The sequence below is a fragment of the Panthera pardus genome, unplaced genomic scaffold (assembly GCF_024362965.1).
Source record: "Panthera pardus isolate Hobbes unplaced genomic scaffold, ASM2436296v1 HiC_scaffold_325, whole genome shotgun sequence".
NCBI classification, from domain to species: Eukaryota; Metazoa; Chordata; class Mammalia; order Carnivora; family Felidae; genus Panthera; species Panthera pardus.
Window position 1 is genome coordinate 172,021 of NW_026526905.1, and position 72,089 is coordinate 244,109.

Here is a 72,089-nt window from a genome sequence, read left to right on the forward strand (position 1 = left end):
AACGTTTTTAATTTATTTTTGGGACAGAGAGAGACAGAGCATGAACGGGGGAGGGGCAGAGAGAGAGGGAGACACAGAATCGGAAGCAGGCTCCAAGCTCCGAGCCATCAGCCCAGAGCCTGACGCGGGGCTCGAACTCACGGACCGCGAGATCGTGACCTGGCTGAAGTCGGACGCTTAACCGACTGCGCCACCCAGGCGCCCCAGGTTTACTAACGCTTTCAAAGAAACAGCTATTGTTTTCATTGATCCATTCTACTGATTTTGTTTGTTTGTTTGTTTGTTTGTTTCTATATGATTCATTTCTGCTCTCATTTTTATGAATGGTGCTAGTCTTCATTTATTGTTCTTTTTCCAGCTCCTTTAGGTATAAGGTTACGTTGTTTATTTGATATTTTTCTTGCTTCTTGAGGTAGATCTGTATTGCTTCCATCTTATACTTCCATCTTATAACCACTTTTGCTGCATCCCAAGGGTTTTGGACTGTCATGTTTTCATTCACTTGTTTCTGTGTATTTTTAAATTTCTTCATTAATTTCTGGTTGACCCACTCATTCTTTAGTATGATGTTCTTTAACCTCCACGTGTTTGTTGTCTTTCCAAATTTTTTCTTGTCATTTTCTCCAAGTTTCATAGTGTTGTGGTTGGAAAATATGCATGGTGTGACTTCGATATTCTTGAACTTGTTGAGGCTTTTTTCGGGGGCCTACTATGTGATCTATTCTGGAGACTTTTCCATGTGCACTTGAACAGAATGTGAATTCTGTTGTTTGAGAATAGAATGTTCTGAATATATCTGTTAAATCCATCTGTTCCAATGTGCCATTCAAAGCCATTGTTTCCTTGTTGATTTTCTGTTTAGATGACCTGTCCATTGCTGTAAGTGGCTTTAAGTTCCCCTACTATTACTGTATTATTATTGATTAGTTCTTTTATGTTTCTTATTAACTGCCTTGTGTATTTTACTCCAGGCATTTTTCAAACTGCTGCTTCTATGCTGTCTCTCTGGGGGCTGTTTGTTATGCTGTCTTTTTAAGAGCGGGGATTCGGTACATTGTCAACCTTAGGCTCTCCAGAGCAGAGCCTGCTGATTTTAAATGCCAGATGTTAAGCTCCACTGATGGTAAGAACTCAGGAAATTAAGCCCCAGTGATTTTCAAAGCCAAATGTCATGAGGATTCATCTTCTCAGTGTGGATCCCCCATGTCTGGGATATCTAGTGTGAGGTTTGCTCCTCTCCCTTCTCCAGGCCTCCAGCGTCCCTCCCTCTGGCAGTCTTGGTGGGTCATTTTGTCTCCCAGCCATGTCTCTTCCCTTCCTACCTGTTTCAATGTGGCTTGTTCTCTACATTTAGCTGTTGAGAGTCTGAGCTGCCACTCCTCAGGTCGTTTTCTGGGCTATTTACACTGGTTTGGGTGTTATCTAGGTGTATCCATGGCATGAGGTGAACTTAGGATCCTCCTACTTGCCATCTTCCCTGGGAGTCCCCATTGGTATTTTGATAGGGATTGCACTGAATGTATAGATGGCTTTAAGTAGTAAGAACACTTTAACAATATTTACTGTTCTAATCAATGAACATGAGATGTAGAATAAAAGCCTCAAATAAACCACCTAACTTTGCATTTCAAGGAACTAGAAAAAAAAAAAACAAAATAAACTAAGCTGAAAGCGGAAGGAAGAACATAGTTATAGGGCAGAATAAATGGGGGAAAAAAAGCCAAAAACTAATTGAAAATATCTTACAGTGGATTTTTTTAAAGAGATAAACATTGATAAAACTTTAGCTAGACTAAGAGAAAAAGAAAGGGGAGTGAAAGAAATTCAGAGCCCAAAGAAGACACATTGTCGTGGATGCCACTGAAGTGAAAAAATTCATAAGAGAATACTATGAACATTTATACTCCAACAAAGGGTATAACTTAACATAAATGGGTAAGTTACTCAAAACCTACATTCTACCAAGACTGACTCATGAAGAAATAGCAATAGAAATTATGAATATACCGATAAATGAGTTAGGAGGTGGAATTAAATATCATAAACCTCCCAAAAAGAAAACTCTATGACCAGATGACTTCACTGGTGAATTCTACCAAATATTTAAAAGATAGTTAATACCAACCCTTCTCAAAGTCTGCCCAAAAATTTGAAGAGAAGAGTAGCTTTCCAAGCTCATTCTACATGGCCAGCATTGTCCTGATACCAAAACCAGATAAAGTCACTATAAGAAAACTGTAGACTAATATCTCTGATGAATACAAACATAAAAAATTTCAACAAAATATTATCAGACCGAATTCAAAAACACATTAAAATGATTATACATCAGGACCCAGTGGCATTTATTCCTAGGATGCCAGAATGGTTAAATATATGCAAATGAATACATGTAATATATTGCATTAACAGAATGAAAGATAAAAATCATGAGATCATTGCAATAAATACAGAAGAAGCATTTAACAAAATTCAACACCCTCTCATGATAAAAGCTTCCAATGCACTGAGCATAAAATGAAAAAAAAAAAAAAAAAAGGCAACCCCTCAATGTAATCAAGGCCCAGTACAACAAACCCACAGCTGACATTACCCTCAATGGAGAAAGTTTGAAAGCTTTTTCTCTCAGAAACAAGACAAGGATGCCCACTCTTAGGCAAGACAAAGGGGGAAAAAAGCATCAAAATCAGAAAAGAAGAAGTAACATTGTCACTTTGGGAGATGCTATGATTTTGTATATAGAAAACCTTAAAGATTCATTTAAAAAACTGTTGGAACTAATCAAAAATTTCGATACAGTTGTAGGACATAAAATAAACATAAATGAATCAATTTCATCTTTATACACTAATTATGAAACATTTGATGAGAAAATGAAGGAAACTGGCCCATTCTTAATACGCTCAGAAATAATAAAATACTTTGGAATAGATTTAACCAAGGAGTTAAAAGATGGTGTAGTGGAAACCATAAAGTATGGACCAAAGAAATTAAAAGGACAAATGTGTTGACCCTGAATAAGATCTTCTCTTATTCTTAGTTATTTTTTTAATGAAATGACGATAACTGAGCATACAGATTTTTTTTTTAATGAAAAGGGGCCATTCTGATTACAGTTGATTCTTGGGCAACACAGGTTTGAACTATACAGGTCCACTTATATTCAGACTTAGTTTTTAATAAATACAGTGCAGTGCTTGAAATGTATTTTTCTTCCTCATGATCTTTTTAGTAACATTTTCTTTTCTCTAGCTTACTTTTTTGTAAAAGTACATATATAATACATACAAATAAAATGTACATACAAACAAAGACATACAAACAAAATATGTGTTAGTCAACTGTTCATCAGTAAGGACTCTCATCAAAAATAGCCTATTAGTAGTTGGGGTGCCTGTGTGGCTCAGTCAGTTAAGCGTCCAACTCGATGTTAGCTCAGGTCATGATCTCAGGGTTTGTGAGTTCAAGCCCCACAACCGGCTCTGTGGTAACAGTGCGAAGCCTGCTTGGGTTTCCGTCTCCCTCCCCTCTCTCTCTGCCCCTCCTCCGCTTGTTCTCTATCTCTCTCCCAAAACAAATTGAAAAAAAAAAAAGAAAGAAAAGTAGCCTACCCACTTTTGGGGAGTCAAAAGTTATTCACGGATTTTTGTCTGTGTGGGGCAGCAAGGGGCAGTGTCAGCACCCTTAAACCCTGTGTTGTTCAATGGTCAACTGTATTTAGTCTTTTTTTTAATGTTTATTTATTTTGAGAGAGAGATAGAGAGTGAGCAGGGGAGGGGCAGAAAGAGAGGGAGAGAGAGAATTCCAACAGTGCAGAGCCCAGCGTGGGGCTATGAGATCATGACCTGGGCCAAAACCAAGAGTTGAACGCTTAACTGACTGAGCCACCCAGGCACCCCTATATTTGGTTTTTAAGTGTGATACAAGTCTACTTATTTTGGTTTTAAGTGTGAGGCATAGATGTCACCCAGCCTTCTATCAGCAGGATCATGTATGCAGACACAGGGATCCGTGGATGTGGGAATCCAGGGGACCTCTTTCACTCTAACAGTGAGTCTTCTCTCCTGGTTTTCCTCCTGTTTCCTGGCCACCCAGGAAACTGTTCTTTCTGGGTCCTTTTCCTGTGTTTCTCCTTTGCATGTTACCCCACTTCTCTCTGTTTGTCTGCCCCACCTGTGTTATATCCCTTGTAGCAAGCACTGCACATTGCTGGTTCTTTTAATTTCCAGCATCACAGATATTTCCTGAACCATGTTAGGAATCAATCCGTGTGTACTGAATTAGTTAATATTTTGTAACGATCCTGACAGTAAAAGCACCTGGTCTATATAGGAGTCAATATTACACAACTTATACTTGTAGGAACCGTACATATGGCCCTTTGTTTGGAGGCAGGGACTGTGTGGGACCGTCTCTGCCTTTGTGCCCTGACAACTTTGCATGTCCTTACTTGGGCCACGTAGGCAAAGCTAGACTGCAGGAACCTGAGTTTTGGCAGAACACCATGTGAATCCTCTTGGAGCAAGGGGAGCTAAGCAGTCTAATGAGAAACCGCCACCAGGTAGTTTCACACCTGACTACCTATCTAGCCGGAGGCTGACACAAGTCATTATTCACCCATCCCTGGCTTCAGTCGAGTTTAGGCTTCTGAAAGTACATCTGTGGGCTACAAAGATACTCACTGCATTAGGGTACTGCTGTGAGCTTCTCACCAGCAGAGAGACCCAAGACCTACGGTGTCTGTCACTGAACAACTCTCATTCAGTGTCTATTCCTGGGGGGCTAGGGATGCAGGGTACTGACACTAAGGCAATCTTGCTTTCGCTGTGTCTGTAAGTAATGAACTGTCTGAAACCATTGGTCTCACTGTCATCTTACTAACCCAAGTCTGTGGGACTGTAAAAAGCCAATATAACAGCTGTTGTAGTTAACCATGTGGTCCTGGTAGCATCTGCTGGGCTACTTAAGGATGACCTGACCACATGACAGATAGACTCTGGTTTTGAGTTGTGTGGGTTGCCTGATCAAATATTGACTTATTTTATTTTTGGCATCACACATAAGAAGGAATGCATTTTTTAGCACATGCCATTACTTAGATCAGCCTTGTCTGACCTCAGTTATTTACAAACACACTTTAGATTGGATGCCATGTCTGACATCGTTGTCGTTGCTATTTCATCACTATATTTATTTAAATTAAATAACCTTGTGAAAAGCAGTATGGATGTTCCTTAAAAAATTAAAAATAGAAAAACCATATGATCCAATACTTCTAGTACTGGGTATTTACCCAACTATCATAAAAACACTCATTTTTGCATAGTTTATTGCATAATTTAGAATAGCCAAGATATGTAAGCAACCTAAGTGTCCATAGATGTGGTACACAGTCACATGCGCGCACGCACACACACACACACACACACACTGGGATATGATGCGGCCATAAAAAAGAAACAGATCTTGTCATTTGTGACAATATGGATGGAGCTAGAGATGTAGAGAGTATTAGGCTAAGTGAAATAAGTCCAATACCATTTGAGTTCACTTATATGTGTGGAATCTAAAAAAACCTACAAATCAATAAACAAAAACCATAATTATACCTATAAATACAGAGAACAAAGTGATGGTTGCCAGAGAGAAGGGGTATAATGGGAGGGGCAAAATGGGTGAAATGATGTGGGAAAAGAGGCTTTCAGTTATGGAATGAATAAGCCACGAGAACAAACAGCACAGCATAAAGAATGCAGTCAACGATGTGGTAATAGCGTTGTATGGTGACAGATGGTAGCTACCCTTGTGGTGAGCATAGCATAAGATATAGAGAAGTTGAATCATTATGTTGTACACCTGAAGGTAATGTAACATTGTGTTAGCTATACTCAAATAAAAAAAGTAATTAAAACAAGCAAATCAAATAAGTTTCTAGCTCAAATCATTTAAAAAGTTAGCTTTGTATCCCTACTTGAAATTCAAAATATGTGTCTCTTACTAGAGATATAATTGTAATGGTAAATAACATAAAAACTATTTGAAAGTTTAAATGAAAGGAATATAATAAGCCACATCCATTTACAATATAATGCCTATTTCATATATGTTATCTCATTGATTCCTCATAGCAATCATTTAGTGTAAGTATTGTGATTTCTACTTTAGATACGAGGAAATGGTCCCAATGGATGTAAATAATTTTCCCACCATCACACAGTGTGTGTTAGAGGCAGGACTGAACTCCATTGCTATTTTCATGCCTTAGCCTATAGGGAGACAGTAGGCAGTCCCCCTGGTTCCTTTTTCTTTCCTTTTACCTGTGCCCTAGTATATTCATCCAGCTCCACAACATAGAGAACTCCCACATATTTTGTGGCAAAGCAGAACACCCCAACTTAAGTCTCACTTTTAATTTGAACCTTAGACTATCAGTCTTTTTCACCAGGAAATATTTTAAAACTCTGTGAGTACACAATTGTTGCTTGTAATCTACTGCCATTCCGTAAGGATGGTGAATTCTGAGTATATCCCTTAGTTGCAGAAATATTTTTTGGATGTGAGGATGCAAATAGGAGCTCACAGATGTAACTCTTGCATTGTGTACAGTAATAGGGGTGTAAGGTACAGCCAGGCTTCTGTATCGTTAGGGTGATAGAGATGTATGTAGAGGGAAACAGGGATTTGTGGCTTCTCTGATCATGCCATTGTTTACTTTTGGAATTTTACTACAGTTACTAATTTTACTTTTTTAACTTTTTAAATTCCAAATAGTTAACATGCAGTTTAATATTAGTTGTAGGTGTACAATATAGTGATTCAACCCTTCCATACATCAACCAGTGCTCATCACAACAGCACGCCTTTATCCCCATCACCTATTTAACTCACCCCTCAACCTGCCTCCCCTCTGGTAGCCATCAGTTTGCTCTTTGTAGTTAAGTGTCTGTTTCCTGGCTTGACTACCTCTATTTTCTCCCTATGATCATGTGTTTTGTTTCTTAAATTCCACATAGGAGTGAAATCATATGATTTTTGTCTTTCTCTGGCTTATTTTGCTTAGCATAATACTCTCTAGCTCCATCCACATCGTTGCAAATGGCAGGGTTTGATTAGTTTTTATGGCTGAGTAATATTCCATTATATATATATATATATATATATATATATATATATATATATATATAAAATCTCCTATATATTAAAACAAATTTTTTAAATGTTTGTATTTGAGAGAAAGACAGAGAAAGTGAGAAAGTGGGGGAGGGGCAGAGAGAGCCAGAGACAGAATCTGAAGCAAGATCCAAGCTCTGAGCTGTCAACACGGAGCCCGATGTGGGGATCGAACCCACGAGCTGTGAGATCCTGACCTGAGCCGAAGTTGGACACTTAACCTACTGAGACACCCAGTACCCCTATACTACATCTTTATCCATTCATCATCAGTTGATGGACACTTGGGCTGTTGCCATTGCTTGGGTATTGCAAATAATGCTGCTATAAACATCGGGGTGCATGTATCCCTTTGAATTGGTATTTTTGTATTCTTTCGGTAAATACCTAGTAGTACAACTGCTGGACAATAGGGTAGTTCTACTTTTCACTTTTTGAGGGGCCTCTGTAGTGTTCTCCAGAGTAGCTGCACCAGTTTGCATTCCTACCAAGAGTGCAAGAGGGTTTCCCTTTCTCCACATCCTTGCCAACACCCGTTGCTGCTTCTGCTGCAGTAGACATGATACTCTTGTTTAAACCCCACCCCCCCCAAAGCGACTTCACCAAAAGATTGCTACGACTGATACATGAATTTAATAAAGTCACAGGATGCAAAAATCAACATACAGAAATCTGTTGCATTTCTATGCAGCAATAGGGAAGCAGCAGAATGGGAAATTAAGGAATCAATCCCATTTACAATTGCACTAAAAACAATCAGATACCTAGGAATAAACCTACCCAGAGAGGTGAAATACTTGTAGTACTCTGAAGACTAAAACACTGATGAAAGACATTGAAGATGACACAAAGAAATGGAAAGACATTCCATGCTCGTGGGTTGGAAGAACAAATATTGATAAACTGTCAAAACTACGCAAAGCGATCTACACATTTAATGCAATCCCTATCAACATACTGCCAGCATTTGTCACAGACCTAAAACTGGTAGGGAGCCACAAAAGACCCAGAATAGCCAGAGCAACCTTGAAAAGGCAAAGCAAACCCGGAGGCATCACTATTTGGGACATAAAATTGTATTACAAAGCTGTAGTGATCAAAACAGTATGGTGCTGCTACCAAAATAGACACATAGATCGATGGAATGGAATAAAATACCCACAAAGGAACCCACAAATATATGGTCAATTCATTTTTGATAAAGCAGGAAAGAATATCCATGAGGAAAAAGACAGGCTCCTTAACAAATGGTTAGGAAAGCTGGACAACAGCACGCAGAAGAATGAAACTGGACCAGTTTCTTACACCACACACAAAAATGAAATACAAACAGAGAGGGAGGCAAACCAGAGGGACTCTTAAATACAGAGAACAAACAGGGTTGCTGGAGGGGTGGGCGGGTGGGTGGGAGGATGGGTTAAATGGGTGATGGGCATTAAGGAGGGCACTTCTCAGGATGAGCGCTGGCTGTCACACGGGGGAGATGAATCACTGGGTTCTACTCCTGAAGCCAAGACTATACTGTATGTTATCTAGCTTGTATTTAAATAAATTAAAAAATAAAAATTAATTCAAAATGGATCAAAGGCCTAAATGTGCGACCCAAAACCATCAAAATCCTAGAGGAGAACACAGGCAGTAACCTCTTTGACATCCGCTGTAGCAACTTCTTTCTAGATATGTCTCCCGAGGCAAGGGAAACAAAAGCAAAAATAAACCACTGGGACTTCATCAAAATAAACACCTTCTGCACAGGGAAGGAAACCATTAACAAAACTAAAAGGCAACCTACAGAATGGGAGAAGATATTTGCAAATGACATTTCTGATAATGGGTTAGTATCCAAAATATAGAAAGAATTTATAAGACTCAACACCCAAAAAAACATATAACCCAATTTAAAACATGGGCAGAAGACATGAATAGACACTTTTGTAAAGAAGACCTCCAAATTGCCAACAGACACACGAAAAGACGCTCAACATCACTCGTCAAATACAAGTCTATACAAATACAAAATACAGAGCATTGGAGGGTTCCGGAAGATGGCGGCGTAGGAGGACGCTGGGCTCACCGCGCGTCCTGCTGATCACTTAGATTCCACCTACACCTGCCTAAATAACCCAGAAAACCGCCAGAGGATTAGCAGAACGGAGTCTCCGGAGCCAAGCGCACACGAGAGGCCCACGGAAGAGGGTAGGAAGGGCGGCGAGGCGGTGCGCGCTCCACGGACTGGCGGGAGGGAGCCGGGGCGGAGGGGCGGCTCGCCGGCCAAGCGGAGCCCCCGAGTCTGGCTGGCAAAAGCGGAGGGGCCTGACGGACTGTGTTCCGACAGCAAGCGCGACTTAGCGTCTGGGAGGTCCTAAGTTAACAGCTCCGCTCGGAAAGCGGGAAGGCTGGAGGACAAAGGGAGGGAGAGCTGCTGAGCCCCCGGACGGCAGAGTTCAGCTTGGCGGGGAACAAAGGCGCTCGCCAGCGCCATCTCCCCCGCCCATCCCCCAGCCAAAATCCCAAAGGGAACCAGTTCCTGCCAGGGAACTTGCTCGCGCAGCGCAAACACCCAACTCTGTGCTTCTGCGGAGCCAAACCTCCGGCAGCGGATCTGACTCCCTCCCGCTGCCACAGGGCCCCTCCTGAAGGGGATCACCTAAGGAGAAGCGAGCTAAGCCTGCCCCTCCAGCCCCCGTGCACCTTGCCTACCCACCCCAGCTAATACGCCAGATCCCCAGCAACACAAGCCTGGCAGTGTGCAAGTAGCCCAGACGGGCCACGCCACCCCACAGTGAATCCCGCCCAGAGGAGAGGGGAAGAGAAGGCACACACCAGTCTGACTGTGGCCCCAGGGGTGGGCTGGGGGCAGACATCAGGGCGGACTGCGGCCCCGCCCACCGACTCCAGTTATACACCACAGCACAGGGGAAGTGCCCTGCAGGTCCTCACCACTCCAGGGACTCTCCAAAATGACCAAACGGAAGAATTCCCCTCAGAAGAATCTCCAGGAAATAACAACAGCTAATGAACTGATCAAAAAGGATTTAAATAATATGACAGAAAGTGAATTTAGAATAATAGTCATAAAGTTAATTGCTGGGCTTGAAAACAGTATACAGGACAGCAGAGAATCTCTTGCCACAGAGATCAAGGGACTAAGGACCAGTCACGAGGAGCTGAAAAACGCTTTAAACGAAATGCAAAACAAAATGGAAACCACGACGGCTCGGCTTGAAGAGGCAGAGGAGAGAATAGGTGAACTAGAAGATAAAGTTATGGAGAAAGAGGAAGCTGAAAGAAAGAGAGATAAAAAAATCCAGGAGTATGAGGGGAAAATTAGAGAACTAAGTGATACACTAAAAAGAAATAATATACGCATAATTGGTATCCCAGAGGAGGAAGAGAGAGGGAAAGGTGCTGAAGGGGTACTTGAAGAAATTATAGCTGAGAACTTCCCTGAACTGGGGAAGGAAAAAGGCATTGAAATCCAAGAGGCACAGAGAACTCCCTTCAGACGTAACTTGAATCGATCTTCTGCACGACATATCATAGTGAAACTGGCAAAATACAAGGATAAAGAGAAAATTCTGAAAGCAGCAAGGGAGAAACGTGCCCTCACATATAAAGGGAGACCTATAAGACTCGTGACTGATCTCTCCTTTGAAACTTGGCAGGCCAGAAAGGCTTGGCACGATATCTACAGTGTGCTAAACAGAAAAAATATGCAGCCGAGAATCCTTTATCCAGCAAGTCTGTCATTTAGAATAGAAGGAGAGATAAAGGTCTTCCCAAACAAACAAAAACTGAAGGAATTTGTCACCACGAAACCAGCCCTACAAGAGATCCTAAGGGGGATCCTGTGAGACAAAGTACCAGAGACATCACTACAAGCATAAAACATACAGACATCACAATGACTCTAAACCCGTATCTTTCTATAACAACACTGAATGTAAATGGATTAAATGCGCCAACTAAAAGACATAGGGTATCCGAATGGATAAAAAAACAAGACCCATCTATTTGCTGTCTACAAGAGACTCATTTTAGATCTGAGGACACCTTTAGATTGAGAGTGAGGGGATGGAGAACTATTTATCATGCTCCTGGAAGCCAAAAGAAAGCTGGAGTAGCCATACTTCTATCAGACAAACTAGACTTTAAATTAAAGGCTGTAACAAGAGATGAAGAAGGGCATTATATAATAATCACAGGGTCTATCCATCAGGAAGAGCTAACTATTATAAATGTCTATGCGCCAAATACCGGAGCCCCCAGATATACAAATACAAAATACAAAACTATAATGAGATATCACCTCACACCTGTAAGAATGGCTAATATCCCTGCCATTAAATAACTTTTGAAGAAAGAAGTTTTGCAAGAGATCTGTGTTTTTTTGCCATGGGGCCTGTGACATCATTCTTTGTCTTTGGATAAACTGTTCCAAATAGCTTTGGTGTTGTAGTTATTATATTATAGCACAGTAAAATAAGTATGCTATTATTTTAAAATTAAAAATTTTTTTTTGTATCAATGAAATCATCTGGAAAACCATGTGAAGTCTGTGTGCCACATTTTGTGAAACCTTTCCTTCAAAAGGACAAAGCCCTTCATGTCAAACATTATAAAATTACTCTAAGTTTTTATGAAAACGTCAGATTGCCAGTATCGTCATCATGTACACCATCAGTTTTCCTGGCCAACATTTCCAGATGTATTTACTTTGAGGATGACCAAGGGCTTCTTAGAACTGAATCCCGAAATCTACTGCTTATTAGAGTCAAAAGTAAGTCGTGGGTACACTCTGACACACCTTTTTGTGAAGATTAAATGAAGTTATACATGTATGGAACCTAGGAGAAAGAAGACACTGACATATAGTATACATGCTATCAATAGAGGAGCTTTTATAGTAACTCATTCTTTAAAAACTCAATAAATGGATCTATTGTCCTAAGCGCACACAATCAGTGGATGGCCAGCTATTCACAATTATAGAGCACAGATCAAAATTATCTAGTTATAACAGAGCCATGACTTTTAACTTTCTGGGAATAGAAGATTAATAACAGCGTAGAAACTGGAGGAGGTAGCTTTCGGAGTGATGGCATCATTAGAGGCATCTTGCAGGGAAGATGGGCACCTCACCAAATTTGAAATGATGCGGATCTGGAGGTTCCTCGCCATTTAGGTAGGGTCCAATTTCCAAGAAAGATGCAATCCAGAGACAGCTGAACATGGGAAACTCTAGTCCAACATTACTCATAGCCTTTCAGGGTCTTCAGATCCAGAGGATAGAAAAAGAGGTCTTACATACCAATAAATTTTATGAAGCCAGTATATCCATGATACTAAAATCCAAGAGTGTATACGAAATAAAAGTAGATGCTAATGTCACTCATGGAGATATTAATACAAATTCTAACCTAATTAATATGATGTAGGTTATTCAGAAAGATCATAGATCATGAACATTCCCTCCCAGCAGCGTATGGTTGACTTAAACATAGGAAAATATTAGGGCGCCTAAGTGGTTCAGTCGGCTAAGCGCCAGACTTCAACTCAGGTCATGATCTCACGGTTTGTGGGTTTGAACCCCACGTCAGACTCTGTGCTGACAGCTCAGAGCCTGGAGCCTGCTCCAGATTCTGTGTCTCACTGTGTCCCTGCAACTTCTCGGCCGACGCTCTGTCTGTCTGTCTCTCTCTCAAAACTAAATAAACATTAAAAAAAATTAAACATACGAAAATATGTACGAAATTCATTACGTTAACAGATTAATGGAAGAAAACCGCTACAACCATCTCAATAAACGTCCTACAAGTGCTTGATGAAAGTCAACATATATTCAACAGAAATGTTGTTAGGAAACTAACCTAAGAATGGAACTTCTTTTATGTCACAGTAAATACAGTCAAATGCTAAAAATTTTCTAATTCCGATCAGAAATAAGACAAGGATGTCCATTATTTACCAATACTTCCCAACACTGTACTGGGTGGGTCTGTCCAATATTGTGAAATGAGAAAACAAAGAGGGGGGATAATGTTTAAAACAGCAGGAACAAACTGTTAGTATTCAAAGATGATAGAATTGTGTATGTTGAAGCTCATAATGGATGTTGACATACACCTCTGGCATTAAATCCTATGCAGCAAGGCTTCTGGAGAGAGTACTGATGTACAGATATATCTGCACTTACCAGCTCAATCAGAATACAAAATTTCAAAAAATGACACAATTTTCAATAGCATCTAATACTTAGAGTAAGTTTAACAAAGGTTTGAAAAGAGTCTTTGGAGAAAGTTGTAAGATTTTATTGAGGGATTTTTAACAGTGAAGTGTCCTTCCTACATGAGAGCAGTTTGCATGGTTTCAGCTTCTTCTTGCTTACACTTTCGGTTGTCCTTCACCTGTAAGACAGACACAGAGTTGGAAACATTACTCAGCAGAATTTATTTACATTAAATTAATGATATACAGAGGACACTATAGTTTTTATTTTATAAGATAGAATTCCAAGCGTATGCTTTACCAACATTTTTGGAACACACCACACTTCCTATAGGTACAAGAAAAGAAAAAAAACACTTCAGGTTCAGAACAGATAAAATGAAATAAACCTATTAAAAGGTAGTTTCATTTTTGTATCTTTGTGTTTAGATTCAAGTTAGTTAACATCTAGTGTCGCACTGGTTTCAGGAGTAGAATTTAGGGATTCATCGCTTACATATAACACCCATGCTTGCACCCTACTTGATGTAGGGAGAGTGCAGAAACTAGAAACCAGACTATCTCTTGCCATTTTATCACTCAGTCATTTGAGCCTTCATTGGGGAAAGGTTTCAAAATGCACGTGTTCTGTAAGAGCCACAATAATTTAGAGTCTGACAAAATTTAAGAACAGGTATCCAGGTCTCCATAGAGAAAAACCAACATCAAGCAGTGTGTTTTCTTGTTCTCAGTAGCAATGAAATCTCAACTCAGATGTTAAAATTTGACCAAAGATGTTATGTGATGACAAATAAATCATACAAAATGGAAGATTTTTGTATTCCATGTATATTATCCAATAGAACCACAGAATACAAAAATCAGCAATAAAAACTGACTGCAATATATCTGGTTTGAAATCACTAAATATATGAGCCAAGATGCATTCAGAAGTGAAGGGATCCTCCCAGAATCACACAACTTATGTTAGAGCTGGTATTAGAACCTACTTCAGTGCCTCAGCATATTTCATACAAACTGGTATTTACTCCAAATCCATTTTGTGGTTTTTAAAAGAGGAAATTATAGAAGATTCTGAATTTAAGTAGCCATCAGTTAAAGTATTTACAGTGTATTTTATTTATTTTTTAAAGTCTATTTCCTTATTTTGAGAGAGTGAGAGAGAGAGAGCACAAATGGGAGAGGGACAGAGAGAGAGGAAGAGAGAGAGTCCCAAGCAGGCTCCATGCTGTCCGCACAGAGCCCAATGTGGGGCTCAATCTCACAAACTGTGAGTCCATGACCTGAGCCAAATCAAGAGTCAGATGCTTAACTGACTGAGCCACCCAGGCGCCCCAGTATTTACACTTTATAAAAAAGGAAATGGTTTCATTTTTTATTATTTAAGAAGGCTCTGACCCAATTTAAGTCTATATCTGATAGGGTATAAGTCAGGCAGTCAGGAAATTAGGGTCTGAACTACTTATGAAAGCTACCTTTATGTGTAAACTCTGTCATTAAAGTATCAATAAAGTCATATCTACATAAGTAAAGATATAATATTCAGGAAAATATCTGCATACTTTGCATTCTCAATGGATAACATATCTGCTTCAGGCATCTTCACGGGCTCCAGTGTTGGGACATCCGCCCCCTTCACATCACTGTCATCTTCACTTTTGCCCCCAGTCTTTGGCACAGGCAGTTCCTGGATACCAGATTCCAGGTCAGGGCCTTACCGAAAAAAAAAAAAAAAAAAAAAAAAAAGATGATAATCAACTTAAGGAGTAAACATAAAATATAAAGAAAGAAGTGATAATATGTATTCTTGCCATTATATGAAATACAAGCCTGTAGACTTAGGGTAACAAAAAAAGCGATGGAAAGATGGACTTCCCATCTTTGTTTTCCTGTAATATGAAACCTTATTTCAAATAACAATCTAAAGAGAAACCACACTAAATCTACATTTGCATTATATTACCACAGTGTACTAAGAATAGAGAGCATCAGCTAAGAAATCTTAAATGTACACCATGCACAGGATTTTTTTTAAGTTTATTTATTTATTTAGAGAGAGAATGATCAGGGGAGGGGCACACAGAGGGAGAATGAAGAGTATCACAAACAGGCTCTGCACTCCTAAGTGCACAGCTGGATGTGGGGCTCAAGCTCACGAACCCTGATATCATGACCTGAGGCAAAATCTAGAGTGTGACACCTGACTGAGTGAACCACCCAGGCACCCTGCACCATGGATAGGATTTTAATGAAAATGAAAATTTAATTTCCTGAACAATTAGCTGAGTGCATTTGTGGGCCTATGACAAATCCTACACTAGTGACATACATCTCCTATTGGAGCAACCTGAAAGCTATTTTGTGAAATTTAACTAGTTAGATTTAGGGGCAAAGTCTCTCTCTATAACTTATGATAAATGAATCATGCAGAGAACCAAGTATCAAAAATAACAGCAAAATATTAGTGACTTATAGTCAAACTTCTGTCTTACAGTGAGAATAAAGGGAGCAGGGTGGAAAGAAATTAATGGACTTTGTCATCAGTCCTATCGTAGAAACCTCTTACCAGCGAATTCCTAAAATAATCCACGGCCTGAATGATGTCAATAATTCCATACAAGTATCTGATGAAAATACTTTCTTTGGAAGCTGGTAATTTCCGTTTCATGATCATTTTAAGATACTTTTGATTTTCCTAATCATAAGTTGTTAAACACCTCCTAAAGCCACTTAAAAATCACACTAATATAGTTTACCTATATGCCAGTCTCCCAAATTATACAGCGTTTCCCAAATGTACCATATCAAATGATTAAGCAAAGGAAATGGTGGCTCTCATTCCTCGAGCCTTTTTCTGGAGTCTATCTCTTGCTCCACTGAACTTCATTTATTCCTGTGCCTGTACTACGCTATTTTACAGTACAGACACATTTGAGTATTAAGCATTTTATACAAAAGCATTCACATTTTGGTATAACAACACAGATGGTAGGAAGTACAAAAACCGTGTAATGAAATATGAGTTATGTCTCCATGTGTCAAGCAGTCTTTGGCAAGCCACAATCCCTGAACCTTAGTTTTCTTATTTATAAAATGAGGCTACCATCCCTATGCAAATCTTCTTTATTCCTGATGTTATAAGATATGCTGACTTGGCACTCTGCACACACTGTTAAAACCAGCTTACACTTTTGATGCAGGGAAGGAAAAGGCCACGCAAAAATGTTCTAAGAAGAACAAATTCAACTAGTGAAAAAATGTATACTTTTGTAGTAAACAGTTTCCTCTGATTTAGAACAGACTGCATGTTCAAGCAGATTAAATCTTGAAGAAAAAGGGGAAATTCGTTAGAGTGAATACAGCTGTAAACTATACTCTATTCACATTTTGAAACAATTTTCGGGAAATGGCTGAGATTCTCTTCTAAGGTTTTGTTTTGTCCTGTTACGTCATAATGCGTGATGCAAAAATATACCCTGTGCCCCCATAAGCATTCTTTTTCCCTTTCCCTTCACCTTCATCCAGAGGTGCTTCTTCAACTGCTTTCTCTCGCTCCGGCATAATATCCTGACACTCAGTGGGTGCCTCCTTTTGTTGAGGCTGCTCATCACTGGGCTGCTGGGCCTAGGGTGTGCGTGTGTGTGTGAACAAAAAGTTGCATTAATGCATGCCAATAATATAAACCTATGTTACGCATTTTATATCAAATAATAAATAAGTATAAAAACACTTATAAAATATAATTCTATATTGTATTCCTAAAAGTTATATGGCCATTTATATACACATACATATAATGGAATATTAGTCATCAAAAGGTATTAAAATCTTGCCATTTGCAACAATGTGGATGGGGCTAGAATGTATTATGCTAAGTGAAAGAAGTCAATCAGAGAAAAACAAGTACCCTATGATTTCACTCATATGTGGAATTTAATAATAAAACAGAGGAACATATGGGAAGGGAAGTAAAAATAAAGGAGAGGGGGAAACAAATCACAAGAGACTCTTAAGGATAGAGAACAAAGTGAGGCTTGATGGAGGTAGGTGGGTGGAGGATGGCACAGATGGGTGACAGGTGATAAGGAGGGCACTTGTGATGAGCGCTGGGTGTTGTACGTAAGTGATGAATCACCGAAGTCTACTCCTGAAGCCAATATTGCACTGTACGCTAAGTAAAATTTAAATTAAAAAAGAGTTACTCTTCCCACAGAGTAGCTACCCGGAAGAGGTACCCACAAGCACTCTGGAGGCTATTTTAAACTATGCTGGGATGGATACGTACAACTTGTTGTTAGTAAGCATGAGAAAGGAGTCATAGGGTATATTTACCCAGGGAACACAAGTATGGAATCCTTCTGGTTCAATGTTTCCTGCCCCTTCCCAGCAAAGAAACTTTTATCACTGTATCTGTACGTTTGTAGGTCAACAAAATTTTCAGAGAAATAAACTGATGGTGTAGAACATCAATTGCTGAAGTACTCACAGCCACAGGTGCAGCTGGCTGGTTAGCCTTGCCATCATCCTTTCTTTGTTTAGATTTAGATCTTGTTCTCACACGCCCACTCATTTTTCACCCTGAAAGTAGAATATCAGTATTTGGAAAATGTATTCTAAAGGCTAGGTACACCACCTCCAAGGCGTAACATTTTAATTTTTTTTTACTTTGAAAATACTTTCAAAATCAACCTTGCGTAAGGATAGTGTACATGCTGTGGTCACACCAAATAAACGGGCTGCAAGATCATTCACATCGGCCAAACTGGCAGTCAAATCACCTTAAGGACAGGAGAAAACGCGAGGCTTAGTTTCACAGCTAGATTCCCCATCATAAAGGCATGTGAGAAAACAATGCTGGATATTTAAACCTGAGTCGCTATTGTTTTCACATTCCCAGTTACTGGGCCCATTTTACCCTCTTAAATAAGGTTTCCCTGGAACACAGAGAAGTCTTAATCGTTTGCGTACTGCCTATGGCTGTCTTCCCACCACAAGGGCTCAAGGTGTCTAGTTTCGATACTGACCAGTGAGCCGGCTCCTCCCTTGACACCCTGCACAGTGCGATACAAATCTCCGGGACGCAGCTCCAACCCCACACCGTTCCCCGTTTCCAGCCCCACGCACCGTTTTTTGTTTTTTGTTTTAAGTAGACTTCACGGCCATCCTGGAGCCCAGGTGGGGCTCGAACTCACCACCCTGAGATCTAGACCTGACCTGAGATCCAGCGTCAGCCACTTAACCTACTGACCGCTCCCCACCCCCGCCCACAGGCACCCGTTCCAGACCTGTTCTGTACCGCCTGGCCCGCCTCCCACCCAGGGTCCCACTGAGGACTCTGGCTTCAGTGCTCCGCCGGCACTTCCAGGTGCTTGCAGGACTCAGATACCTCAAAGAACGCCCCCAAGACCCACCCTGTCTTCACCTCCCCCGTCCTCGGCCGCCAGCTGTCCTCACTTGTCCCCGTCCCACCACCACGAGGACGAGGGCCATGGCGGCCGCGACGCCTGTGAGGAGAAGAACGCTAACTCCTGGCAACTTCCTCCTCCGAGGCCACAGATCTACCGTCCCGACCCGCCCGAGGCCCACTGGCACTCTCCTCACCGTCACTCACACTTAAAGTCCTGGAAGGACTGATTTGTGGACCTACCGGTTGAGGGCAGGCAGCCAGAAAGACCACGACACCGCCCACACCACTCCACGCCACTTCTTCCTCAGCTCTGCTCACAGGACGCGTGGGCAGCAGGGCGCGTGCTCAGCAACGGTCTTTCTTAACAATGGGCATGCGCAGGAAAGGCCTGGTACAACGTGTGTGCGTACTGACGTGGATATGTGCGTACTGACTGGGTGTATGCGTACTGGCGTGGGTGTATGCAATGTTCGTGGACTTCTTCCCACGCCTGCAGCCAAGGCGTGGGAAGGCAGTGTCCGCAGAGTACCCGACATGGTGCTTGAAGAGTGGCCTTTTTCCTCCTGCCCGAGCTCTCTTTTGCAACCACATACTTTGGGGACAGACAGTTACAAGTCACCGTTAGTGCTGAATGTTTCTCAGAAAGATATCTGTAACAAAAATAGATACTAAGTACTTTAATACTATTTTTATACATGCTTTGATCAATCATTCCCTTCCATGCTTCTGGGTTTGCTGTCATACTTGAGTGAATTTGCTCTCCTCTGTATAATAAATACATTAACAACTGTTTTCTTTACCTTTTTTGCTTGTGTTACTGCACATTTAAACCTGTGGTTTGGTAACTGATTTCTCTAAGTACCTGTGGTCCTTCAATCAGTGCACATTTCAGAAGTTTCTATCGATATTGGTCCTGGGGTTTAAGCTCAGTCCACTGGTTCATTACGTTCAGTAATGGTGACTATGCTTGTCATGTACTGTGCTTTCCAAAAATCAAACAACTTGATAATAAAGCTGACTTTACTGGATAACTCTGTCAGGGAAAACACTACCTGGACAGGGTCTTAGCAGAGTCTTTGAGGTGGCCGGACAGGAGAGATACGTATTCAAATTGTGAAGTCGGAGTAGAACAATTCTTTCAACGTTGGGGGAGGTTGTGATGAAGACTGAGTAAAAATAGGGCTAAAATGGTGTAGGTTTGGTGGACACAGCAAGGCAAGAATATTAAGTCGAAAGTTTCAAATTCCTTATGGTTGAAAAATGTCATTTGGCACTTTTTACTGAAGAGTTGATGGATCTTTCAGTTAGTTCCTGGAAGGGACAGTAATGTTATTTTCAACTTTTGTCTTCCTAGGCAAGAGATGATTTTGATAGCAACGTTATGTTGATGTAGCTCATGGTGAGAAGGAAATCTGGGAAGGGCAGGTAAAAAAAGGGGGCCAGCTAGATGTCCGAGACCAGATTTTCCCTTGCATGCTTTTGTCTTCTGTCATCTTGCTTACCTCCTGCATCTGTCAAGTTCCCGTGTAGCACAATCAATATGTGCACCCCCCTTTTTTCCCCTTATACCCCTACAATCCCACACATAAAAGAAGGCCAGACCCAGGGTTCAGGGCTAAGTCTTCTGACCTGATTCCACTGGGCTGGCACTGGTGCAGAATAAATAGTCTTTTCCAATCCCTTGAGTGTGTGTCGCTTGTCTCTTCCTGGCCACCAAGTATTTGCTGTAACATTTTTGGTGCATTGGTCAGGAAGCCCACAGCCGCGCTTGCCCTTTGAGTCACCATTGTCGGAGGCCAGCAAGAAGGCCACTCTTCTTGGGCCCCTGTGACAGAAAGGAAGACATGCCACCGGTGATTTCACTGGATCCCCCCCCCCCCCGCTCCCCCTCGCAGGGCCTGACAATATTTGGCCACCACTTCGCTGAACGGACTCCAGGGGGAATAGGAAAATTCTGCCGATGGGACATCAGATTGGGTAAATGTCCCCGGGGACCTAGGACGGAATTCAGGCCTGCCCTAGAGGCAGAAGGTGAGCTTGATCACCTCCCTGGTGATATAGTCTCCACATAGGACAGGGAAATCCTGGGTGGAAATCTGTCATCTGTCTAAATGTGTGTGTGAGTGCCTATGCTCCACGTTTTCGGCTATGGAGCCTGAGTGGGTCCTACCCTGAGATTCCGTGAAGACCTCATATGGCTCAAGGCAGAATCAGGTCCGCAGAGGCCTGATATAAGTCTGGGGTTTATACTGACCTGCCAATGCTAAGAGGTGTCTAAATCCCCATGAGGGGAGAGACCAGGTGGACAAAATGACCTCTTCCCTCATGCTTGTCCTGCGACAGTGTTCATTGGGAGGTACCCATCTAGGATACCAGGATGGGGAGAATTCCTCAAAACCAACTGTTAGAGCCAATGGTCTCTGGTCAGTCTACCTCAGAACGGGGACCTTAAGAAATATTCCCCAGCAGCTGCCCAAACTCACTTTGTTTCAGGGAAATTCCCTGTCTGCTCCAGACTGACATGGACTGCCTAATTCCACTAGTGGAAAACAAAACAAAACTTTTATTCTATCTAGATTTGCTGAAGGTCAGATAAGCTCATGTTATCTCTGTTCCAATTTGTTAGCAAAAGAATAACTTAAATAATGGTTAATGTTGTCTGTCTCATAGTTTTCATGGGTAATTGTTAAAATAGCTTCCAAAGTCTTTGGTGACCTAAAACGTTAAAGTTTTACTTGCATGATTAATTAAAATTAAATTCATTGTATGTCTAATGAGATAAAAGTCAAAAGCACTAATTACTAGATGTGGGTTTGTGCTTTTTTTTTTTTAATTTTTTTTTAACGTTTATTTATTTTTGAGACAGAGAGAGACAGAGCATGAACGGGGGAGGGGCAGAGAGAGAGGGAGACACAGAATCTGAAACAGGCTCCAGGCTCTGAGCGGTCAGCACAGAGCCCGACGCGGGGCTCGAACTCACATACCGCGAGATCGTGACCTGAGCCGAAGTCAGACGCTTAACCGACTGAGCCACCCAGGCGCCCCAGTGTGCTTTTGACTTGTTGCAGAAAAACTAAGGATATTTGGGTCTGTTAAAAAAACATGTTTTGTGCTTAATTGATTCATAAGTTTGACATCTAAGGAATCCTGATGTAACAGACAGTTCACAATTGACTACTACTGAGTTTTCCCTGGAGACTAAGGTTTCTAGGAGTTACAATTCTGCTAAATGTAATTAAGACTGATGGAAATAAAAAAACAACTCTGTATGTAAAAAAAGATGGATATGTAAGAAAAATATAAGGAATGGAAATACATTTTTGTGAAAGGTAAAAGAAAGTAATTTTGTCCTCAATGAGACTGGCTATTTGGAGACAAATGGCTTGGGACAAAATCTGAATACAAAGGAAAGTTTAGAAGGTTCATGAGGGAAATCTTTAAAAGGAAATTTTATATTAAATGGACTTTAAATATACACTGGTTTAAGATTTTTAAAAAATTGAGATACATGTAAGTACTCTAAGGTGGATCCTGATTTAATGGCAACCCTTTCTGGAGGGGAAACAATTAAGGGCCCCTTACCTGTATCCAAAGCAGACCTAGAGAAGGAGGAAAGGAAGTCTTCCACCTCCACCTCCTTGGGTCCTCAATCTATATAAAAAGTGCAGTTCTGCTCCCTACTGCCCACCTCATCTGGGCCCGCCCTGTAATATAACAGACATGTTTCCCTTATGAGAAGCTAGAATGCCAGAAGGAGAAACCTTTTACATTACAAGGTTTAAGACAGATAAAGGAGAAGTAGATAAATTTTCTCATCGGATAAGTATATAGAGGTTTTTCAGCATATTACATATGTTTTTGAGTTGACCTGGAAAGATATAATGCTTTTGTTAAATCAGACTCTTAATGAGACAGAAAATTGTGGGGTTCAGGCAGCAGCTAAGAGATATGGGGATGGGCAACTCATTAATTACCATGGGACTGGAGGTCCTATAGGGAACTTGCAACTCCCTAACTAGAACTCAGACAGTTCCACCTCAAAATCCTGATTGGGGAATGGTATTGCTGCCACTTCCAAGCTTGTATTTTAAAAAACATTAAAATATCTAAGACTCAGCCCCTAAATTATACTAAATTAGCCACTATTTTACAAACACAGAATGAGAGCCCAATAGCCTTCCTACAGAGTTTGAAGGAGACCCTCATTAAATATATGGCTATCTCCCTTGACACCCCTGAGGCTGAGATAATTTTATTATGTTTTATTTATTTTATTTCTTTAAATATGAAATTTACTGTCAAATTGGTTTCCATACAACACCAGTGTTCATCCCAACAGGTGCCCTCCTCAATGCCCATCACCCACTTTCCCCTCCCTCCCACCCCCCATCAACCCTCAGTTTGTTCTCAGTTTTTAAGAGTCTCTTATGGTTTGCCTCCCTCCCTCTCTACCTTTTTTTTACCCTTCCCCTCCCCCATGGTCTTCTGTTAAGTTTCTCAGGATCCACATAAGAGTGAAAACATATGGTATCTGTCTTTCTCTGTATGACTTATTTCACTTAGCATAACACTCTCCAGTTCTATCCACGTTGCTACAAAAGGCCATATTTCATTCTTTCTCATTGCCAAGTAGTATTCCATTGTGTATATAAAACCACAACTTCTTTATCCATTCATCAATCGATGGACATTTAGGCTCTTTCCATAATTTGGCTATTGTTGAAAGTGCTGCTATAAATACTGGGGTACAAGAGCCACTATGCGTCAGCACTCCTGTATCCCATGGATAAATTCCTAGCAGTGCTATTACTGGGCCATAGGGTAGATCTATTTTAATTTTTTGAGGAACCTCCACACTATTGTCCAGAGTGGCTGCACCAGTTTGCATTCCCACCAAAAATGTAAGAGGGCTCCCATTTCTCCAAATCCTCTCCAGCATCTATAGTCCCCTGATTTGTTCATTTTAGCTACTCTGACTGGCATGCGGTGATATCTCATTGTATTTTAAAAAATATGTATCAAAACTAGATAAATCATGTTTTGATTTGTATTTCCCTGATGAGGAGTGACATTGAGCATCTCTTCATGTGCCTGTTGGCCATCTGGATGTCTTCTTTTAGAGAAGTGTCTATTCATGTCTTCTGCCCATTTCTTCACTGGATTATTTGTTTTTCAGGTGTGGAGTTTGGTGAGTTCTTTATAGATTTTGGATACTAGCCCTTTGTCCGATATGTCATTTGCAAATATCTTTTCCCATTCCGTTGGTTGCCTTTTCATTTTGTTGATTGTTTGCTTTGCAGTGCAGAAGCTTTTTATCTTGATGAGGTCCCAATAGTTCATTTTTGCTTTTAATTAATTCCCTTGCCTTTGGAGACGTGTCAAGTAAGAAATTGCTGCGGCTGAGGTCAGAGAGGTTTTGTCCTGCTTTCTCCTCTAGGGTTTTGATGCCTTCCTGTCTCACACTCAGGTCCTTCATCCACTTTGAGTTTATTTGTGTGAATGGTGTGAGAAAGTGGTCTAGTTTCATTCTTCTGCATGTTGCTGTCCAGTTCTCCCAGCACCATTTGTTAAAGAGACTGTCTTTTTTCCATTGGATGTTCATTCCTGCTTCGTCAAAGATTACTTGGCCATACTTTTGTGGGTCTAATTCTGGAGTCTCTATTCTATTCCGTTGGTCTATGTATCTGCTTTTGTGCCAATACCATGCTGTCTTGATGATTACAGCTTTGTAATAGAGGCTAAAGTCTGGGATTGTGATGCCTCCCGCTTTGGTCTTCTTCAAAATTACTTTGGCTATTCGGGGCCTTTTGTGGTTCCATATGAATTTTAGGATTGCTTGTTCTAGCTTCGAGAATAATGCTGGTGTAATTTTGATTGGGATTGCATTGAATGTGTAGATAGCTTTGGGTAGTATTGACATTTTAACAATACTTATTCTTCCAATCCATGAGCAGGGAATGTTTTTCCGTTTGTTTGTATCTTCCTCAATTTCCTTCATAAGCTATGTATAGTTTTCAGGATACAGATCTTGCACATTTTGGTTAGATTTATTCCTAGGTATTTTATGCTTCTTGGTGCATTTGTGAATGGGATCAGTTTCTTTATTTGTCTTTCTGTTCCTTCATTGTTAGTGTATAAGAATGCAAGTGATTTGTGTCATTGATTTTGCATCCTGCGACTTTGCTGAATTCCTGTATCAGTTCTAGCAGACTTTTGGTGGAGTCTATCGGGTTTTCCATGTACAATATCATGTCATCTGCAAAAAGTGAAAGCTTCACTTCATTTTTGCCAATTTTGATGTCTTTGATTTCCTTTTGATGTCTGATTACTGATGCTAGAACTTCCAACACTATGTTACACAACAGCGGTGAGATTGGACATCCCTGTCGTGTTCCTGATCTCAGGGGGAAAGCTCTCAGTTATTCCCCATTGAGGATGTATTAGCTGTGGGCTTTTCATAAATGGCTTTTATGATGTTTAAGTATGTTCCTTCTATCCCGACTTTCTCGAGGGTTTTTATGAAGAAAGGATGATGAATTTTGCACTTGCTTTTTCTGCATCGATCAATAGGATCACATGGTTCTTTTCTTTTCTTTTATTAATGTGATGTATCACATTGATTGATTTGAGAATGTGGAACCAGCCTGCAGCCCAGGAATGAATCCCACTTGATCATGGTGAATAATTCTTTTTATATGTTGTTGAATTCGACTTGCTAGTACCTTATTGAGAATTTTTGCACCCATATTCATCAGGGATATTGGCCTGTAGTTCTCTTTTTTTGCTGGGTCTCCGTCTGCTTTAGGAATCAAAGTAATGCTGGCTTCATAGAATGAGTCTGGAAGTTTTTCTTCCGTTTCTATTTTCTGGAACAGCTTGAGAAGGATAGGTATTATCTCTGCTTTAAATGTCTGGTAGAATTCCCCTGGGAAGCCATGTGATCCTGGACTCTTATTTGTAGGGAGATTTTTGATAACCGATTCAATTTCTTCGCTGGTTATGGGTCTGTTTAAATTTTCTATTTGTTCCTGTTTGAGTTTTGGAAGTGTGTGAGTGCTTAGGAATTTGTCCATTTCTTCCAGGTTGTCCAGTTTGCTGGCATATAATTTTTCATCGTATTCCCTGATAATTGCTTGTATTTCTGAGGGATTGATGGTAATAATTCCACTTTCATTCATGATTTTATCTATTTGGGTCATCTCCCTTTTCTTTTTGAGTAGCCTGGCTAGAGGTTTATCAATTTTGTTTATTTTTTCAAAAAACCAACTCTTGGTTTCATTGATCTGCTCTACAGTTTTTTTTAGATTCTCTATTGTTTATTTCTGCTCTGATCTTTATTATTTCTCTTCTTCTGCTGGGTTTGGGGTGTCTTTGCTGTTCTGCTTCTATTTCCTTTAGGTGTGCTGTTAGATTTTGTATTTGGGATTTTTCTTGTTTCTTGAGATAGGCCTGGATTGCAATGTATTTTCCTCTCGGGACTGCCTTCGCTGCATCCCAAAGGGTTTGGATTGTTGCCTTTTCATTTTCGTTTGTTTCCATATATTTTTAATTTCTTCTCTAATTGCCTGGTTGACCCACTGCTTCTTTAGTAGGGTGTTCTTTAATCTCCATGCTTTTGGAGGTTTCCCAGACTTTTTCCTGTGGTTGATTTCAAGTTTTATAGCATTGTGGTCTGAAAGTGTGCATGGTATGATCTCAATTCTTGTATACTTATGAAGGGCCTTTTTGTGACCCAGTATGTGATCTATCTTGGAGAATGTCCCATGTGCGCTGGAGAAGAAAGTATGTTCTCTTGCTTTGGGATGCAGAGTTCTAAACATATCTGCCAAGTCCATCTGATCCAATGTATCATTCAGGGCCCTTGTTTCTTTGTTGATCCTGCATCTAGATGATCTATCCATTGTTGTTAGTGGGGTATTAAAGTCCCCTGAGATTACTACATTCTTATCAATAAGGTTGCTTACATTTGTGATGAATTGTTTTATATATTTGAGGGCTCCCGTATTTGGCGCATAGACATTTTTAATTGTTAGCTCTTCCTGATGGATAGACCCTGTAATTATTATATAATGCCCTTATTTATCTCTTGTTACAGCCTTTAAAGTCTAGTTTGTCTGATATAAGTACAGCTACTCCAGCTTTCTTTTGACTTCCAGTAGCATGATATATAGTTCTCCATCCCCTCACTTTCAATCTGAAGGTGTCCTCGGGTCTAAAATGAGCCTCTTGTAGACAGCAAATAGATGGGTCTTTTTTTTTTTTTTATCCATTCTGATACCCTATGTCTTTTGTTTGCAGCATTTAATCCATTTACATTCAGTGTTATTATTGACAGATATGGGTTTAGAGTCATTGTGATACCTGTAGGTTTCGTGCTTGTAGTGATGTCTCTGGTACTTGGTGGTCCTTGCAACATTTCACTTACAGATTCCCCCTTAGGATCTCTTGTAGGGCTGGTTTAGTGGTGATAAATTCCTTCAGTTTTTGTTTGTTTGGGAAAACCTTTATCTCTCCTTCTATTCTGAATGACAGACTTGCCGGATAAAGGATTCTTGGCTGCATATTTTTTTTTCTGTTCAGCACATTGAAGATTTCCTGCCATTCCTTTCTGTCCTGCCAAGTTTCAGTAGATAGATCTGCTACTACCTTTATGTGTCTACCTTTGTATGTTAGGGCCCATTTATCCCTAGCTGCTTTCAGAATTCTCTCATTATCCTTGTAATTTGCCAGGTTCACTATGATATGTCGTGCAGAAGATAGATTCAGGTGACGTCTGCAGGGAGTTCTCTGTGCCTCTTGGAATTCAATGTCTGTTTCCTTCCCCAGATCAGGGAAGTTCTCAGCTATGATTTGTTCACGTACTCCTTCAGCCCCTTTCTCTCTCTCTTTCTTTTCTGGAATTCCTATGATGCAGATATTGTTCCATTTGATTGCATCACTTAGTTCTCTAACTCTCTCCTCATACTCCTGGATTTTTTTCTCTCTCTTTTTCTCAGCTTCCTCTTTTTCCATAATTTTATCTTCTTTTTGTTTTAATGTTTATTTATTTATTTATTTATTTATTTATTTATTTATTTATTTTATTAATATATGAAATTTACTGTGAAATTGGTTTCCATACAACACCCAGTGCTCATCCAAAAAGGTGCCCTCCTCAATACCCATCACCCACCCTACCCACCCTCCCACCCCCCATCAACCCTCAGTTTGTTCTCAGTTTTTAACAGTCTCTTATGCTTTGGCTCTCTCCCACTCTAACCTCTTTTTTTTTTTTTTTTCCTTCCCCTCCCCCATGGGTTTCTGTTACGTTTCTCAGGATCCACATAAGGGTGAAACCATATGGTATCTGTCTTTCTCTGTATGGCTTATTTCACTTAGCATCACACTCTCCACTTCCATCCACTTGCTACAAAAGGCCATATTTCATTTTTTTCTCATTGCCACATAGAATTCCATTGTGTATATAAACCACAATTTCTTTATCCATTCATCAGTTGATGGACATTTAGGCTCTTTCCATAATTTAGCTATTGTTGAGAGTGCTGCTATAAACATTGGGGTACAAGTGCCCCTATGCATCAGTACTCCTGTATCCCTTGGATAAATTCCTAGCAGTGCTATTGCTGGGTCATAGGGTAGGTCTATTTTTAATTTTCTGAGGAACCTCCACACTGCTTTCCAGAGCGGCTGCACCAATTTGCATTCCCACCAACAGTGCAAGAGGGTTCCCGTTTCTCCACATCCTCTCCAGCATCTATACTCTCCTGATTTGTTCATTTTGGCCACTCTGACTGGCGTGAGGTGATATCGGAGTGTGGTTTTGATTTGTATTTCCCTGATAAGGAGCGACGTTGAACATCTTTTCATGTGCCTGTTGGCCATCCGGATGTCTTCTTTAGAGAAGTGTCTATTCATGTTTTCTGCCCATTTCTTCACTGGGTTATTTGTCTTTTGGGTGTGGAGTTTGGTGAGCTCTTTATAGATTTTGGATACTAGCCCTTCGTCCGATATGTCATTTGCAAATATCTTTTCCCATTCCGTTGGTTGCCTTTTAGTTTTGTTGGTTGTTTCCTTTGCTGTGCAGAAGCTTTTTATCTTCATAAGGTCCCAGGAATTCACTTTTGCTTTTAATTCCCTTGCCTTTGGGGATGTGTCGAGTAAGAGATTGCTATGGCTGAGGTCAGAGAGGTCTTTTCCTGCTTTCTCCTCTAAGGTTTTGATGATTTCCTGTCTCACATTCAGGTCCTTTATCCATTTTGAGTTTATTTTTGTGAATGGTGTGAGAAAGTGGTCTAGTTTCAACCTTCTGCTTGTTGCTGTCCAGTTCTCCCAGCACCATTTGTTAAAGAGACTGTCTTTTTTCCATTGGATGTTCTTTCCTGCTTTGTCAAAGATGAGTTGGCCATACGTTTGTGGGTCTAGTTCTGGGGTTTCTATTCTATTCCATTGGTCTGTGTGTCTGTTTTTGTGCCAATACCATGCTGTCTTGGTGACTACAGCTTTGTAGTAGAGGCTAAAGTCTGGGATTCTGATGCCTCCTGCTTTGGTCTTCTTCTTCAAAATTACTTTGGCTATTCGGGGCCTTTTGTGGTTCCATATGAATTTTAGGATTGCTTGTTCTAGTTTGGAGAAGAATGCTGGTGCAATTTTGATTGGGATTGCATTGAATGTGTAGATAGCTTTGGGTAGTATTGACATTTTGACGATATTTATTCTTCCAATCCATGAGCAGGGAATGTCTTTCCATTTCTTTAAATCTTCTTCAATTACCTTCATAAGCTTTCTATAGTTTTCAGCATACAGATCTTGTACATCTTTGGTTAGATTTATTCCTAGGTATTTTATGCTTCTTGGTGCAATTGTGAATGGGATCAGTTTCTTTATTTGTCTTTCTGTTGCTTCATTGTTAGTGTATAAGAATGCGACTGATTTCTGTACATTGATTTTGTATCTTGCAACTTTGCTGAATTCATGTATCAGTTCTAGCAGACTTTTGGTGGAGTCTATCGGATTTTCCATGTATAATATCATGTCATCTGCAAAAAGCGAAAGCTTGACTTCATCTTTGCCAATTTTGATGCCTTTGATTTCCTTTTGTTGTCTGATTGCTGAAGCTAGAACTTCCAGCACTATGTTAAACAACAGCGGTGAGAGTGGGCATCCCTGTCGTGTTCCTGATCTCAGGGAAAAAGCTCTCAGTTTTTCCCCGTTGAGGATGATGTTAGCTGTGGGCTTTTCATAAATGGCTTTGATGATCTTTAAGTATGTTCCTTCTATCCCGACTTTCTCAAGGGTTTTTATTAAGAAAGGGTGCTGGATTTTGTCAAAGGCCTTTTCTGCATCGATTGACAGGATCATATGGTTCTTCTCTTTTTTTTTTTTGTTAATGTGATGTATCACGTTGATTGATTTGCGAATGTTGAATCAGCCCTGCATCCCAGGAATGAATCCCACTTGATCATGGTGAATAATTCTTTTTATATGCCGTTGAATTCGATTTGCTAGTATCTTATTGAGAATTTTTGCATCCATATTCATCAGGGATATTGGCTTGTAGTTCTCTTTTTTTACTGGGTCTCTGTCTGCTTTAGGAAGCAAAGTAATACTGGCTTCATAGAATGAGTCTGGAAGTTTTCCTTCCCTTTCTATTTCTTGGAATAGCTTGAGAGGGATAGGTATTATCTCTGCTTTAAACATCTGGTAGAACTCCCCTGGGAAGCCATCTGGTCCTGGACTCTTATTTGTTGGGAGATTTTTGATAACCGATTCAATTTCTTCACTGGTTATGGGTCTGTTCAAGCTTTCTATTTCCTCCTGATTGAGTTTTGGAAGAGTGTGGGTGTTTAGGAATTTGTCCATTTCTTCCAGGTTGTCCAATTTGTTGGCATATAATTTTTCATAGTATTCCCTGATAATTGTTTGTATCTCTGAGGGATTGGTTGTAATAATCCCATTTTCATTCATGATTTTATCTATTTGGGTCATCTCTCTTTTCTTTCTGAGAAGCCTGGCTAGAGGTTTGTCAATTTTGTTTATTTTTTCAAAAAACCAACTCTTGGTTTCGTTGATCTGCTCTACAGTTTTTTTAGATTCTATATTGTTTACTTCTGCTCTGATCTTTATTATTTCTCTTCTTCTGCTGGGTTTAGGCTGCCTTTGCTGTTCTGCTTCTATTTCCTTTAGGTGTGCTGTTAGATTTTGTATTTGGGATTTTTCTTGTTTCTTGAGATAGGCCTGGATTGCAATGTATTTTCCTCTCGGGACTGCCTTCGCTGCATCCCAAAGGGTTTGGATTGTTGCCTTTTCATTTTCGTTTGTTTCCATATAGTTTTTAATTTCTTCTCTAATTGCCTGGTTGACCCACTCATTCGTTAGTAGGGTGTTCTTTAACCTCCATGCTTTTGGAGGTTTTCCAGACTTTTTCCTGTGGTTGATTTCAAGCTTCATAGCATTGTGGTCTGAAAGTATGCATGGTATAATTTCAATTCTTGTAAACTTATGAAGGGCTGTTTTGTGACCCAGTATATGATCTATCTTGGAGTATGTTCCATGTGCACTCGAGAAGAAAGCATATTCTGTTGCTTTGGGATGCAGAGTTCTAAATAGATCTGTCAAGTACATCTGATCCAATGTATCATTCAGGGCCCTTGTTTCTTTATTGACCGTGTGTCTAGATGATCTATCCATTTCTGTAAGTGGGGTGTTAAAGTCCCCTGCAATGACCACATTCTTATGAATAAGGTTGCTTATGTTTATGAGTAATTGTTTTATATATTTGGGGGCTCCGGTATTCGGCGCATAGACATTTATAATTGTTAGCTCTTCCTGATGGATAGACCCTGTAATTATTATATAATGCCCTTCTTCATCTCTTGTTACAGCCCTTAATTTAAAGTCCAGTTTGTCTGATATCAGTATGGCTACTCCAGCTTTCTTTTGGCTTCCAGGAGCATGATAAATAGTTCTCCATCCCCTCACTCTCAATCTAAACGTGTCCTCAGATCTAAAAGGAGTCTCTTGTAGACAGCAAATAGATGGGTCTTGTTTTTTTATCCATTCGGATACCCTATGTCTTTTGGTTGGCGCATTTAATCCATTTACATTCAGTGTTATTATAGAAAGATACGGGTTTAGAGTCATTGTGATGTCTGTATGTTTTATGCTTGTCGTGATGTATCTGGTACTTTGTCTCACAGGTTCCCCCTTAGGATCTCTTGTAGGGCTGGTTTCATGGTGACAAATTCCTTCAGTTTTTGTTTGTTTGGGAAGACCTTTATCTCTCCTTCTATTCTAAATGACAGACTTGCTGGATAAAGGATTCTCGGCTGCATATTGTTTTCTGTTTAGCACACTGAAGGTCTCATGCCAATCCTTTGTGGCCTGCCAAGTTTCAAAAGAGAGATCAGTCACGAGTCTTATAGGTCTCCCTTTATATGTGAGGGCACGTTTATCCCTTGCTGCTTTCAGAATTTTCTCTTTATCCTCGTATTTTGCCAGTTTGACTATGATATGTCGTGCAGAAGATCGATTCAAGTTACGTCTGAAGGGAGTTCTCTGTGCCTCTTGGATTTCAGTGCCTTTTTCCTTCCCCAGTTCAGGGAAGTTCTCAGCTATAATTTCTTCAAGTACCCCTTCAGCACCTTTCCCTCTCTCTTCCTCCTCTGGGATACCAATTATGCATATATTATTTCTTTTTAGTGTATCACTTAGTTCTCTAATTTTCCCCTCATACTCCTGGATTTTTTTTATCTCTCTTTCTCTCAGCTTCCTCTTTTTCCATAACTTTATCTTCTAGTTCACCTATTCTCTCCTCTGCCTCTTCAATCCGAGCCGTCGTCGTTTCCATTTTGTTTTGCATTTCGTTTAAAGCGCTTTTCAGCTCCTGGTGACTGTTCCTTAGTCCCTTGATCTCTGTAGCAAGAGATTCTCTGCTGTCCTCTATACTGTTTTCAAGCCCAGCGATTAATTTTATGACTATCATTCTAAATTCACTTTCTGTTATATTATTTAAATCCTTTTTGATCAGTTCATTAGCAGTTGTTATTTCCTAGAGATTCTTCTGAGGGGAATTCTTCCGTTTGGTCATTTTGGATAGTCCCTGGAGTGGTGAGGACCTGCAGGGCACTTCCCCTGTGCTCTGGTGTATAACTGGAGCTGGTGGGTGGGGCCGCAGTCCACCCTGATGTCTGCCCCCAGCCCACCGCTGGGGCCACAGTCAGACTGGTGTGTGCCTTCTCTTCCCCTCTCCTCTGGGCGGGATTCACTGTGGGGTGGCATGGCCCGTCTGGGCTACTTGCACGCTGCCAGGCTTGTGTTGCTGGGGATCTGGCGTATTAGCTGGGGTGGGTAGGCAAGGTGCACAGGGGCAGGAGGGGCAGGCTTAGCTCGCTTCTCCTTAGGTGATCCACTTCAGGAGGGGCCCTGTGGCAGCGGGAGGGAGTCAGATCCGCTGCCGGAGGTTTGGCTCCGCAGAAGCACAGAGTTGGGTGTTTGCACAGAGGGAGCAAGTTCCCTGGCAGAAACTGGTTCTCTTTGGGATTTTGGCTGGGGGATGGGCGGGGGAGATGGCGCTGGCGAGCGCCTTTGTTCCCCGCCAAACTGAGCTCTGTCGTCCGGGGGCTCAGCAGCTCTCCCTCCCTTTGTCCTCCAGCCTTCCCGCTTTCTGAGCGGAGCTGTTAACTTATGACCTCCCAGACGCTAAGTCGCGCTTGCTGTCGGAACACAGTCCGTCAGGCCCCTCCGCTTTTGCCTGCCAGACTCGGGGACTCTGCTTGGCCGGCGAGCCGCCCCTCCGCCCCGGCTCCCTCCCGCCAGTCCGTGGAGCGCACACCGCCTCGCCGCCCTTCCTACCCTCTTCCGTGGGCCTCTCGTCTGCGCTTGGCTCCGGAGACTCCGTTCTGCTAATCCTCTGGTGGTGTTCTGGGTTATTTAGGCAGGTGTAGTTGGAATCTAAGTGATCGGCAGGACGCGCGGTGAGCCCAGCGTCCTCCTACGCCGCCATCTTCCCTCCCTCCTCAACCCTCCATAATTTTATCTTCTAATTCACCTATTCTCTCCTCTGCCATAGCATTTCAATCCATGCTATGGCCACCTGCATTTTATTTTGCACCTCATTTATTGCATTTTTCAGCTCCTCATGACTATTTCTTACCCCTTGATCTCTGTAGCAATAGATTCTCTGCTGTCCTCTATGCTTGTTTCAAGCCCAGAGATTAATTTTATGATGATTATTCTAAATTCTTGTTCCGTTATATTGCTTAAATCGGATTTGATCACTTTGTTAGCTGTCGGTACTTCCTGGAGTTTCTTTTGAGGAGAATTCTTCCATTTCATCATTTTGCGTAGTCCCTGTGGTAGCTCCAAACTGCAGGGCACTTCCCCTGTGCTGTCAGAAGGAACTTGTGTTGGTGGTCGGGGCTGCAGTCGGACCCGATGTCTGCCCCCAGCCCACCGCTGGGGCCACAGTCAGACTGGTGTGTACCTTATGTTCCCCTCTCCCAGGGGCAGGACTCACTGTGGAGTGATGTGGCTCCTGTCTGGGCTGCTTGCACACTGCCACGCCTGTGGTGCTGCTTCAATGGGACCTGGTGTATTAGCCAGGGTGGATCCAAGGTGCACAGGGGTGGGAGGTGTAGGCTTAGCTCACTTTGCCGGCGGTGGTCCCCTGCGGGAGGGGCCCTGCAGCACCGGGAGGGAGGCAGGCCCAGTGGAGGGATGGATCCACGGAAGCACAGCGTTGGGCATTTGTGTGGTGATAGCAAGTTCCGTGACGGGAACTGGTTCCCTTTGGAATATCGCCTGGGGGATGGGAGAGGGAGATGGTGCTTCCCAGGGGGCTTTTTTCCCCTGCCAAGCTGAGCTCTGTCTCCTGGGGCTCAACAACTCTCCCCCCCGGTGTCCTCTTGGCCTACCTGCTCTCTGAGAGCAGAGCTGTTGACTTTTAACCTTCCAGATGTTAAGTCCCATTGGCTGTCAGAACTCACTCCACCCGGCCGCTCTGCTTTTGCAAGCCACACTTCAGGGGCTCTGCTTTGAAGGGCGGGCTGCCCCTCCACCGCCTCAGCTCCCTCCCGCCAGTCCGCATAGCACGTACCGTCTCTCTGCCCTTCCTACCCTCTTCCGTGGGCCTCTTGTCTACGCTTGGCTCCAGAGAGTCCATTCTGCTAGTCTTCTGGCGGTTTTCTGGGTTATTTAGGCAGATGTGGGTGGAATCTAAGCGGGTCAGCAGGATGAGGTGAGCCCTGTGTCCACCTATGTCGCCATCTTCTCCAGACTTCTTCCCAAATCTCTTCTTAAATCATTCTTGCCACAAGCTTCTGTCATCTGGTCCCTCAACTTCTAGGGGAAGTTTAGGTACATTCGTATTGTCGCCCACTCAATCTTCAGAACCCTTTTCACGTTGCAAAACTGAAACTCTTTATCAATTAACTCTTTGTTCATCTTTCTCCCAGCCCCTGAAACAACGACTGTACTCTGTCTCTATGAAATTTAGAGAATTATAGCATTTTTACTACCCAATCTGAACCTTATTTGTAAAAATTTCATAGTTTTATTTTCTTTTTCCTATATTTAATTAGTTGCGTACTTGTGTGTGTGTGTTTTTTTTTTAACTAAATGGTGCTTTTTATTTAAAGAAAATTATTAAGTCACAGTTCAGGTGCACTACAGAGAAAATAATAACTCTAAAGTAAAAATTCAAACACTTATTGACTGTGTTTGGGAATTTATTTGCTTGATTGAGTCAATATTCAGTGATACCTAGCAGGAGTTTAGCAGTGTCCTGGAGAAATGGTTTCCAAAGATCAGGGTCCTTGCCCTGGAGGTTCTTATAGTTTCATGGGGGAGCCAGACCAATCTGTTCAATCTAGGAAGATTTATTAAGTGCCTACAATGTGCCAAAAAATGTTCCAGATGTTTGGGTTACAGCAGTACACAAAATAGACAAATATCCCCGTGTCCCCCAAATCTTATTCCCTCAGAAGCACTAAAGGGTGAACATATTAATAATTTATGGGTCATCTGATCCAGACACATGTCCAGTCTCTGTCAGTAGTATTTGGGGCGGGAATATACCATAACTCCTTGTTATGTACTATGATATTTTTATTCCACCCTCCCCCAAAAGTAAGGTAAAGTAAAGTAAAGTAAGGTAAAGTAAAGTAAAGAAGTAAAGTAAAGTAAAAGTAGAGGCATTAGGATTGAAGAGACGTAATAGGATGTGGTCCCAAAAATGGCACCCCTAGTGTGCCCTAGCAACACAGCCTTGTAATTGTGAGGTAGATCCATGATGTCACTGTGTCCTAGAGGATTCATAAGGGTGGAGGACCAGGGTGACTATCACCCTTCATCCCCAGCTCAGCTAACTACCATCCTCACTACCAAGCTATCTTGAAGTTCTCTTCATTCATTTAAATTCTATTTTGAGTGGTAAGTAAAGTTTTATTATTTCCTTCTATGACACACTACGAATTTCATTTTGGATTTTCTCAGTATTTCATTTTAAGATATTTCCCAAGTGATTCTCTTGCTTTTGTGGGCATATAATATTGACACACAAAAATCATGTCTTTTCGATCAACCAGTGACTCTGTTTATTTCACATCGATTTTAATATGAGATTTGTACTATCTCAGATTTTCCCCATATTGTTCTCCTTTTCTACATGTCCACTGTTCAATATTTGCTTTTTATTATTTTTTTTTAACGTTTATTTATTTTTGAGACAGGGAGAGACAGAGCATGAACGGGGGAGGGTCAGAGAGAGAGGGAGACACAGAATCCGAAACAGGTTCCAGGCTCTGAGCTGTCAGCACAGAGCCCGACGCGGGGCTCAAACTCACGGACTGCGAGATCATGACCTGAGCTGAAGTCCGACGCTTAACCGACTGAGCCACCCAGGCGCTCCAGCGCTCCAATATTTGCTTTTAACGTTATTGAATTTTAAAAGAAAATAAGTCAATTTAACAATGAAACAATTTAGGGGCGCCTGGGTGGCTCAGTTGGTTAAGCATCTGACTATGGCTCAGGTCATGATCTCATGGTTTGTGAGTTCGAGCCTCACCTCGGGCTCTGTGCTGACAGCTCGGAGCCTGGAGTCTGACTAAGATTCTGTCTCCCTCTCTCTCTGCCCCTCCCCCACTCGCACACTGTGTCTCTCTTTCTCTCTTGATAATAAATAAACATTTAAAACTTAAAAAAAAATGCAACAATTTAACAAAACATGCTGGACCAAAAAAAAAATGTATATAAAGTACATTTTAATGCTGTAAAGTATATGTACATATATCCATACCGACACATAGAAACAAAATGGTTGGATAGAGATATGTAAAAATGTTAGTGTTTGCCTGTGATCTATTTTCTTTTCTGTGTGTTTGGAGTTATATGACTCTCTGAATATTGTACCTTTATTATTTTATAGGATACAATGTATACTATTTGGTAGAAAATTAAAGATTCATGTGCTATGTCTTAGGTTGCATATATCAATTATGTGAAAATTCTATTTCTAATTACCTTCATATGAGCCAAAATTAGACTATTTTTTATTCAGTGTTTTTGAGCTTCCATCATATTCTATCCAGTGAAGCTCTGTGAATTCTCAAGCAGCTTTAACCTCTGTTTGTTGAATAAAAAACTAGCTAAGTATTCATATCTGCCTGTGAACCCAATCCCATCATTTGAAGTTTATCTATAATACAGTTTTCCTAAAAAAGTGAATATTGGAAATCTGTGAGACAAAGCTCACAGGTTGATCTGGTAAATCAGTGCATTGCCTCTTATTGACTCTATTAACCTTAGTCTAGTTATGTTCCTTTGCTAAGTCTGTTCCTCGTCAGTTAAATAGGCCTAATAAATCTTATTATAGTTTTATGTGTTCAACACTTGGTGATTGTCAATAATAATCATTCTCTGTACTCCTAATTGATCTTTAACAGAACGAACACATCAGGTTGCAGTGAAAACATTTCTCTTTCTCATGGCAACATATCTGTTGTTGACATTTACAGTTGAACATGGTATGACTAGGAATTTTAAGCACTTCAAATGTAAATGTGAGGTTTGATGTGATGTCATAGAGGAAACTACCAAACAATCCAGCTCCTGCTTTCTGCCTCAGTGTCCCTCTCCATGCTGGGTGTGGGTGGCTGACTAATAAGGACAGCCTGTACTCTGGGGAAGTGAGAGGCACCCACTTAGTCCAAAACAACTGTCAGGACTGTACTCTGGGTAGAACTAGGTGGATGGTGGTGACCACATCCAAGCAATTTCCTCCCTCTGTGTTTAGCAATTTGCACTGTTCTCTGACTACCTCCTGTCCAGTATCACTCAACCAGGAAAGCAGCATTAATAAAGCCTACCATTTGCTGAACACCTACTTAGCATCGGGCACTTAATTCATTTCAGCCACAAATATTGATTAAGAATAATCTATGTGCCAGGCAGTGTTGTTGGAGCAGGGGATGCACCAGTGAACTAAGCAATCTAAAATGCCTGCCCTTGTTGAGTTTTTATTCTAGTGGGAGAGACAATGATAAACAATATAAATAAATCAACAAACGATGAAATGCAGTCAAAAGTAATGTGCTGTTAGAAAAGTAGTGAAAGAAAGGAGGAGTGGGAGTGCTGATTGGTGGGTATGCAGTTTTAAATGGTGTGTTCATGGCCAGTCTTGTTGAGAAGGTGACATTAAGCAGATACTTGAAGACGGTGAGGGATCAGAGAACAAGGGTATGTAGAGGAACAATGCTGCAGGCATTGAGAAGAACCCTACACACTCCTGAAGAGGGAGTGTGTATTCTATGAATCCCAAGAACACTGAGCTGGGCACTGCTGTTACAACTCCGAAATCACACTCTAGTGGGCTTGGGAGAGATACATGATTGTATGAGCAGTTACAGCAAATTTGTAAGTACTTACCTAAGTTAGAGAGAATAAAGGGGACTTTGTCAGCATCTGCCTTTTAGAGAAGTCAGATGTGCTTGCCTGAAGAAGTGCCCTGAACCTCAGAACTGAAGGGATAGAAGTTAATCAGGATGAGGGAAGGAGTTATCCAGACAGAGGCATTAGCGTGACTGCCATTAGGAAGCACATCTCATAACTCTGCCTGTAGGGAAGGTAATTGTCTTAGGCCACCAGCTATTGCATTCTGAAATCCATCTCCACATTTTTATTAGACCACATTTCCCACAGGCTGCTCTCAGTCCATGACTGAGTGTGGCAGTGATAATAAGATAAGACTATTCCTGGGAGGCTGATTTTGTTTCTGTTCCATATGCACTTTATTCCCTTTCTGCCTTTTTCTGCCTTTTTGGTAATATTTTCTGGTTCCATTTTATCTTTTGTTGGCTTATTAGCAATAACTTTGGTTGTTACTTGAGGGTTTGATCTTGAGCTTAAAATGTACTTTTATTTTATCACAGTATACTTTTAAATAAAGCTATGTTTATTTAACTTAATGAGAACATTACATTAATATTTCATTTCCCTCCTCCCAACCTTTGTGGGTTTTTCTCCATACATTTTACTTTTACATATGTTTAAAACAATTTTAATGTTTATTTATTTTTGAGAGAGATAGAGACAGAACACAAGCAGGGGAGGGGCAGAGAGAGAGAGAGAGGGAGACACAGAATCCGAAGCAGGCTCCAGGCTCTGAGCTGTCAGCACAGAACCCGACACGGGTCTCAAACCCATGAACCATGAGATCATGACCTGAGCCAAAGTTAGATGCTTAACCGACTCAGCCACCCAGGTGCCCCTACTTTTACATATGTTTAAATCCCTACATTACATTGTTATTTTTTCATGAAGAGTCAAATATCTTTCAAAGAGTTTAAATAGTAAGAAAAAAAATCTTATACCTCTACCCATGCAGTTACTATTTCAGGTACTTTCCATTGCTTTGCAGAAATCTATGTTCCCATTTGGTGCTGTTTTCCTTCTGCCTGAATGACTTGCTTGAACATTTCTTATAAGGGGAGGTCTGCTGTTGATTAATCCTCTTAGATTCTGTGTATGTGAAAAAGATGTTATTTAAGACATTATTTTGTCATTATTTTTGAAAAAATATTTTCACTGCTTATAGAATTCTAGGCTCAGAGGTTTTCTTTTTGCTTTAGCAAATGTTGCTTACGTTGTCATTACTTGGGTTGTTTCTCAGGAAAAACCCCTCTGGGTAATTAACATTTTTTACCTTTCTGGTTGCTTTAAGATTTTCTCTTTATCACTGGTTTTGAGCAATTTGATTATCATGTGCCTTAGTATAGTTTCCTTCATGTTACTTGTGCTTTATTGAGTTTCTTCCATTTGTGGGATTATAGTTTTCATCAATATGGAAAAACTGGGGGCATTATTTCTTCAAATGTTTTATCTGTCCCCACCTCTTGATCCACTCCTCCAGGGACTCCAATTGCACATATATGAGAGCTGCTGGAAGTTCTCTCACAGCTCACTGATGCTCTGTGAATTTATAAAAACATTTCTTTTTCCTCTTCATTTAATTTTGGATAACTTATATTGCTATCTTTAAACTTCAGTACTTTTTCTGCAATATCTAATGTGCCTTTAATCACACCCAGTGTATTTTTTATCTTTCACATTGTACTTTTCATCTATAGTCCATTTGTGGGTTTGTTTGGGTTTTTTTTTTGGTATTTTACATATCTTGACTTTTTTCAATTTAATTTTTAAAATTTTCATTCCAGTAAAGTGAGAATACAGTATTATATTAGTTTCAGGTGTACAATATAGTGATTCAACTATTCTATATATTACTCAGTGCTCTTAACTTTTTAAACATATGGAATATTGTTATAATAACTGTTTTACTGTTCTTATCTGCTATTTTTAACTTCTGTGTCAGTCTGGGATATTCTCAATTGACTCATTTATCATCCCATTATGAGTTGAATTTTCCCGCTTATTTGCATGCCTGCTAAGTTTTGATTGAATGTATGATAATGGATGCTACCTTATCGAATGATGGATATTACTGTGATGCTAAAATTATTCTTGTGCTTTTTCTACTATGCAATTAAATTACTTGGAAACACTTTGATTCTTTGGGTCTTCCATTTAGGATTTAGTATAACTGGAGCTGTAGATGGAGCAGTAGATGGCTAATTATTCTCCATGACCAAGAAATGATCCTTCTGAGTACTCTACCTAACATCCCATAAATCCTGAGGTTTTCCAGCCTGGCTGTTGGGAACAGGTACTTTTCTAATTTCTGTGCAAGTACTAAATATTGTCTTCTCTAATCCTAGCACATGATTCTTTCTCTGTCCTCAGAAATTACCTCACACCCAGGTGTTGACGGGAACCCTCTTATGATCCTATAGATTTTACATTTAAATCTTGACATATATTCCTAACCTACCCTCCAGTCACACCAGCAGTGTATGAAAATAATGTTTATCCCTCAACTTCTCCAATATTTTTTGTGTATTCACTTATTTATTTGTTCATTCGTTCATCTATTTACTTATGTTTTAATACTATTCGGTGGAACTAGAGCAGCACCAGGTCTGGGGATACTTACTCCCCACTACTGACAAAAGACTCTTCTGAGTACTAATCCAGTTACCCATGTATCCCTAGGTTTTCCAGTCTTACTGATTTAACAGGCACAATTACCACCTACTCCAAGCACTAGGCACTGTTCCTTCTAATCCTTTCAGATGGTACTTTCCCCGGCATCACATACATGTGCTTAATACATGAGGGAGACCTTTTGACCCCTAAGGTTTTCTCTCATTGCAGCTTTCTCCTCTCTGGTATCTTTTGAACACTAGTTGCCTTGATCTCTCAGAAACTCAGTTCTCTCTTCTCAACTCAGAAAGTCCACTGGCTCCATCTGGGTCCCCCACCCACCCACGTGCTGTAGCCTGAAAACCTTCTCTAAGCAGTCATTGTTCACATCTCTTTTGTTTCTTCTCTCTCAAGGATCACCGTCCTTCACATTACCTGATATACAAGGGTTTGCCAGCAAATGTTTTATATATTTGGTCTGTTTTTTCATTGTTACAAGTGGGAGTTCAAAGTTAAATATACCATTTTGGCTAGCAATACAAGTAGATAGCCAATTGTGACACAAGGACTCGCCCCCACCCCAGTGACTTTGCAAACTCTACTTAGAACTGATGTGTTGGGACACCTGGGTTGGTTAAGCGTCTGACTTTGGCTCCAGTCATGATCTTACGGTTTGTGAGTTCAAGCCCCGTGTTGGGCTCTGTGCTGACAGCTCAGAGCCTGGAGCCTGCTTCAGATTCTCTCTCTGCCACTCCCCCACTTGTGAGCTCTCTCTCGCGCTCTCTCTCCCTTTTTCTCTCTTTCTCTCAAAAATAAATAAATAAACATTAAAAAAAAGAACTGCTATGTAGTCAAAGATGCTTTTACCCAACTTTTATTCCTTCTCTGTTCTTCACTAGAGTTCAGACCAGAATAAGGTTCTAAAGGCTCTCCTAGCTTCCCCTGAATTCATGCTTTCTCTCACAGATGTTTCCCCTAATAAATTTTTTGCACATTGAATTCTGTTTTAACATCAGCTCCTCCCAGGTTCTGAACTAATGCAAAAGTAAGATACTCTGATCCACAAGAGGGATATGTTCTTTGCGATGATAATATTTTCTCTACAGAGGCTATGTCTTATTTACTGAGTGTGGCCTGAAACCTTAAGTTTTAAATGCATATTACCCTGTCCATGGAACTAGTCTATTTTATTCAACCAAACCTTTATGGATGTATATTTAAGTTCTTTCCGGTTCTACACCTTTTCAAATATAGCTAGGGTAAATATCTTTGTTCAGAAAGCTTTGTACATCAATCTGATCATTTGATTAGAAGACATTTTTAAAAAGAAAATGTATGGACCCTATGGAGTTTACATTTAAATCTTGATGCATATCCCTAGCCTGCCTCTCAGTCTCACTAAGAGTGTATGAAGGTAAGTGTTATCTCTCATTCTTTCCAACGTTATATATTTACTTACTTCTGCTTAGTAGTATTTATCAAGGGATGAGATTAAAAAGGAATTAAACAGGTCTCAGAGTTTATACAATAATCTTGTTCTATGGATAATTATGTCTCCCTTGTAACTGAAGCTTTCCTGCACTTCAGACTTCAGGGAGTGAGTATGTCTTGAATCAAACGTGACTTTGTCGTGGTTCCCACAACCACTCAGTAAAACATTTGGATTTATTGTGCCTGTCCCCCTAGGAAACACCTCACAGCACAGATGTGTCTCCACTGACTCTGGCTTTGAGGAAAAGCATATCTGAAGCAGAATTCCAGCCCCATCACTTACTAACTGTGTCTGTGACCTTAAGCAAGCTGCTGTACCTCTGGGTGCCTCAGTTTCTGGTACATAATTGAGGGTCAGGAGGTGTGAGAGGCATAGGCAAGTTTTGAGCCCTGGTCAAAGACTTAAACATAGCACCTGAGGTTCCATTCACCTGTGAAGATGAGGCTCTGAGACCCAATCCTTCTCCTCCTGCTCTCCCCAGAAGGAAACATATGAGGCTGCAAACAGCCTAGTTATGGTCTAAAAGATGCCATTAATGCCAGGCTTGGGAAAGTCACACATGAGTGAGGAGGGGAAAAATGCCAGGACTCCTGACAATCTCCTTTAGTTTCACAGCACTCAGTGATTGCAGGGGTAAGATCATTCCAATTCATAAGGGCCGGTACAAAAACATCTAGGGATTTTACAAACCAGTTGTTAGATTGTCAGCAGCTTGAAATCAGTAAAGGCAGGAGTGTTTACATGACAGAAATTAGCCAACATATGTTACAGTCTGGTGCATTCTCCCCTCCCCCTACCAGAACCAGTTTACCAGTGCACTACCAATGTGCAAAAGTCGATGGGGTTGGTGCCACTTGTATGCTTTTCTCTTAGTTTACCTATCTAAAACACTCACTTTATTTCATCCTTGGGTGAGTTGTTTAAGTAGAGGTAAAATAATATATTGTAAAAGTAAGGATCTAACACCCATAGTTTATTCTGTAGCCTATTGTACCATCATTCAGGTCCCCACCTTTAAATGAACATTGTAGAAACTGGCACACCTTGGGTGGGTTTAAGGAACCTGTTGGGGAATCCAAAGGTCATGGATGAAGTTTGTCAAAGTCACTGGGAGGGTTCCCAGCAGTCAACAGAGGACTTAACTTTGTCTCCCTGGTGACAAACAGCCACCAGAAATAAACCACTAGAGAGAACTAGAATAACTTAGTTAAGACTCACTCTTGACATAGCAGAAAACATAATTAAATTAGTTTAACTTGTGATAAGAAATTATGTCAGAGAAACAAAAGTCCACTGCAGAGTAGTTATATACATGATTAACTTCATAAGTCAATGATGCCATAAAGTAACAAACTCCATATTTCTGAGCTTCTATTCTCACTGGATGGGCTTCTCCTAAGTCCAGATCTCCTTGTGGTACAGAAATTGTTGTCACAGGTCCAGGCACCATATCCAGACACATCAGCATTCGATGGAAAACAAAGGTCTGACCCTTACCGTGTGTATGGTATTCTGAGTAAGGAAGCCTTTCCCCCCAAAGCAGAGCTCTCAGACTGCATTTCCAATCATCTTATTTCGAACTTGAATAAAATGTTGATATATTTGTAGTTTTACAAGGAATGTCTATCATATTTCATCTATTAAAAATTAAATTTATTAGCTACACTCTTCTATTTAACATTTAATCTTTGTTGGATGAACAGGATTTGATGTATGGTTTTACATTTGATTATTTCTCCCTCCTAACATCTGATATTTAACTATGGCACTAGATATATAAAACATCATCCCAGATTATGTTAGGATCTAGGATTGAAGAGAGGGAAAGACAGCATGATCTCTGACCTCAAGGAGCCAACTAGTCTGTTGGGAGACATTCAATAAAACAAGCACTGACAAGAAACTGTGATAAGTGTTTTCTATTAGAGAGAAGATAATTGTATGGACTTGTCTGCACTTAGCAGGAAATGACCTAATTCCAGAGGGTGAGAGAAAGCCTCCTGAGAGTGAAGGTAACTAGCAATCAGCCAGATTAAGATGGAGGAAATCATTCCTGACAAAGGATGTATGAGGTTGTGCACAAGAGCAAGTATGAGGTTGTGGAAATTAGAGCACAGGCCATGTGATGAATAGAAAGAGGATGTAATTTGGCTGAAACATAGCATGTGGGATGCTGACTCAAGATACTGCATGAAACATAGTGAGCTTTACTGAATATTTATTGAGTTAATTACTTTTTTATAATATCACTGATTGGAAGAACAGTCTCTAAATTCTTAGGTCAGTACTGATGGATTATTTCCATAGGCATCTGTCTTTAACAGTTCCTCAGACTTTTAAGGATGCCATATTATATTTGACATTTGTTTCCTTAGTCTTCTAGAACCAACAGTTTCTCTTAGGAGCCCTGGTTCCATTTATTAGAAAATGGTATAAAGTAAAAAGACTAAGACCTGGATGCTGGGTTTGCTCATTATGACTAATAATACAAAACTCTCCAAAACAGGATAATAATTGCCAAACTGGTGGATTTTTGTGTCCCATGTTTACAGGAGAAAAGTAGAGTCTGGATAAAGAATGTCACTGTAATATGTCTTTCACTCTATGTTTAATCATTAATATGCTTCATTATTATTGGTTTCATCCCCATTAGAAAATAAGGATATTTCTCTACATTAAAAAAAAAAAAAACAAACTAATTTTTTATGACCCTCCCTGTTCTTTCTTCTCCTTCCACCACTTTTTTTCAGCTTGACAGCTTTTGGCTGCAGTCTTTTTTCTTATTAATTTCAAGCAAACTGAGAACCTTGAGTTTCAATTTCCTGTCCAGCCCTGAGATTCAAAGGTAGCTTTGAGCTGAGACTATTCGTCCATGGATCCTCCACGTAAAGTTACCCCACCTTTTAATTCTGATTCATTGCTGATTCCACCAAAAGAAATGTCCCAGAAACTTACATCAACTTCCCAATCATCTTTCTCCAAAGTGCAAAACCTGGATCGTATTAACTTTAGCCCCAGTTTTAATAGCAACTACCTCACCCCTCTACCAGAGGAAACGATCCAACAGCAATACAGAGATGAGATGAGCCAACATGAGAGGCGGTGGGAGAAGTCAGCGTTCCCTCAGAGGAAAAAGACATTCATGGAGAACATGAGACAGAAAAGTTACTATCACATGGCACCTTATCGGGTTGAAAGGGAAGGAAAGATCTATTTCTCACATGATAGAGATCAGAATAAGTGTAAATGCCATTATTGCCTCATTCAAAGGGAAGCTATTTCCGGGAACTCTAAAGGGCAAAATGCATCCTCTTGGAAAATGCTAGTAGAAGGCTTTAGCCACTTGAACATCAACTCTGATACCACAGAGTCCCGCTGTCCATCAGAAAAGCTTCCACAGGAGTAGAAAAGAAAGAAGAGCCATCAATAGAGGGAGAAGAAAATCAAACAATTCCTCAGAGGCTCTGAAAACAATAATTGAAATAAACCGAAACTCATCCTCATGTGATGAGATCAGAATTAATTCAGATGTGTGAATATTGATTTTTATCCAAGTCCTTGGGTGGAACTTTTTGGGAAGCAAATAATTAGGGATGGTCACTAGGAGAAGCAAGATCCAATGTCTGGCAAAAAATCATATTACAAAGAAACAATGTTTCAGTGATTTTAGGGTGATTCTGGGGCATGCTGGGAGCAAACTACTCTGAGGCTGGGAAGATGGTTAAACAATGGCTTTTAATCTGCCATTATTTCGTTTTCATGATGCAACTTGCTTTTTCCCTCCTGGGATCTTTTTTTCTCTTATATATTGTCATTAAGGTATAAAGGACCCATGTAGCGTGAATGTCTGGCTGGTTGCAAAGTGCTTTTGTTCTGTTTTATGGGTTGGCCACAAGAAAAAGCACTGTGTCTGATGAAATGCATGTGTGTTTTGGAATTCTGAAGTTAATGATAAGATGAGATCCACATCTAAAGTTTTGAATTAAAAGAATGTGTTGTAAAGGGATGTGTGAATAGAGCTTGTGGGCTTCACACTGAATTGTTTTGGTAGAACATACTTACCAAGAAGCAAGTATAGGTAAATATTTTATGCTTCTTTAAAATTGAGTATTAATCTTCCCTATGAAAAAAAAATTCTAATGTGTTGCCTCAATTGTCAGCACCAATTACCTGTGTATATAAATAAGCCTATCATTCAAAGTCAGATATTTTATTCAGTATTGCCTGGCTCATATTTTGTCAAGGGACACTACATATGTAGATTTAGAGTAGAGGTGTAGGAAAGAGGTTTTGAAACATTTGCATTACTCTTTGGGATACCATAGTCAGGATGGCGTGAGGAGCAACCATGCCATTGGATGGACCAACTTCTCCATCTGGGTAGCAATGGGAAGCAGAATATCCTGCCTGGAGTGTAAGCATCTGCATGTTGTTCAGTTACCACTGGCTTAGGCACTCCATGATACGTTCTTCACTCTCAGGTGCTCCTTCTATGTTTAATATGAACAATACTCCCATGCCTGCTGTAGGGAATTAAAAGCAGAATCATGTTGTTTGTACTTCTCCCAAAATTATGACAGAGATTAGAGATGTGGTTTGGGTTTTCATGATATGAAATTAGCTACATTTCTCAACTTCGTTCCTGTAGAAATTTCTGACAGTACCCCACCACAGAACGTAACATTCTGTTAATGGGAAAACTACCTTAGCTCTGGAGCTATCTCCTTTCCTACGCAGTCTTCAGCAATGTGACTCAGTAAAATCCATGATATTTTCACACATGGAAATTACTTCAAGACTTACCAATTAACAGGGACTGGATTCCAGTTTTGTGATTGCACCAGAGAGTATGGGAGTTAAACTAATCCTATATGGTTTATACCACAATTCAAGGGGACAATGTAAAAAAACAAAAACAAAAGTTTATACAGTTAGAATTTCATAGCCTACTTTCCTTATGTAATTCAGATGAATATTTGAGAGAAATAAAATAGTTTGTTTGCTTCATTTGAACCTGGCAATACTCTAAGTGTTTACAGGTACATGTACATTTAGATATAGAACTAATCTGCAACTGACCCAAAACAAAGTAGGGTTTTGGGTATAGATATTGACATACTTCTGCTAAAATTGGTATGTGAATGCAATGAATAGCAAACACAAGCTTGAAGAACAAAGTTATTTATATTACATATGTATCAGTTATCAAGCCTTACTAGATAGAAGTCTGTACTAATTCAGATGATTCCGTATCAGCATAAGAACAGACAAATAGAGTAGTGGAAGAGAATAGAAAGTCCAGAAACACTTCCAGATTAAACACTATAGATATATATTCCCCTGTAATTCAGTGGGGCAACATTATTTCAATGTGGAAAAAATGAACTTTGATCACTACCTTACAGCATACAAAACATTAATTTAAAATTGTTTGGGGCGGGGCACCTGGGTGGCTCAGTCAGTTAAGCATCCAACTTCAGCTGGGGGTCACGATCTCGCGGTTCATGGGTTCAAGCCCCATATCAGGCTCTGTGCTGACGGTGCAGAGCCTGGAGCCTGCTTTGGATTCTGTATCTTCCTCTGTCTCTCTGCCCCTCCCCCGCGCTCTCTCTCTCTCTCTCTCTCTCCCTCTCTCTCTTAAAATAAATAAATAAATAAATAAATAAACATTTAAAAAATTAAAAATAAATAAATTAAAATAAAATGGTTTGGGGCACCTGGCTGGCTTAGTCAGTATAGCATGTGACTATTAATCTCTGAGTCTTGGCTTCAAGCCCCACATTGGATGTGGAGTTTACTTAAAAAAAAAAAAAATGATAAAATGGTTTATCAAACTAAACTTGAAAACCAAATCAGTAACATTTTTAGAAGAAAACAATATATCTTTGTGACTTTAAGCATACAAAGACTTTTAAAGAGGATATAAAAAGCACTACCTATAAAATCAAAATTTGATTAATTGTCCTTAACAAAATTAAGAATTTTAAGAGGTTAGGAAGATGGCTTGTAGGAGGACCCTAAGCTCACCTTGTCCCATGGATATAACTAGATAATACATCAGTGTATACAACTAGATAATACATCTGTGTAAACAGCCCAGGTAATGACCCAAAGATTCGCAGAACAAACCCTACAAATAAAGATGAGGTCACATAAAAGAGGGTATAAAGGGCAGCGATGTGGGGGAGAGTTAAACACTATGGGTCTGGCCACCGAAGGGAGGAAGTCTTGGGTGCAGAGAAGGGTAAGAGATAGACTTTCACATTGGGGAGCCCACAAAGGGAAGATGAATCCCCATAACATTTGGCTTTGAAAGTGAGAGGGGCCAAATTTTATGAGTTCTTACAACCAGTGGGACTTAAGCCTGTAATTTTAAAAATCAGCAGGCTAGGTTCTGGGAGAGCCCAGAGGGTGTTAGGAAGCTGAGTCCTTGCCCTTAAAGAGACAGCATGACAAAGAGCATGTGGAGAGCCACTGTAGAAGCAGCAGTTCAAAAAATGGGACATACAAGAGGGAGAGTTATTTGTTTATCTCAGTGTTGGCCCTGGAGAGGCAGGACTCACAGGGAGACCCCTCCAGTAACAAAGTTGGCAGGCAGCATTTCCCTCCCCCTGCCTCAGCATAAACACATGGCCACCTGCAGAAACCATTGCAGAGCTGACACTAGCTACCTAACTTGGTTACATCAAGGCCCTCCTCCCAACCTTTCAGCAGACCCACCATTTCCAGTCATGCTTGCCTCAGTCCCAGCATTGCCGGTCCCCTCCCCCAGAAAAATGATGTAAACCTCAACAATACCATGTCTCCTGACCTGTACCTTTTGTGGGGCCTCAGTCCTGGCTGTAGTAGCTGGTCACTTCCTGGGGAAGACATGAACACCTTGTTAAAGCTTCATCTGCTGCCCACATGCACTTTCAAAGTGTCTCTGGCTAGCCCCTGTCTCCACAGCAGCTGCTGCATGTCCCCTGTGGAAGAGACCAGCACACAGCCTGTGGGCACCGTGTCCCCACCTGCATGCACTTTACTAAGTGACCATGGCTACTCTCTGAAGTGACTGCAAGTTCTCTGTGGAAGAGGACCAGTACCACCTTGTAAACAGTGCCTGCCCCACCCATTACTTTCAAGAACAGAGGGCCTTCCTGACTTTCCTAATGCACAGAAACAGACACAGATAATTATTCAAAATGAGGAGACAGAAGAATATGTCTCAAATGAAAGAACAGGACAAAAATACATCAAGAGACCTAAGTGAAACAGATATAAGTACTATACCTGATAGAGAATTTAAAGTTATGATTATAACCATACTCGTTGAACTTGAGACAAGAGTGGAGGACCTCAGTGAGACTCTTAACAAATAGATAAAAAAGAACCAAGCACAGATGAAGAACAAAATAAATGAAATTAAAAATACAATTGAAAGAATAAATAGCATCCTAGAGGAAGCAGAGGAGCAAATTACCAACCTGAAAGACAGAATAATGGAAAGTAATCAAGCTGAGGAGGTAGAACAAAAATTTACGCAAAGTGAGGATAGATTTAGGAAACTCGGTGACTCCACGAAGCATAATAATATTTTCATTATAGAAATCTCAGAAAAATAAGAGAGAAAAGAGGGCAGAAAATTTATTTGAAGAAATAATAGCTGAAAACTTCCTTAATCTGGGGAAGGAAACAGATATCCAAATCCAGGAGACACAGAGATCCTCCAACAAAATTAGCCCAAGGAAGTCCACACCAAGACACATTAGTAATAAAAATGGCAAAAAGTAGTGATGAAAAAAATTTAAATCGCCAAGAGAAAAGAAGACAACTGTACACGAGGGAAACCTCATAAGGCTCTCAGTGGATTTTTCAGCAGAAATTTTGCAGGCCAGAAGACAGTGGCATGATATATTCAAAACGCTGAAAGGGAAAAACCTGCAGCCAAGAATACTCTATCCAGCAAGGCTATCATTCAGAAGAGAACGAGAGATAAAGAATCTCTCAGGCAAACAAAAAATAAAGGAGTTTATGATCACTAAGAAAGTACCTCAACAAAAATTAAAGGGGACTCTGACTGGAAAGGAAAGACCATAAGTAAGAGTATAGGAAGCAGGAAGCACAAAAGCAGCAAAAATACATACATCTGTAAAAATCAGTCAAAAGATTCACAAAATAAAAGGATGTGAAATATGACACCATATACCTAAAACATGAGGCGGAGAGAAGTAAACAACGGATTCAGGCATAAGTGACCATAAACTTAATATAGACTGCCATATACAGAAGATGTCATATATAAACCAAATGGTAACAACAAATCAAAAACTAGTAATAGATATACAAAGAATAAAGAGAAAGAAATCCAAGTATATCACTGGGGAAAGCCAGCAAACCATGAAAGAGAGCAAGAGAATAAAGCATCAGAGAAAAACTACAAAAACAACCACAAACCAAGTAGCAAAATGGCAATAAATACATAACTATTAATGATTATTTTGTTTTTAAAATAAGCTTATTTATTTTGAGAGAGAGAGAGAGAGAGAGAGAGAGAGCAGGGGAGGGGCAAAGAGAGAGGGAGAGAGACAGAATTCCAAGCAGGTTCCACACTGTCAGCGTGGAGGCTGATGCAGGGCTCAAACTCATGAACCACGAGATCATGACCGGAGCCTAAATCAAGAGTCAGATGCTTAACTGACTCAGCCTCTATTAATAATTACTTTGAATGTAAATGGAATAATTGCTCCAATCAAAAGACATAGGGTGACAGAGTAAATTTAAAAACTTAAGACCCATCTATATGTTGCCTACAAGAGACTCATTTCAGACTGAAAGCCATGTGCAGATGGAAAGTGAGGGGATGGAGAAACATTTGTCGTGCAAATGGATGTGAAAAGAAAGCCGAGGTGGCAATACTTATATCAGAAAAAATACTTTTTTTAATTTAACATTTATTTTTGAGAGACAGAGAGAGTCAGAGCATGAGTGGGGGAGGGGCAGAGAGAGAGGGTGACAGAATCTGAAGCAGGCTCTAGGCTCTGAGTTGTCAACACAGAGCCTGACACAGGGCCCGAACTCACAGACCACGAGATCATGACCTGAGCTGAAGTTGGACATTTAACCAACTAAGCCACCCAGGTGCCCCCAGAAAGAAAAGACTTTAAAGGAAACACTGAAACAAGAGACAAAAAAGGACACGTATAATCATAAGGGGGGGGGGGCAATTGAACACAAAGATGTAACAATCGTAAATATTTATGAACCATATGGGAGTATCCATATGTAAAACAGTTAATAACAAATATAAAGGAACAAATCAATAGTAATACAATAATAGTAGAAGACTTTAGCACCCCACTTGCATCAATGGACAGATTATCCAAACAGAAACTCAACAAGGAAACAGTGGCTTTGAATGAAGCATTGGACCAGATGGATTTAACAGATATATTTTAAACAGTACATCCTAAAACAGCAGAATATACATTCTTTTCAAGTGCACCAGGAACATCTCCAGAATAGATCACATAATTAGGCCACGAAACAAGTCTCAGCAAACACAAGAAGATTAAGGCATATCATCCATATTTTCTGACCACAGTGCTATGAAACTAGAAATCAACCACAAGAAAAAAATCTGGAAAAACCACAAATACATAGAGGTTAAATAACATGCTACTAAGCAATGAACGGGTCAATCAAGAAATCAAAAGTTACATGGAGACAAATGAAAATGGAAACATAATGGTCCCAAATAATTGGGATGCACGAAAGCAATTCTAGGAGTAAAGTTTATAGCTAAACAGACCTCAAGAATAAAAAAAAAAAAAAAAAAAAAAACCCTCAAACAATCTAACTTTACAGCTAAAGGAGCTAGAAAAAGGAGAACAAAAAAATAGTAAAATAATAAAGATTAGGCTAGAAGGAATAAAACAAAATAGCTGATGGGGATAAAAGAATACACTTGTGATGAACACTGGGCGTTATTGAAGTGTTGAGCCACTAAATTGTACACCTGAAGCTAATATTACACTATATGTTAACTAGCTGGAATTTAAATCAAAACTTTAAAAAAATTAAATTTAAAACTTCTTTAAAAAAATATGTAAGAATGGAAACCTGTGCACAGTTTACTATCTACACTAACAAGAGTTTATATTTCACTGGCTTCATCAACATAACTACACTAATCCAGGAAACTTTTGCCTAAAAAGATAAAGATTGCAAGTAACTTACTTGTTTATCATAGGAATTACCTTAAAGACCCATCAACTCTTCAATAAAAATTCCCAAATGACATTTTTCAAACCCATGAGTTTTTTAACTGTTTATCTTAAAATTCTTGACTTAATATGTCCAGCAAACCCAAACCATTCTATCACAATTCTTACTCGATGCTAATTACACCCTCCTCCTATATTGCAAGATCTGCTTTACACCAGTCTTCAAGACCTGTGTGAGTATCTCTCCTGCCTGCCACCTCTGAGACTCCACTAAGGCTCTGCCCAGGAAATGATCTCCCTGATAGTGTCATGCAACAAAGTCAGCTTTCCTTACAAGTAGTTTGACTGATATTTGGGGATTACAGTATGTGAAGAACATAGTCACCACTGCTGTACACCATGGGACAGTGGACTAGGCCTAAATCTTAAGATCAATATATATGGATATTTCTGAACCATTCACTGACTGAATGATCACAGGTACACACAGAGAAATCAGTTACCAATCTAGAGGTTTAAATGTACAGAAACACAAGCAAAAAAGTAAACAGGTGTGAATATATTTATTGTAAGGAAGCAAATTCATTGCAAACATAACAGAAAACCCAGAAGCAGAGAAGAAAATGATTAATCAAAGCATGTATGAAATAGGTATTAAGTTCCTTAATATCTATTTCTGTCACAGCCATCTTTCTTTTTTTTTTAAGGAAATTAATGATATTTCTTTTAATTTTTATTTTTGAGAGCTAGAGCATGAGCAGGGGAGGGGCAGAGAGATGGGGACAGAGGATCCAGAGCACTGACAGCAGCGAGCCCCATGTGGGGCTTAAACTCAGGAACCGTGAGATCATGACCTGAGCCAAAGTCCCACACTCAGTCAGCTGAGCCACCCAAGCACCCCTGTCAGAGCCATCTTTCTGAGACATATTCTCCCCTAAGCATAACATGGGGCTGTCTGTCCCCAAAGTTTCTGGATGCATAAGAAATATTGGCCGGGAGGAAAAAGCACTCTTTAAGCCCCCTTTCTCACCCTCAGGAGACCGTGTGTTTCCTGGTCTAGACAGTACCAGAGGAAAAACCTCAAACACATTGCACATGCCTAAGTCATTGTGCATGCCTATTGGAGCCATGGCCACTGCTGCTGATACCCATTGCTGTGCATGTCCCTTTGCAGTATATGCACCTTGCTGCTCTAGTTTACCGAGCAGAGCTGAGGCAGAGGCGATCGTGTTCCTTCCATCTTGATTCTAACCAAAGACTCAACTGGTAGGTCCACAGTTCAGTACTTCCAGGAGATTAAGTGTGAGTGAGTACGAGGAGGGAGCCTGCAGGCCTCAGGCTGGTCAGAGTAGCATGGTCTGTGCTCTTCCTCCAAGGAAGAGGATCCTCAAGATCTTTGTCCTTCTCCTCACAGGCATCACAGCCACCAAGGCCCTTATCGTTGTGGTGGGGCAGGGACAGGGGAGGATGGTGGGCTGCAGAGAAGGGGTCAGATGAATACATGGCGAGTTTTGATGTTATTTGAGGTATCTGAGTCCTGGAAACACCTGGAACTGTCAGCAGAGAAAGCGCAGAGGCCAGAGTCCTCAGTGGGACCCTGGGTGGGAAGCGGGCCAGGCGGTATAGAAAAGGTCTGGAAATGGGGAACGCTGCGGGGTTATAACTGTGTCATCAAGGTTTGTAGTGCACTGTGCAGGGTGTCAAGGGAAGAGCGGGCTCACTAGTCAGTATCGCAACTAGACACCTGAGCCCTTGTAGTGCGAAGACGGCCATAGGCAATACACAAAAGATTGTGCTTTCTATGTTCCAACAAAACATTTAAGGAAGAAAAATGGGCCTAGTACAATCAAAAAGAATGAAATATTGCCTTTCGCAACTACGTGGATGGAACTAGAGGGTATTATGCTAAGCGAAATTAGTCAGAGAAAGACAAATTATCATATGACTTCATTCATATGAGGACTTTAAGAAACAAAACAGATGAACATAAGGGAAGGCAAACAAAAATAATATAAAACAGGGAGGGGGACAAAAACATAAGAGACTCTTAAATATGGAGAACAGAGGGTTGCTGGAGGGGTTGTGGGAGGGTGGATGGGCTAAATGGGTAAGGGGCATTAAGAAATCCTGAAATCATGTTTGCACTATATGCTAACTAATTTGGATGTAAATTAAAAAAAATAAAATTTAATTTAAAAAAAGAAAGAAAAATGGGCCTAGTAAATGTGAGTGTGACAAAAGTAATAGTGACTCAAGTTTGAACTTTCAGCGGTATTTTCCCAAATGTCTTCATCATGAGGAATCCAAATGTGAAACCAATCCTCACCTTTTACCTATGCTTAAGGCTATCTTACTGTCAGCTTGGCTAATGTAAATGGTCTTTCAAATCCCTATGTTTGGTGTTACTACAAACCATATACACATATTCTTACCCTGGGTTGATTTTGGAAGTATTTGCTAAATCAATCAATCAATCAATCAATCAATAAATAAAACATTTAGCCATGGTACTGGTATAGCTATCCTCTTAAATACAGTTTCCAAATACCAATATTCTACTTTCATTTTTAATTTCATTTATTTATTTTGATGGGGGGAGGGGCCAAGAAAGAGGGAGAGAGAAAATTCCAAGCAGGCTCCATCCACACTGTCAGCACAGTGCAGGGCTTGATCTCATTAATGGTGAGATCATGACCTGAGCTGAAATCAAGAGTCAGATGCTTAACCAACTGAGCCACCCAGGTGCACCATCAATATTGTTCTTTCAGTGTGAAATATGAGTGGGTGTGTAAGATCAGCGTCCAAATCTAAACAAATAGGAGATAATCAAGGGTCTTTCCAGCCTATTGAAACTGGCTATGAGTACTTTAATATTTGGTGTTTTCCATTGCCAGAAATTTATTTTTCTGAAAATTTTGTTGAATTACTATGGATACAGTGATAAATTTCCCCATACTGATGAAGGGAAGGCAACACTGATTAAGAAAAATTCCATTCTGGCTTCGCCTGTGGAAATACACCCTATGGCTTTTTTTCATGCTTATCAACAACAGAACACACACATCCATCTCAGCATAGTTTCAAATAACCAAAGTCCTTATGAGTACATCCTCTTGGAGTAGCCACTCTGTGGGAAGAGTAACTTCCTTTAAAAAACAGTATATAGTATCGTGTTTGATAAATGGCTTTAACTTATTTATAATTACATATATAAATGTAGAATGTAGAGGCACCTGAGTGGCTCAGTCGGTTAAGCATCCAACTTTGGCTCAGGTCATGAGTTCACGGTTTGTGGGTTCAAACCCCGTGTCAGGCTCTGTGCTGACAGCTCTGAGCCTGGAGCCTGCTTTGTATTCTGTATCTCCCTCTCTCTCTGCTCTGCACCCTGCTCTCTCTCTCTCTCTCTCTCTCTCTGTCTCTGTCTCTGTCTCTCTCTCTCAAATAAATAAACATTTAAAAGTTTAAATGTAGAATGTGTATTTCTATTGTCAGCATGTAGTAACAACAAAACTTTTTATCTACACACACACACACACACACACACACGCACGCACACACACACACACCTAGGCCCAGCAGACTATTGATGAGCGACCTCAAATAAGAGGAGCCATGAACTGAGAATCAGTATATTATACCTGAGCAAGAGAAAGAAGTTAAAGAAGCATGTGTGGTTCGAGGTGAAGGGAAAGGGAAGAAGAAAGCAGGAGCCGTATGTGTGCATTATGCATTATGACATATGCAGGAGGAAAGAAAACATTAGAAAAGAATCTCACAGCTTTCTGAAAATTGCCTGAAAATGTGAAGAGATTACAGTGTGCAGCTTCATGCAGTAATGCACTTTAGGATTTAATTGGTGCTCTTGAAAAATGCAGTCCTTACTAAATCAGAGGAAAATGTTTACTTTTAACTACAAAAATGTACATTGTTTCACTATTTTAATTTGTTCTTCTTAAAACACTGTTGTGTGGCCTTCTCAGCCATTGCATCAGTAGTGAACTCAACTTTTTACAGTACGTGCAGAGTGCCAAGTCAACATACCTTGGCTGTAAGTAATGCAGGGCTAGACTTTCCCACATTCAGCTGTTTCTGGATTGTATCTCTTGTCTATCTCTAGACCCTACCTGAAGGGCAGTGACCAAAGGGACAGCTCCAGGTTCTTATCCCTTCTAACTTTGTGAGGCAACCATCATCCCCGCAAAATACCTCTAATGATATTGTCACTCTGAAAGCCATCCACTCCAGTTTCTATGCTGTGATTAATCTATGCACAAAAAGTTAAAAGTCATGGTTTATTAACTTGCCTAGATAATTTCCAACTGTGCTTAATGATAGTGAATGGCCGACCAACCCAGAGCTGTGTAGCGTTATGACAATAGCTCCATTTATTGACTTCTTCAATAATAACAGAAGTTATTGGGGCACCTGGATGGCTCAGTAGGTTAAGCATCCGACTTTGGCTCAGGTCATGATCTCATGGTTCGTGAGTTCGAGCCCCACGTTAGGCTCTGTGCTGACAGCTTAGAGTCTGGAGCGTGCTTCAGATTCTGTGTCTCCCTCTCTCTCTCTCTCTCTCTGCCCCTTCCCCAACTCACACTCCTGTCTCTCTCTCTCTCTCTTTCAAAAATAAATAAACATTAAAAATTGAAATAATAGCAGAAGTTATCACAAAAACTCCCATTTATATGGTGTGTACTATTAGCCACTTCTTTCTCCTAGGTTCTATACATTTATAACCTTATTTAATCCTCCCCAAAAAAGGTGGGTCAGAGTATACCCAAAACATATCTGACTCCAGTAAGTAGCAGATGGGGATTCAAGTTCTAAGTTAGAAGCCCTTGCTCTTTCTCAAAGTAAATACTTCTGAAAACGTTGGCCAGGAAAACTGATGATGCACATGATGACTACCATGGTACTCTCATGTTTTCATAAAAATTTATAGTAATATATTTTTTTCATTGTTTGACATAAAAGACTTTGTTCTTCTCTTAAAGGGAAGGTTTCCCAAAATGTGGCACACAGACATCACATGGTGCCCAGATGAAATCATTTATACAAAAACAAACATTTGAAAAATTTTAATAATAATATACTTATTTCATTGTGATATAAAAAATATAACTGGAAGGGCGCCTGGGCGGCTCAGTCAGTTGAGCGTCTGACTTCGGCTCGGGTCATGATCTCACAGTTCATGGGTTCGAGCCCCGCATTGGGCTCTGTGCTGACAGTGCAGAGCCTGGAGCCTGCTTTGGATTCTGGGTCTCCCTCTCTCTCTGCCCCTCTCCCACTCATGCTCTCTCTCTCTCTCTCTCTCTCTCTCTCTGTCAAAAACAAACGTTAAAAAATTTTTTTAAATATAACTGGGATATTAAAGTCATTTACAACAGTTTGTAAGGAGAAAGAAAGAATAACTGATATCACAATCCTCATGGAAAATGTCACAACGTCTCTTGCAAAACTTTTGAAATTTCATTAAAAGTTATTTAAAGGCAGGGAGGGAAAAGCACAAATCTCCTTTTCCCTCCATCAGCCTAACAATCACCACATCTCAAAAGCACCTCCAGAGGCCTGGCTCTAGCTTTATACCCCTATCACTTTACATAATACAAGAATTACATCTCTGAGCCCCCATGTGCATTCTCACACCCCCAGAAATACTTCTGAGGACTTCTGGGCAACTAAGAGCCCTAATCAGAATTCACCCTGCCTAGAGAATGGCAGGGGAGTACAAGCAACAGTTTTTCCCCCTCTTACAGAAGGTTAAAATATTTCCTGGTCAAAAAGGTCTGAAAATCTAGGGTTCAAATTGAACATGAGACTAAAGGTAGGTGTCCCGATTTGCCACAAAATATGTGAGAGGTGCATAAGTTCTGGAACTGGATAAATGAGGGCCTTGATTAAAAAAAAAAAAAAAAAAAAAACACCAAAAGAAACCAGGGGAACTGACTGAGGCAAATAGACTTGTTGATTTGGGTCCTACCTACTCTGTCCCCTTATAGGATGTGGCATGAAGTAGCCATGGGTTTTAATCCTGCCTCTGACACACACTGAGTGTGTGATGATACAAAGGATATTTGCATCCTTTGGGACTGTTTCCTCAGTTCTAAAATAGAAATTATAATATTTACACTAGATGATTGTTATGACGATTCAAGGAGTTGATGTATATGAAGTGGGCATTACATTGCAAATGGGTATGGCCCATTTATTCTTTTTTTCATTTACGTTTAAATAGTTTTTATTTCATTTACCATTACATTTACATCTCTAGCAAGTGATGTTGATTCTGAATTTCAAGTAGGGATGTGAGACTAACTTTTTAAATGGTTTGAGTTTAGAAACTTAACTAGAAGTAAGTTTGTAAATAACTGAGGACTGACAGCGTTGCTCTAAGTCGTGGTATAGGCTTAAAACTGTATCCCTTGCTGTGTGTGATGCCAAAAAAGTCAAAATTCTCCTCATGCAGCCCGCACAACTCAACACCAGAGTCTGTCAAATGGTCAGGCAGTCTTCAAGTTACAATGCAGAGGCAAACAGGACCACATAGTTAACTCCCCAGCTATTATTTTGGCTTGTTGCATTTCTATAGATTCAGCCAATCAGATGACAATGAGCTCAAATGGTTTCACACATTTTATCACTTAAAAGACACAGCAAAAGCAAGATCAGCTTGGTGTCAGCTCCCTGCAACCCTAGTGCTGCAGGGACTGAGACTGAATAGAAGGTGTTCAGCGACAGACACTACAGGTGGTGGGGTCTCTCTGCCAGTGGGGACTCCACATCTGCACCCTAAGGCAGTGAGCATTTTCTGTCCAGAGCTGTACTCTCAGGTGGAGCAAGGAGCACATCCTGTACTCAACTGAAAAGAGATGGATGAGGAACGACCTTGTGTCAGCCTCCAGCTAGAGAGGGAGGCAGGTGAGAAACTATCTGGTGGAAGTCCCTCATCAGGCTGCTTACCTTCCCCTGCTCCAAGAGGAATCACAAAGTGTTCTTCCAAGAGTCAGGTGTTTACAATCTAGCTTTACCTACACAGCCTACATGGGGACACACAAAATCACAAGGGCACCAAGGCAGACATGGTCCCCTACACAGTCTGTAACTAAAAAGGTCATATGCATGGTGCCTGCAAATGTAATATCTCTAATACTGACTCCTAAATGCTAGAGATGCTTCTATTGTCAGGATCATTACAAAAGATTAATTAATTCAATACACATGCACAGATTCTCACCATGTTTCAGGAACTATGTGGGATGCTGGAAATGAAAAGACCAATGTACTTGTTATGGGGGATGCCAAACTGGTGGGGCAGATACACACATAAACAGAAAATCAGTTGAAATGCAAAGGAGAAATACAGGGAAGGGACCCAGCAGAAAAAAAATAAAAACGTTGAGAAAAGTGGCCAGGAAGTAGGAGGAAAACTAGGAGAGGAGATTCATTGCCAGAGTGAAGGAGCTCACCTGAATTCCCACATTCACTGGTCACTGGGTTTATATACTTGATTCTGGTGATATAAGACTGGGCGACATCTATGCCTTACACTCAAAACTAAAATTGGCCTCTCACTTAAAAACTAAATATAATTGACCCTTGAACAATGCAGGGGTTAAGGGCACCAACCCCTTTGCACAACTGAAAATCCATGCATAACTTTTGACTCCCCAAAAGCTTAACTACTAATAGACTACTTTTGACCAGAATTCTTATTGATAACATAAACAGTTGATTAACACTTATTTTGTATGAAACCATAAAACAGACTCTAAGTATAGATAACAAACAGGGTTGCTGGAGGGGAGGTTGGGAGGCAATGGGTTACATAGGTGATGGCTATTAAGGAAGGCACTTGTTATGATGAGCACTAGGTGTTATATGTAAGGGATGAATCACTAAAGTCTACTCCTGAAACTAATATGACACTATATGTTAACAACTGGAATTTAAATAAAAACTTGAAACTAAAAAAAAAAAAAAACTTACCTCATATGTATTATGTATTGTATTCTGAGAATAAAGTAATCTAGAGAAAAGAAAATGTTATATAAAGAATCATGAGGGGCGCCTGAGTGGCCCAGTCTGTCAAGCATCTGACTCTTGGTTTCAGTTCAGGTCATGATCTCACGGTTTGTGGGTTTGAGACCCAGGTCAGACTCTGTGCTGACATCTCAGAGCCTGGAGCCTGCTTCAGATTCTGTGTCTCCCTCTCTCTCTGTCCCTTCCCCTCTTGCACGTGCTGTCATGCTCTCTCTCTCTCTCTCTCTCTCTGTCTCAATAAATAAGTAAACATTTTTTAAAAAAGAATCATGAGAAAGAGAAAATACATTTACAGTACTGTACTATTTCACCAAAATCTGCATATAAGTGGACATGCATAGTTCAAACCCGTGTTGTTCAAGGGTCAACTGCAATCAGAATGGCCCCTTTTTATTAAAAAACGTATCTATCTGCTCAGGTATTCCCATTTGATTGAGGAGATAACTAAGGATGAAAGAAGATCAATATCTTACTCAAGGTCAACACATTGGTCCCTTGAATTTCTTTGGTCAGTATTGTACAGTTTTCACCATACAGTCTTTCACCTCCTTGGTTCAATTTACTCCTAAGTATTTTATTCTTTTTGAGGCTAGTGTGAATGGGATAAATATAGTTTTAGGTAATAAAGTTTTCTTTATTTCCTTATCAAATGTTTCTATTAGTGTATACAAATGAAACTGATTTCTGCATGTTTATTTTATATCCTTCTACTTTACTGAAATCATTAAGGAGTTCCAATGAAATATCATATCATACCTGTTTGGATAGCTAGTTCCAAAAAAATAGTAAAAACTTAACAGGTGTTGTGGAGGATGTGGTGAAACTGGAACTCTTATACACTTTGGTCAGAATATAGCATGGCACAGCCATATGGAAAACAGTGTGGATTTTTCATAAAAATTAGAAACAGAACTACTGTATGATCTACCAATCTTAGAGTATATTTCCAAAAGAATAAAATCAAAATCCCAAAGATATACCAGAAACCCCATGTTCATTGCATCATTATTCACAAGAGCCAAGATAGGAAACAACCAGGGGTGCCTGAGTGGCTCAGTCAGTTAAGCGTCCAGCTCTTGGTTTCAGCTCAGGTCACCATCTCATGGTTCCTGAGTTCAAGCCCCACATCATGCCCTGTGCTGACAGCACGGAGTCTGCTTGGGATTCTCTCTCTCCCTCTCTCTCTCTCTGCCCCTCCCCTGGTTGCTCTCTCTCTCTCTCTCTCTCTCTCAAAATGAATAAATAAACTTAAAAACATTTTTTAAAAGATAAGAAACAACCCAAATGTCCATTGACAGATACATGGATAAAGAAAATGTGATGTACTGGCGTGCCTGGGTGGCTCAGTTGGTTGAGCTTCCGACTTTGGCTCAGGTCATGATCTCATGGCTTGAAGGCTCGTGAGTTTGAGCCCCATGTCGGGCTCTGTGCTGACACTTCAGAGCCTAGAGCCTGCTTCAGATTCTGTGTCTCCCTCTCTCTCTGCCCCTCCCCCCACTTGCACTCTGTCTCTCTCTCAAAAATAAATAAACATTAAAAAAAATTTTAATATGATGTGTACATACAATGAGATATTATCCAGCCTTTAAAAAAGAAGGAAACCTTGACATTTGTGACAACATGAATGAACCTAGGACATAATGCTAAGTGAAATAAGCCAATCACAGAAGGACAAATACCACATGATTCCACTTATATAAACTATTGAAAATAGACAAATTCATAGAGGCAGAAAATAGAATGATGGTTACCAGAAGCTAAGGAAGGTGGAAATGGGGAGTTGTTTTTTAATATGTATAAGCTTTCTGTTATGCAAGATGAGTAAGCTCTAGAGATCTGTGCAACAAAGCATGTATAGTTAACAATGCAGTATTGTGTACTTTAAAATATGTTCAGGGTCTCCCGGATTGCTCAGTCGATTAAGCTTTCCAACTCTTGATTTCATATCAGGTCATGGGATCAAGCCCCATGTCAGGCTCCATGCTGGGTGTGGAGCCTGCTTAAGATTCTCTCTGTTTGTCTTTCTTTCTTTCTTTCTTTCTTTCTTTCTTTCTTTCTTTCTTTCTTTCTCTCCCTCTGCCCCACTCCCCCATTTGCACGCACATGCTCTCTCTCTCAAATAGCATAATAATAATAAAATGTATTAAAAATTAAATAAAATAAATTATGTTCACAGAATAGACCTCAAAGGTTTTTATCCAAAATACACACACACACACACACACACACACACACACACACACATAAGAGAACACAATAAAATTTTTTTTTTATTTTTTACTATCTTTGTTGTTTACTATCTTTGTTGTGGTGATGGTATCATGTGTGTATGCACATGCACAAACTCTTCTAAATGTATACACTAAATACATGCAATTTTTAAATATCTTTTATAACTCAATAAATCTTTTTGTAAATTCCAGTATAGTTAACATATGGTGTTCTATTAGTTTCAGTATAGTGATTCATCAATTCTATACACGACTCAGTGCTCATCATAAGTGTACTCTTTAATCCTTATCACCTAGTTCACCCATCTCCCCATCTTTGGTTACCATCAGTGTGTTCTCTATAGTTAAGAGCCTGTTTATTGAGGGGCACCTGGGTGGCTCAGTCAGTTGGGCGTCCGACTTCAGCTCAGATCATTATCTCAAGGTCCATGAGTTCGAGCCCCACATCAGGCTCTGTACTGACAGCTCAGAGCCTGAAGCCTGCTTCAGATTCTATGTCTCCCTCTCTCTCTGAACCTCCCCCGTTCATGCTCTCTCTCTTTCTCTCTCAAAAATAAATAAGCATTTAAAAAAAGAGAGAACTTCTCAAAGATGCTTCTACCCAGCCTTTATTCCTTCTCTCTTCTTCACTGGAGTTCAAACCAGAATCCTATTCCGAAGGCTCTCCCAGCTTCTTCCGAGTGCCCACTTTCTCTCAAAGTTGTTTCCCCTAATAAATTTCTTGCACGTTGAATTCTGTTTTAACATCTGCTCCTTGAAGGCTCTGGACTAACACAAGTGGCATGTGTAAGATACCTTGACCCAAAAACAACACAGGGGCTTTGTGTTCTTTCTGATGTTAACACTTTTCTCTACAGGGGCCAAACTTTATTTAGTGAGTGTTGCCTAAAGCTCTCTAGGCCTGCATAGAGTTTTAAAAGTATACTAACCCATGAATGGAATTAGTCTGTTTCATTCAATCAAACCTTACGGATGTTTATTTCAGTTATTTTCAATTTTGCACCATTTCAAATATAACTAGGGTAAATTCCTATGTTCAGAAACCTTTGTACATCTGTTGAATCATTTGACTAGAAAATATTTTAAAACAGGGGCGCCTGGGTGGCTTAGTCAGTTGAGCATTCGACTCTTGATTTTGACCCAGGTCATGATCTCACAGTCATGAGATCGAGCCTCACATTGGGCTCAATGCAGAGGGGAGCATGGAGCCTGCTTGGGATTCTCTCTCTCTCCCTCTGTTTCTGCCCCACCCCCACTTATGTGTTCTCTCTCTCTCTCTCTCTCTCTCTCTCAAAATAGATAAATAAACCTAAAAAATGCATTTAAAAAAGAAAATGTATGGATCATGCAGAGTTTACACTGACGTCTTGATGTATATCCCTAACTGGCCTCCCAATTTCCAGAAATGTAGCACAGTAACTGTTATCTCTCATCTTCTCCAGTGTTATTTATTTACTTTTTACTTACTTAGTTCTGCTTTATAGTCTTTTCCAAGGGATAGAATTAAAAGGGAAGTAAAGCAAGGCTCAGCCTTTATACAAAAACCTTGTTCTGTGGATAATAACGTCCCCCCTTGTTAAAGAACTGTGCCTGAAGCGTTCCTGCACTTCAGACTTCCGAGAGTGAGTATGTCATGGAATCAAACATGACTTTGGCATGGTTACCACAACCAGTTGGTAAAATGCTCTGGTTAATTACACCTGTTCCTCCAGAAAAGGCCTCACAGTACAGATGTGTCTGCACCAATTCTAGCTTTGAGGAAAGGTGTATCTGAAGTAGAATCCCAGCTCCATCACTTAGTAACTGTATCTGTGAGTTTAGGCAAGCTGATGCAGCTCTGAGTGGCTCAGTTTCCAGTACATATCGAGGGGTAGGATGTGTGAGAGGCTTAGACGAATTTTATCCCAGGTCAGACTTGAACGTGGCACCTAAAATTGCACTCACCTGTGAGGATGAGGCCCTGAGACCGAACCTTACTCCTTCTGCTATCCCCAATACGGGTCATGTGAGGATTCAAACAGCCTAGCTACATCTGAAAGATACCATTAATGCCAGGCTTGTGGAAGTCACACATCCATGAGGAGAAGAAAGAATATGGAACTTCCATTTCCACCTTCTGACCCCTGGACCCCAAATCCTGGCTATGGGAAAAATCGCTGCATATATTAGACACTGATTCAGAACATATACAGCCCCTTGGAGACCCTTGCCCCACTCCTACCTAGCTGCCACCTACCTGACACCATTACAGATTCTTCAAAAGGACATGCCACCATTCTGTCAAGCCACCAGTTTCTGAATAGTGAGGAACATGATAAGACTAGTGAATTCCATGACCATAGTGAGTTTCTTCATCAGACCATGCTGCCTGGCATACAACAGTGGTAGATAAAGCATTATGTAAGTCCACCGATGATAGTTTTGGCAGAAGCACTGTACGCAAATTAATCTCCACAGCACTTGTTTATTCTAGTAAGAACAAAATGTTCCCCTTCCGTGACGGAAGAGGTCCAATAAAATCAACCTGCCACCAGCTAGTTGGCTGATAACCCGGGGGTTGGTGCCATATTACTGAGTCCATGCATAACTTTCTCCCCTGCCTCATGGCCAATTTGTTCAGAAGCCCATCGGACAATGAGAGGGGTGGCTGATAAAAGAGGCTAACTAATATCCATAGAACAGTTCATCTATTCATTTTATTTTTAAAACGTTCCACTGCTGAGGTTACCCTGTGTTGGGCATTCACTTAGACAAGAAAAGGAAATAAATGGCATCCAAATTGGTAAGAGAGAAGTAAAACTTTCACTATTTGCAGATAACATGATACTATATATAGAAAACTCGAAAGACTCCACCAAAAATTTACTAGAACTGATAAATTACTTCAGTAAAGTTACAGAATACAAAATCAATGTACATAAATCTGTTGCATTTCTATACACTAACAATGAAAGAGCAGAAAGATAAATTAACAACCCAATTTACAACTGCATCAAAAACAATAAAATGTCTAGGAATAGATTTAACCAGAGTGTTGAAAGACCAATACTCTGAAAACTATAAAACACTGATAAAAGAAATTGAAGATGACACCAAAAAAAAATGGAAAAACATTCCATGTCATGGATTGGAAGAACAAATATTGTTAAAATGCCCATACTACCCAAAGCAATCTACAGATTTAATACAATCACTACCAAAATACCAACAGCATTTTTCACAGAACTAAACAAGCAATCCTAAAATATATACAGAACAACAAAAGACCTTGAATAGCCAAAGCAAATCTTGAAAAAGAAAATCAAAAGTAGAGGTATCACAATTCCAGACTTCAAATTATATTACAAATCAGTAGTAATCAAAACAATATGGTAGTACAACTATATGGACAATTAACTTGTGACAAAGCAGGAAAGAATACCCAATGGGAAAAGAACAGTCTTTTCAACAAATGATGTTGGGAAAACTGGACAGCAACCTGCAAAAGTAATAAACTGAACCGCTTTATTACACCATACACAAAAATAAACTCAAAATGGATCAAAGACCTACATGTGAGACCTGAAACCATAAAAATCCTAGACGAGAACACAGGCAGTAACCTCTTTGACACTAGCCATAGCAACTTTTTTCTAGATATGTCTCCTGAGGCAAGGGAAACAAAAGCAAAAATGAACTATGGGGATTTCACCATAATAAAAACCTTCTGCACAGCAAAGGAAGCAATCAATAAAACTATAAGCAACCTACGGAATGGGAGAAAATGTTTGCAAATGACATGTCTGATAAAAGGTTAGTATCCAGGGTGCCTGGATGGCTCAGTCAGTTGAGTGTCCGACTTCAGCTCAGGTCATGACTCACTGTTCATGAGTTTGAGCCCCACATCAGGCTCTCACTGACAGTGTGGAGCCTGCTTTGGATCCTCTGTCTCTCTTTCTCTCTCTGCCCCTCCCCAGCCTGCAAGCTCTCTCTCAAGAATGAATAAACTTTTTTTTAAAAAAGAGTTAGTATCCAAAATACATAAGGAACTTATAAAACTCAACACCCCAAAACACGTATAATCCAATTTAAAAATGGGCAGAAAACATGAATAGATATACAACAGACACATGAAAAGATGTTCATCATCACTTACCATCAGGGAAATGCAAATGAAAATGACAATGAGATATCACTTCACACATGTCAGAATGGCTAAAATCGAAGACACAAGAAACAACAGGTGTTGGTGAGAATGTGGAGAAAAAGAACCCTTTTGCACTGTTAGTGGGAATGCAAACTGGTGCAGCCACTCTGTAAATCAGTATGGAGGTTCCTGAAAAAGTTAAAAATAGAACTACCTTATGATCCAGCAATCACACTACTGGGTATTTACCCAAAGAATACAACAATACTAATTCAAAGGGATACATGCACCCTTATGTTTATAACAGCATTATTTACAGTAGCCAAATTATAGAAGCAGCCCAAGTGTCCATCGTTTGATGAATAGATAAAGAAGATGTGGTAGGTATATACAATGGACTATTACTCAGCCATCAAAAAGAATTAAATCTTTGCCATTTGCAATGACATGGATGGGACTAGAGAGTATAATGCTATGCAAAATAAGTCAGTCAGAGAAAGACAAATATATGATTTTACTCATATGGCAAATTTAAGAAACAAAACAGATGAATATAGGGGAAGGGAAGGAAAATATAAAATAAGATAAAAAAAGAGAGGGAGGCAAGCCAGAAGAGACTCTTAAATACAGAACACAGAATTCGCTGGCGGGGTGGCGGGTGGGGGTATGGGCTAAATGGGTGATGGGCATCAAGGAGGGCACTTTCTGGGATGAGCAGTGGGCGTTGTATGTAAGTGATAAATCACTGAATTCTACTCCTGAAACCAATTCTACACTATATGTTAACTAACTTAATTTAAATTAAAAAAAGAAACAGATTCTTAATTATAGAGAACAAACTGATGGTTATCAGAGGTGGATGGGGGAATGGGTTAAATAGATGATGGGGATTAAGGACTGCACTCATCCTGAAGGGAATTGTTGAATAACTATATTGTACACCTAATATACTGTACTAATATAACACTGTATTAACTAACTGGAATTATAAACTTAAAAAAATAGATTAGTAGTTACAAATAAAAAATTAAAAATTTTTTATTAAAATTAAAAATTGCCTGCTAGGCAGGTTAGAATCCTTGCTTTCTGTAAAACTGTTTCTGCACAGCTGTGTGTATGCCTAAACACCAGTTTTGTTAGCTTTTGAACTATATATAAAGTGAATCATATAGCATGTCCTGTTTTGTATCTAGTTCCTTTCACTTAACATTTTATCTGTGTGGGGTTTAGTTCATTCCTTCTCATACCTATGTGGTATTCCATACTGTGAATCTAGCACAATTTACTTATGTATTTTTCTATTGGTAGGTATTTGAGTTGTTTCTAGTTTTTAGCTACTAGAAATAGAATTTGTATATGAGTATTATTGTATGTCAAAGAATGTTCACCATTGCTAGTATAAGATCGCAAAAACTTAAATCATACACCACTTATCCATCTACAAAAAGAGTGGTTGAATAAACTCTGGCTATAATAAATACTGACACATTATCAAAACCATTTCAGAACATGTGAGCCACTGTTTGAATAAATTACACTAGTACTAACCAAGGGATGCTGTGAAGATGACACATGACTCTAATGACTGTAGATGTTCACAGTAACCAATGGGGCAGTGAGCTCCCTGAGCTCATCCTGGGGTTACCCATGGGTAGGGATGAGGATAAACAAAACAGGGCCTGTGACACAGACGCCTGGTCACTACAGAGCACTGCAGAGACTTCAACTGGCCCATGATTCTGATTTCAGAGCTTCTCACCTGTCTGACTGTCCTGACCACTTCCAGAGAGGCAGACCCTGGCTGTACCTGAGGAGGTCCAAGTCAGGTCTTCTACAGCAACTCTAATCTGCTTCTCCTTCTCTTGGGCCAAATCTATTTTCTTATCACTTCAGATCCCCCTTCATTTAAGAGTGTCCTCTGTGTGCTAGGAATGCATTTCTGCCCATTGTGCAGATGAGGTGACCGAGACCCATGGAGGTCAGGAGCTGAGTCTGCAGCCCCACAGCAGGTCAGTGGGCGGGTATTTTTGGGTCATTCCTCATCCCATAGCCATATATCCCATCGAGCCACATGGAGCTTTTCTTCTGCTTCTTCCTCCAGGACTCTGTCTCCCCTAGACTAGCATCACGGGTGTGCCCCAGCTAGGACTTATAGACCCAGCATTCAGGCTGGAAGGGGACTGGGTGGAGGCAGAGATGCCAGCTGGTCAGAATCTGAATGGGGACTTGGGGCCTTTTCCTAAACCCCAGGCTCTGTTGGGGCTGTACCTAACGCCTTAGGATCAAGGCTGTACCTTCAGGAAAGGCCAAGCTGTAGACCAATTTCTCTTGGGGCTCAGGCTAAAAAGACAACCTGTCTCATTAATAAAAGCCTAAAAAAATCAACCTTTCAATGAGAAAAAGATTAAAAATATGAGAACTTACCCCTAACCACAGAAATGAGCTTCTTCTGGCAGGAAGAAGAGCAGGAGGAAAATGAAGGCCATCTGTAAAAGACTGAACAAAAGTGATGAAGACCAGGGTCCTCCAGGAAGAAGAGATAGAATTGGTCCTGGGCTTCCTTCAGCTGTCCACGTGCAGAGAAGAAGGCCCTGAGGGACACCCAGGACTGGGGCTCACACACCCAGACTCTCTCAAGTGTGAATGTTTAAGTCTATGTTTCTCCTCTGCCTTCACTGAGGCTTTCCTGGTCTTGGAGATGAGCCCTCCCCTGCTGGTAACAGTGGGTATCCTTGTAACATGGAGAGTCTATAGCTGTGCTGTGCCTCGTGACACCAAGACTTCATCATGAAACCAAGGCTTTAGTCAGGCTTCCCTGAATGAAAGTAAAAGGCCACTTTTAAGTCTAAGTCTAAGTCTAGCAGAAAGCTCAGTTTGGACCTGGACTAATTGTGAACCCCAGACACCCAGAACAAGAAGTGGAGAAGTTGTGATATGTGGTTGGTGACAGCCAAGCTAGTTGTGAGAGCTGAAGACAGAGAGCAGGAGCCACAGTGAAGTGAAGATACTGAGCCTAGGAGGCTCTTCAAAAAGTTAAAAATAGAATTACCCTATGACCCAGCAATTTCACTATTAGATACTTACTCAAAGGTACAGATTTGAAGGGGTACATGCACCTTAATAGCAGCATTATCAACAACAGCCAAATTATGGAAAGAGCTCAAATGTCCATTGACTGATGAAGGGATAAAGAAGATGTGGTATATATATACACCACATATATATATATATATATATATATACACATATATATATATATACACATATATATATATATATATACACACATATATATATGTGGTGTATATATGCATACAGACAGTGGAATATTACTTAGCTTCCAAAAAGAATGAAATCTTGCCATTTTCAACGACAATGGCTGGAGCTAGAATGTATTATGCTACATGAAATAAGTCAGTCAGAGAAAGACAAATACCATACGATTTCACTCATATGTGGAATTTAGGAAACAAAACAGATGAACATATGGGCAGTGGGGGAAGAAGAGAGAGGAAAACAAACCACTAGAGACTCTTAATGATAGAGAAAAAACTGAAGGTTGATGGAGGGAGTGGGTGGGAGATGGGCTAGATGGGTGATGGGTATTAAGGAGAGCACTTGGTGTGATGAGCAATGGTTGTTGTATATAAGTTGTCAATCACTAAATTCTACTCCTGAAACCAATATTGCACTGTATATTAACTTGAGAAAGAAAGCTGGTAAAAAAAAAAAAAAAAAAAAAAAAAAAAAGCAAGGGGCAGCCAGATGTCCAAGGCCAGATACTGCCCTTGCATGATTTTGGCTTCTGCAATCTTGCTTGCCTCTTGTATCAGCCTGCAGCCAGCATCCAGAAGCTTGACTGTACTAGCTCCGCCCATCCTGGAAGCCCATACGTATAAAAGACCAGCAAAACCTGAGCCAGATGCCCAGCCTTTGAAGGTGACTCTGCTGGGCCAGCACTGGTACAAAATAAAGAGTCTTTTCTGATTCCCCGAGTGCATGTCACTTGTCCCTTCCTGGATGCAGAGTATTTGCTGTAATAAACTAACTAAAATTTAAATTAAAAAAGCTGAACTTCTTTAATTAAATAAAAGGGGGGTACCTGGGTGGCTCACTCAGTTAAGTGTCCAACTTTGGCTCAGTTCATGATTTCAAGGTTTGTGGGTTCGTGCCTCTCGTTGGGCTCTGTGCTGACAGCTTGGAGCCTGCTTCGAATTCTGTGGCTTCCTCTCTCTCTGCCTCCCCCACTTGCACTCTGTATCTCTCAAATAATAATAATAATAATAATAATAATAATAATAATAATAAGGGGCACCTGGGTGGCTCAGTTGGTTGAGTGTCTGACTTCAGCTCAGGTCATGATCTCATACTTTGTGAGTTCAAGTCTCACATCGGGCTCTGTGCTGACATCTCAGAGCCTGGAGCCTGCTTTGGATTCTCTGTCTCCCTCCTCTCTGCCCCTCCTTCACTCGCACACTGTCTCTCTCTCTCTCTCTCTCTCTCTCTCTCTCTCTCTCTCAAAAATAAATAAAAGTTAAACATTTTTTTACTTACAAAAATAATAATAAACTTTTTAGAAATTAAAAAAAAAAGATAGCGAGCCTAGAAACAAGGATGAGGGAGAAGAATATCAGGAAAGCTATTTTATATGAGTGAG

General features: G+C 40.3%; 1 protein-coding gene, 1 long non-coding RNA gene and 1 other non-coding gene across 4 annotated transcripts; 2 read left to right on the plus strand and 1 right to left on the minus strand.

The window, feature by feature from the left end:
* Positions 1–13,448: 13,448 nt before the first annotated feature.
* LOC128774493 (P antigen family member 3-like) lies at positions 13,449–19,152 on the minus strand. Of its 2 annotated transcripts, none has more exons than XM_053893575.1 (5): positions 19,046–19,152; positions 17,885–17,976; positions 16,914–17,022; positions 14,961–15,111; positions 13,449–13,577 (listed from the first exon to the last, which is right to left on the minus strand). In XM_053893575.1, exons 2-5 carry the CDS (start codon positions 17,966–17,968, stop codon positions 13,574–13,576), a joined length of 348 nt encoding a protein of 115 aa, XP_053749550.1. In that variant the 5' UTR covers positions 17,969–17,976; positions 19,046–19,152; the 3' UTR covers positions 13,449–13,573. The 2 variants fall into 2 exon arrangements, with proteins under 2 accessions (XP_053749550.1, XP_053749551.1); XM_053893576.1 differs by lacking the exon at positions 19,046–19,152 and adding an exon at positions 18,088–18,109.
* A 16,380-nt stretch (positions 19,153–35,532) lies between these two features.
* On the plus strand, positions 35,533–46,353 carry LOC128774490 (uncharacterized). The gene is made up of 2 exons (XR_008419035.1): positions 35,533–36,232; positions 45,602–46,353. It is a non-coding gene; the product is annotated as an uncharacterized LOC128774490 (long non-coding RNA).
* On the plus strand, positions 36,790–36,874 carry TRNAH-AUG (transfer RNA histidin (anticodon AUG)). The gene has a single exon. It is a non-coding gene; the product is annotated as a tRNA-His (tRNA).
* Positions 46,354–72,089: the final 25,736 nt, after the last annotated feature.

Bases quoted from the DNA above. Each gene is read 5' to 3' on its own strand.
- LOC128774493 (XM_053893575.1), bottom strand. From the start codon at position 17,968: ATGAGTGGGCGTGTGAGAACAAGATCTAAATCTAAACAAAGAAAGGAT. The intron at 17,023-17,884 runs GTGAGTACTTCA...CGCACACCCTAG, and splicing joins AGCCAGCTGCACCTGTGGCT to GCCCAGCAGCCCAGTGATGA. The intron at 15,112-16,913 runs GTGAAGGGAAAG...TTTTTCGGTAAG, and splicing joins AGAAGCACCTCTGGATGAAG to GCCCTGACCTGGAATCTGGT.